Source organism: Hordeum vulgare, chromosome 3H (assembly GCF_904849725.1).
Source record: "Hordeum vulgare subsp. vulgare chromosome 3H, MorexV3_pseudomolecules_assembly, whole genome shotgun sequence".
Lineage (NCBI taxonomy): Eukaryota > Viridiplantae > Streptophyta > Magnoliopsida > Poales > Poaceae > Hordeum > Hordeum vulgare.
In genome coordinates, this window is record NC_058520.1 from 411,307,283 (window position 1) to 411,379,371 (window position 72,089).

Consider the following 72,089-nt stretch of genomic DNA (forward strand, 5'->3'; position numbering starts at 1 on the left):
GTCAGTAGACACCTCCTCTGTTGCGTAGCGGGCGAGGTTACCGAACTCGCGGATATAGGCATCCACGGTCAACTTGCCCTGAGCGAAAGCACATAACTCCTCTCTCTTTCTGTCCATCAGGCCCTCTGGAATATGGTGCAGACAGAAGGCTGCATTGAAGTCTGCCCATGTGGCTGCTGGTTCAGCAGGACGCATAGCTTCAAAGTTCTCCCACCACAGATTGGCGGGTCCTTCCAGGAAATACGCAGCAAAGGTCACCTTGTCGGCCTCAGAAACATTCGCAGAGCGAATCTTGCGTGAGATGTTGCACAGCTAGTCATCAGCGTCGAGGGGATCGACGGAGTGATGAAACTTTGGAGGATTCAGCTTCACAAAGTCGTTGAGGGACACTGCAGCATTCCTAGGCTGACGAGCCGTATTCTGCTCAATACGCTCTAACAGTCGGTTGGTCTCCCTTTTGTTTCTCTCTGCCTCAAGCATAACTTCCGCCAGAGAGGGCGGGTGAGGCAGGTCTTCCTGCGACGCTTGACTACCCTCGCCTTGCTCATGAGCAGGGGCACGGTTCATCCTGGTGAACACCATCCTGACAAACAAACTCACAGCTTAGACCAATATCATATCAATACTAGCTATGGATTAAGAATGTACTGAACACACGGGATGCGGAAATGAATATCCGAACAACATGGTAACAAGCAACTGCTATATATACACCATGGTTCATACACACCCTTACATAGTTCAATACAACCTTAACCGAAGAGCAAACTACTGAAATTATGAAACTACTCATCAGAGGCTTACAAGCTTCCTATACATTATTTATCTAGGCCTCCGGAATTCATTTCACATCACAAGCATACTTCACAAGTCACGCAGGACTGTGAACGTACGGCTACTACCATACTATCCTTCCGCTCACAGCTCAGGCATCCGCATAGAACATCTCATAGAGATTACCTCCATGGCCTGGAAGCTCAACCTGCGGATCAGGAAACACTCTGGCCTGAGATCCCTGGGATCCATAAGGACACGGATGTGGCCTTGGTCCCCTGACTGGTGGTAATAGGGTTCCCGAAGAGGGGTGACTCCTCCTATAGTTGGCCAGTCAACGTGGGCCGGAAGATGGTTCCTAACAGGGTTCAGCATCTCCATATCTCCGTACCCTGTCTGGACTACCGGTGCCAGCTGCGTCAAAGCCGTCCACAGACGGGCACGGCTAGCATAAAGCTCCATGCGGAGAGCACGAGCATCCATGTCTCTGTTCTCTAACATCTCAGCAGTGGACTGCAGTAGTGGATCCTCCATAGAAGAATCAAAATAGACTCCACTGAGGTATCCCTCTTCACCAGGCTGAGAGGCCGGAACATAGCAGAACTTTGAATTCTACAGCACTGCATGTCTCACCCTCATAATGGTCAGCATTGAATAGGCAGCATCTTGTACTGCCATGTCAACAGTGACACCCAACCCATAGGACCAATGGATTGGCTCCTCAGCTCCAGGGTAGTCTGGAAATACCCTAACAGTGCAGATATACTGGCTCTGGTTGAAGTCTCGGTACTGTTCCTCCACTGTGTACTCGGGGTACCAGCGGTAACCGCACACCGACATCACCCTGACCAGCATGGCCGTATGACCCGGCACATCAATGCACCTGGTCAGACGTACCACCTGACGAGAAGGACGGCCAGGCATCTGAAATAGAGAGTAATGGAAAAGCATTAGAGCTCTGAATGCAAAATTGGGCAGCATAACGGTTGTAAATGCTCAAAAACAAATTTTGAGACAACCCAAAAATGGAATAGCGTAACCACTCAACTATCAAGTTCAATTCTCTGATCATCAAACTTACTTCCTTTTTCCTAGGAATAAAGGAAACCCAATATAACTCTTGACCCGTGGTATTATAATCTATCGATCAGAAACACGAGCCTAGAAGAAGATGAGTAACCTAGTCCTTAATTCCCGCAGAAAAGACGAGGATGACCAAAATAGAATAACTCGAGAAGAGAACAAGAGTCTTACGTTCCCTTCCACAAACAATTCCCTTATATATAACTAAAGCAATTCTAGACTCAACTTCGACCAGTTTGGCTTAGTAATCCTACAGTCAGTCAGGCTCTGATACCAACGCTGTCGGGACCCCGATCCTAAGCCATAAGAATCCAGCCTGTAACACATCGCATCCCTTTGCGGTCTCACGCACAGTTAACCCCACGGCTGCAGCCTTACCTTAGCCGGGACCGTTTGCGCCTTTTGACTCACATATGCAATTGTGTCGCTAGCAATCCAATGACAAAGAACCCGGATCGACATGTCTAGTCATAAACCAAAGTGGCAGTTCCGCACAGGGACAGGCATACATGACCCAGCAAAGCAGGTGTCGGTCACCAACGAATGTAGACTAGTCGTAGCAAGCTACAAGGACTCCATTACATCACGTGACATTTTCCGGAAGGAACAGACACAGCAGCTAAGAAGGACACACGCCGGTCAACCAATGTGTCCGGAGCAGTAGCGAGCTACCATGGCTCGTTGGATCACAAAGGGGCATTTCCCTGTAAGGAGTGCTACTAAAGCTTACGGCTAGGTAATCGAACCCCATACATATCAAGTACGACACACGTACGCATGGCATACCGATATGTATAGATACATCGATGGCATCACAACATAACCATAAACATACAAGCTTTATTTAAGAGGCTCGGAAGAGCCACACACATAATATTACATAGTAAGGGTCTCACGACCCATAATAGCAGTCATTCAGTTACAAGCCAGCGGAAGTGTTTAAAACTGTCTGAGTACACACACGTGAAACTAGAAGGCACATGGCCTGACTATACTACAGACCCAACCTAGGGCCAGATCGTAGCTGGGACACCAGCTACTCGTCGTCGTCGATGTCTATGAAGAACCCTCCATTAGGGTCATTAGCAACCTCTGCAACATTTATTAAGCAAACATGAGTACGGAGGTACTCAGCAAGACTTTAGGATAACTATCTACTCATGCAAAGTACGGAGGTACACGGAACTCAGTTCCTAAGGACGGTTCCAATGAAACAACCTGCCATGTACTCCTACACAGCCTTTCACCGGTACCTTTACCAAATCAGGTTCAACTCACAACCTTTACTTACTGAACACATTATCACAATTATGTTCATCTCCCAGATGACAGACCATACACAACTCAAAGCATAGCATGCATAGCAGGATAAGGCACATCATGGCTCAAGCAACTACCAGGTATGCTAGGTTGCAAGGTTCAGCTATTTACTGTGACAAGGATAGGTTATGCAAAGGAAGTGGGTTCAAATAACGTGGCAAAAGCATTTGAAGCATTTGATCCTAATGCAATAAATAAGTGCAGGAGCGAGAACATGGGATTTATCGGAATGATCAAAATGGTTGCTTGCCTTGTTGCTCAGAGGAGGGACAATATCCGTCAGACGGATATTCGGTGGAATCCGGGGGAGTGGAGCCTACCGAAAGGAATGACAACAATCAATAACAAACATATGCAACAAGATGATGCATGAGCATGGCATGAAGATGCAAAGTGGTATACTATTATAGCTAACATTTATTAGGTTTGAAGTTGATTTGAATCAAATTCAAATATCACTTCAAACGAGGTATTCTCGAATACCATTTTAATTGATTCGACCTGATGCTCAAATCAACTTGCTTTTAACATGCATGGAAAAGACATGTTAGGTTGCTGGTTTGTGATTTGAACAGTGTTTGATCATATCATTTGTAGTGAAATTTAAATATTTTCCAAATTCCATCTCCAAAGTATTTATGAAAGTTAGCTTATTCATTAATCCATATGTTTGGGTTCAGTAACATTTTCAAACATGTTTGAAAATGACATATTCAGATTCCTTGAATTTTTCTGATACTTTTTCATATATAAATTATTTTCATTGGAGTTACAGATTAATTTCTATGATTTTTAGAAGTTTTGGCATTTTTCTGGAATTCTTTTAAATCAGAAATTCACTTATTGCGTCATGACTCCATCATCATGGCGTCAGCAGGTCAACTGACCTGATCAGGTCAAACCTGACAGGGGGGACCCACTGGTCAGCGTCTCAGGGGCTAATCCCGCGCTGACCAGCCCCTAAGTGGGTTTGACTTGGCCTTGGGCCCACTGTCAGCGAACGATTAGGGTTTAAACTACTGGGTTAAGCTGGCCATGTCGTTCCCCCCGCCGGAGCCTGGCCGGCGGGGACCAGATCCGTGGCAGAACCTCGCCGGAGACACGCTATATCGTGCTGTGGTGCTCGGAAAAGGATGCCGAGAGCACTGGGATGATCCCCAGGCTCAACCTCATCCAGCGCTGGCCTCAGGGAGGGCTATAGGTGGCCGGGGCAAGCCGGCGACAAGCCGGGGCGGCTGCCGGAATACGGGTTCGATGGTCCAGTGGCTAGGGGGCACGAATGTGAGGGGAAGAAGAGGGGAAACGATCGCAGGCTCACGGTGGAGCTGAAGCTAGGCTTGAACTGCTCGGGGAGGGGTTGTAGCCAGCGTTTCACCGCCGATTTGCCGGCGACCGAAGGTTGAAGACGATGGCGTTGGGGACGTTGCAGGGCTCGGGGAGGCTTCGACCTTTGCAGAGAGAACCAACTCGTCGAGGCGGAGCTACTGGACTACTCGGGAGGAAGTTCCTGTGGCTAGAGGCGCGGCGGCTCGAGCTCGAGCTCTTGGCAATGGCGGCATAAGGAGGGAGGAGAGATCCCGAGAGAAGGGGGAAACTAGAGTAGGGGAACGGATAGAGACGGGCTCGGGGAGGATATCCCCGCTGTCGCGTTGTCCTGGGGGGCACCGGAGGTCGCCACGGCGAAGCAGGAGGTGGAGGGGGCCGCCGTGGTCGATATCCCCTCTGCCAGAAGGCAGAGGAAGAAGACGACCCTGCCCCTGGTGGGCTGGGCCTCCTCAGGCGACAGGTAAGGTTTTCCTCTTTTCTTTCTGTTTTGTTTTTCTGATTTGCTAACTACTTTGATTTGCTTTTTTTATTTCAGCTCCAAAATAGTTTATAAAAATATTTTGAACACACCAGAATATTAGTTGGAATATATCCAACCATTCCTAAAGTTTTCAACATTTTTGAAAACTTAAAGTTTTTGAATTCAAAATTAAAACTTGAAACCAGTAGCTTTTTGCATTTATTTGAAATGCCAAAAGTGTTATGAAAATGGTTTTCTTCACTGCTTATTTGTTTCCATGATTTATCAGAAAAGCTGAACTTTTCTTGAGGCCATTTTGAGTTCATTGATTTGAACTAGTTTGAAATTTCCTTTAATTGGAGAAGTGGCTAGGATTTTTGGGTTTTGCTTCACCACTTACTTTGTTCTTGTTGAAAATTTCCTAGATGAAATGCAAAGAAGATATGAGCACAATGCTAACTTGATTAAGGTGTCAAGGATGTGACACTATACTCAACTCACATGATTATCGAACTTGGGTTAGTGGATTTGGATCATGTACCACTCAAATGACTAGAGAGATGTACTTTTTGAGTGGGAGTTCTTAAGTAATATGATTAATTGAACTAATTATCATGAACATAGTCTAATGGTCTTTGCGAATTACGACGTAGCTTGCGCTATAGCTCTACTGTTTTTATATGTTCCTAGAGAAAATTTAGTTGAAAGTTGATAGTAGCAAATTTGCGGACCGAGTCCGTAAAACTAAGGATCGTCCTCATTCCTGTGCATAAGGCTTATGTCCTTAATGCACCACTCAGTGGCTACACCTCGAGCATTGTTTGTGGATGTTGCGAACATCTGACATACACGTTTTTTATGTCTACGTGATAGTTCAGTGCGCAATACTTAATGGCTTAGAAGCAAGGCGCCAAAGACATTTTTGAAAACGTTGCGGAACATAAGAGATGTTCTAAGAGATGAAATTGAGATTTCATGCTCGTGCCCTTGTTGAGAGGTATAAGACCTCCGACAAGATTCTTTGCCTAGAAAGTAAAGGAGAAAAGCTCAAATCTTTGAGCATGTTCTCAGATTGTTTGAGTACAACAATCACTTGAATCAAGTGGGAGTTAATCTTCCAGATGAGATAGTGATGGTTCTCCAAAGTCACTGCCACTAAGCTGCTAGAGCTTCGTGATGAACTATAAACAAATCAAGGATAGATATGATGATCCTTGAGTGATTCGCAATGTTTGACACTGCGAAAGTAGAAATCAAGAAGGAGCATCAATTGTTGATGGTTAGTAAAACCACTAGTTTCAAGAAGGGCAAGAGCTAGAAGGGATACTTCATGAAACGACAAACCAGTTGCTGCTCTAATGAAGAAACCCAAAATTGAACCCAAACCCGAGACTAAGTGCTTCTGTTATGAGGGGAACGGTCACTGAGGCGGAGCTACCCTAGATACTTGGTAGATAAGAAGGCTGACAAAGTCGACAGAAGTATATTTGATATACATGATATTGATGTGTACTTTACTAGTACTCCTAGTAGCACGAGGGTATTGGATACCGGTTTGGTTTCTAAGTGATTAGTAACTCGAAATGAAAGCTATGGTATAAACGGAGACTAGCTAAAGGCGAGGTGACGATACATGTTGGAAGTGTTTCCAAGGTTGATGTGATCAAACATCGCACGCTCCCTCTATCATCGGGATTGGTGGTAAAACCTAAATAATTGTTATTTGGTGTTTGCGTAGAGCATGAACATGATTGGATCGTGTTTATTGCAATACAATTATTCATTTAAAAAGAATAATAGTTATTCTATTTTCTTGAATAATTACCCTCAATGGTTTATTGAATCTCGATCGTAGTGTTACACATGTTCATAATATTGGTGCCAAAAGATATAAAGTAATAATGATAGTACCACTTAGTTGTGGCACTGCCACTTGAGTCATGTTCGTGTAAAATGCATGAAGAAGCTCCATGCTGATGGATCTTTGTACTCACTCATTTTTGAAACGTTTGAGACATGCAAACCATACCTGTTGGTGTAAACGCATGAAGAAACTCCATGCGGATAGATCGTTTGGATTCACTTGATTTTGAATCACTTGAGACATGCAAATCATGCCACATGAAACAAGAGAGTAACTTGTTGGGAGTAATGCATTTTTGATGTATGCAGTCCAATAAGTGTTGAGGCACGCAGTGGATATCGTTATGTTCTTACTTCACTAACGATTTGAGTAGATACAGGAGTATTTACTTGATGAATCACAAGTCTGAAATGTTGAAAAGTTCAAAGTTGTTTCAGAGTGAAGATCGTCGTGACAAGAGATAAACTGTCTACGATATGATCATAGAGATGAATATCTGAGTTGCGAGTTTGGTATACACAGTTGAGACAATGTGGAAATTGTTTCATAGTTTATGCCACCTAGAACACCATAGTGTGATGGTGTGTCCGGACGTCATAGCCACACCCTATTTTGATATGGTGCATACTATGATGTCTCTTACCACTATCGTTTATGAGTTATGCATTAGAGACAAACCGCATTCACTTTAAATAGGGCACCGCGTATTTCCGTTGAGATGACACAATATAGACTATGGTTTGGAGAAACCTGAGCTGTCGTTTCTTGAAAGTTTGGGGCTTCGATGCTTATGTGAAAAAGTTTCAGTCTAATAAGCTCGAACCCAAAGCGGATAAATGCATCTTCATAGGATATCCAAAACAGTTGGATACATCTCATATCTCAGATCCGGAAGCAAAGTATTTGTTTCTAGAAATGGGTCCTTTCTCGAGGAAAGGTTTCTCTTGAAAGAATTGAGTGGGAGGGTGGTGGAACTTGATGAGGTTAGTGAATCGTCACTTCAACCAGTGTGTAACATGGCGCATGAAGTTGTTCCTGTGGCGCCTACACCAATTGAAGTAGAAAACTGATGATGGTGATCATTGAGCTTCGGATCAAGTTACTACAAACCTCTTAGGTCGACAAGGTCGCGAACTACTACAGAGTGGTACGGTAACCCTGTCTTGAAGGTCATGTTGTTGAACAACAATGAACCTACGAGCTATGGAGAAGCGATGGTGGGACCGGATTCCGACAAATGGCTGGAAGCCATGAAATCCGAGAGAGGATCCACTTTGGAAGAACTACTTGATGGTCGTAAGACTATTGAGTCAAGATGGATCTTTAAAAGGAAGAAAAACGATGATGGTGACTGTTCACCATTGGGGAAAGCTCGACTTGTCGCAAAGGTGTTTCTAAAAAGATCAAAGAGTTGACTATGATGAGACTTTCTCACTCGTAGCGATGCTAAAAGTCTGTTGGAATTATGTTAGTAGTTGTTGCATTATTTATGAAATATTGCACATAGGAAATCAAAACATTGTTTCCTCGACGATTTCCTTGAGGAAAGATTGTACGTGATACAACCAGAAGGTTTTGTCAATCCTAAGGATACTAACAAGTATGCAAGATCCAGCTATCCTTTCATGGACTGGTGCAAGCATCTCGGAGTTGAAATATACGCTTTGATGAGATGATCAAAGCTTTTGGGTTTGTACAAGGTTTATGAGAAACTTGTATTTCCAAAGAAGTGAGTGGGAGCACTATAGTATTTCTGATAAAGTATATGTGGTTGACATATTGTTGATCGGAAGTAATGTAGAATTTCTGTAAAGCATAAAGGTTGTTTGAAAGGTTTTTTTTTTCAAAGGAAAGACCTAGATAGAGCTACTTGAACATTGAGCATCAAGATCTATGAAGATAGATCAAAATGCTAAGAAGAACTTTCAAATGAAATGCATGCCTTGACAAGTTTTTGAAGGAGTTCAAAATAGATCAGCAAAGAAGGAGTTCCTGGATGTGTTTGTAAGGTGTGAATATGAGTAAGACTCGAAAGCGAGACCACGATAGAAGAAAGAGAAAGGACGAAGGTTGTCCCCTATTCCTTAGCCATAGACTCTACAGTATGCCATGTTGTGTACCACACCTGATGTGTGCCTTGCCACAAGTCTATTAAGAGGTATAGAGAGTGATCCAGGATTGAATCACGGAAGAACGGTCAAAGTTATCCTTAGTAACTAATGGACTAAGGAATTTTTCTCGATTATGGAGGTGGTTGAAGAGTTCGTCGTAAAGGGTTACGTCGATGCAAGCTTTGACACTAATCTGAATAACTATGAGTAGTAAAACGGATTCGTATAGTATAGTACATATTTGGAGTATTTCCGAATAGCACGTAGTAGCAGCATCCATAAGATGACATAAAGATTTGTAAAGCACACACTGATCTGAAAGTTTCAGAACCATTGACTAAAACCTCTCTCACGAGCAAGACGTGATCAGACCCCAGAACTATATGTGTGTTGGATTCATTGAAATCACATGGTGATGTGAACTAGATTATTGACTCTAGTGCAAGTGGGAGACTGTTGGAAATATTCCCTAGAGGCAATAATAAATTAATTATTATTATATTTCCTTGTTCATGATAATCGTTTATTATCCATGCTAGAATTGTATTGATCGGAAACTCAAATACATGTGTGGATACATAGACAACACACTGTCCCTAGTGAGCCTCTAGTTGACTAGTTCGTTGATCAAAGATGGTCAAGGTTTCCTGGTCATAGGCAAGTGTTGTCACTTGATAACGGGATCACATCATTAGGAGAATCATGTGATGGACAATACCCAAACTATGAACGTAGCATATTGATCGTGTCGTTTTATTGCTATTGTTTTCTGCGTGTCAAGTATTTGTTCCTATGACCATGAGATCATATAACTCACTGGCACCGGAGGAATACCTTGTGTGCATCAAACGTCGCAACGTAACTGGGTGACTATAAAGGTGCTCTATAGGTATCTCCGAAGGTGTCCGTTGAGTTAGTATGGATCAAGACTGAGATTTGTCACTCCGTGTGACGGAGAGGTATCTCGGGGCCCACTCGGTAATACAACATCACACACAAGCCTTGCAAGCAATGTGACTAAGTGTAAGTAATGGGATCATGTATTACGGAACGAGTAAAGAGACTTGCCGGTAACGAGATTGAAATAGGTATGCGGATACCGACGATCAAATCTCGGGCAAGTAACATACCAAGGGACAAAGGGAATGACATACGGGATTATATGAATCCTTGACACCGAGGTTCAACCGATAAGATCTTTGGAGAATATGTAGGATCCAATATGGGCATCCAGGTCCTGCTATTGGATATTGACCGAGGAGTGTCTCGGGTCATGTCTACATAGTTCTTGAACCCGCACGGTCTGCACACTTAAGGTTCAGTGACGTTTCGGTATGGTTGAGTTATAGGTGTTGGTAACCGAAAGTTGTTCGGAGTCCCACATGAGATCCAAGACGTCACGAGGAGCTCCGGAATGGTCCGGAGGTAAAGATTGATATATAGGAAGTCCTATTTTGGTCACCGGAAAAGTTTCGGGCTCATCAGTAGTGTACCGGGAGTGCCGGGGACCATCGGGAGGGGTGTCACGCCCCAAGGGGTCTCATGGACTATGGGAAGACATAAACCAGCCCCTAGTGGGCTGGAATAAGTTCTCACTAAGGCCCATAAGGTTTGAGAAGGAAAAAACATAAGGTGGAAAGAGTTTCCAAGTGGGAAGGTGGAATCCTACTCCAAGTAGGATTGGAGTAGGACTCCTCCACCTCCAATTTCGGCCAAACCTTGAGGGTTTGAGGCTGCATCCTCCCCTCCCTCCCTCCTATATATACTAGAGGTATTGAGGCCAAACAAAGATTAGCATCCACAAGGGTGTGAACTTCGGGATACATCGTCGTCTTTGCGTGCCTCGATTATCTCTTACTCGAGCCCTTTACTTATGCACTTTAATTTGTGATAGCCATATTGTTTCTTGTTATATATGTGGCCATCACTTAGTTGTTTACCTTGCTTAGCATAAGTTGTTGGTGCACATAGGTGAGCCTAGTTCTTCTAGGTTTTGTGCTTGTATAATTAAATGTTAGTTTTATTCCGCATTTGTTCAAGCCTAAACTGTAATTATTTTAAAGCGCCTATTCATCCCCCTCTAGGCGACATCCACGTCCTTTCGTTCGTACTTACACTTCATATATTTGTCCTCGTTGAAAACTTAACCTATTTGTTATCAATCACCAAAAAGGGGGAGACTGTAAGTGCATCTATTTTGATGTATTGAAGACTTATAGGTTAAGAGACTAATGTGTTTGTGAGTATACATATGCTCTATAAGTCATTGAGGAGTTTGAGTTATTCGAATAATATCGACCCCTAAAAATGAATGCCTTCAACTGAAGATTTTGATACTTTCTTGAAGATTTTGAAAGTGAGGAAATTGGTGTGTCCTTGAAGATATTGAAGCGGGGACTTTGAAGCGTGAAGACTTCTGTTTTTCCTTTCTTTGAGTCATAGGAACATCATACTGTTAAGAGGGGTCGAGGTAATACTAAGGTAAAGTTTCCAAGTGATTCTCATCTCAAAGCCTACACATACCCAATCCTTTGAGTGAAGCCTTTTGGAAATCTTTTACAGTTTAGTCAATTTCTTCAGTGACAGAGACGAAGATCTTCTGGTCTTTGAGGAAATTGCTCTAACAGAGAAGTTAGGATTTCGCCACTTCGAATTGCCTACATGTGAGGAATATGAGAGACATGAGGACTTTCACAGCTTGAAAGTTTCGATCATTACTGCACCGCGCACCAGCTGTCCCCAAAGCTTATCCACATAACGGTCATATCATTGGGGCATTTATGTCAAATGATGTCGGGATTGCTCCCCGGCTATAAATAGCCGCCCCCATAACCACTAGCTGGTTGGATGCTCTGAGAGAGAACTTGATACTTGTCATTTGAGAGCATCCCATCCTCTGAGGACTTTGAGAGAAAATCATCAGTGAGGAAAACCCAAACACCCAAACAAAAACCCAAAACCCAAAGTGATTGAGCATCACTGAAGAGATTGTTCTTGTGTGGAACCGATGCTTGTTACCTTTGAAGACTGTGCATCTTCCAAACGGTTAGGCATCAATGGTCTAGATCATCCAACAGTAAATTAAGATTGCCGGGTAACCGAGTTTGTGAGGGTTTGTGTCCTTTGGTTTAAATACCAAGCCGCTTCAAACCAGACGTACGGCTGTCACAACATTTGGAACTGAGTCATCAAATCACTGTCTTCACCGAGTACCTGATTCTATTTCCTCAACCCTTGTATTTCCTCATTTGCGTGTTGATGAAATTGATCGTTATTGTTTGAAGAACTTGACTCAAGACTTTATCAATTTCCTCATCTCAAATTCTTCATCCACTTGTTTTTCACCTGCTTATCCTGGTCACCCTACTCTCAGTAGGAGTTTGTTTAATTCTATCATAATGACCATGCTTGTGCCATGTTACACTTACACCCGAGTACTTATTTCGCTGCAAGTCATTCGCTACTTAGCAATTTCCTCACAGGGAAATTCATCATTGACGAATTCATAAAAATCGCCTATTCACCCCCTCTAGTCGATATAACGCACTTTCATTATCCATTATGAAGGTAATAATATAGACTAATAATATATGTATGTTATGTGAGTCAAACTGTGGTTAGATGGTTAGGCGGGCAATGATCTCCCTGACCCATCAGGGTTCAAAACCTAGACTTGACATTGGAGCTCGCATTTTTGTTTGAATTTTCATACTTTTCAGCGATGTTCATTCAATGAAATGAAACATTTTTGTTGATTACGAGACAAGTGTGGTGACTTTGTAAATCTTAAGATATTATGATGACTCATTTTCTCGAAGATGCTTATAAAGATATGGTGTACATGCGTATATTTATAGAAATAAGTGTATACTCATACATACAAGCTAGAACTAAATTGACGTGGGGCAAGGGTAGTATCTTTTTTGTCAAAACACATTATAAATAGTATACATGTAAATGCACTAGTAAGAAAAGTTTGGCAAATTGTTGGTGATGGCTCCACCATCCCACCGCTAGATGGCCAGATCTGTCACTGCATACTTACCCCGCAAAAAAATAAAATCTGTCACTGCATGCAAGGGACTTCGATTATACTGTGTTTAAAAAAAACTACATACGTTTTTTAGGCAAAAAAAACACTACATACGTGTTAATGCCACATGAGGAGGAGGGCCCTCACAGTCGGTCCAACAAGGGCACCAAACCCAACACACGGCGCCATCGTTTTGGAGGCCCAGGCCCATCTACTCCCGAAGGCAGGCGCACCGGAACGAAGAAGCGCAGCCGCGCCGCGCAGACACCACCACCCTACTCCAGCATCCAGCGTCGACGCCGTCACGCCGCCAGCCCGCCGTCCCTGAGCAATGGAGTCGAGGAAGCCGCAGCGCTCCGCTCTGGTCGACAGCTATGTGGTAAATCCTCCATCCCTTCCTTCGATATCCCAGCATCTCGCTCGCTACCTCCGCGGATTTGGACTAACTCCCCCGCCTCGCCTCCCCTCGCCGTCGACGCTCAGGTCCCCGGCGACGTCATCCTGGACCTCGCCGATATGACCAACCAGACCATCAAGCTCGGCGCCGGTCTGCGCCAGGTAAATCATCCCGTGTTGTGAAGTGGGAATCGATTGTCCCGTCCGAGGTTTAGGGATTAGGGTTTTAATGGGGTTCATTTTGGGTAACGAGGCTTATGGTTCATTCTGGGGGCTCGCAGGATTGTGACACTATCCAGGCAACTAGTGCTGGGAGGCTTCGACTGTCCAAGCCCAACAAGTACTGGGTGGAGAACTCCCAGAAGAGGGTGAGTTCTCTGGTTTGCGCTCACAGATGTTTTTTCACACTGTAGAAATTGTTCCTATGTAGGATATCGTATATGTGAATTTTATCTCTGCTTGAAAGAAACCGTCGAGATTTATCATTGCTATGATATGATAATGTGAAATTCTTTATCAGGTATGCTCACTTTGTGTATTGTAGCCACCATATGCTGTTTTTCCATGCAACTAATTTTTCTCTCACTTCATGCTCATGGTTTGACTGAAGGATATTTATGCTGATATTCCTATGTTGTGACCCTTGTTGCCAATATCACTAAGCTTATGTGGAAGCTTAAGTGCCACTATTTTGGACTGGGTCATGTTAATACAATGCTATTCAACTGCACTGATGCACACTAACATTCATTTGGAGTTGTCATGGACTCAATAGTTACCTTTCAAGTATGCAGTGTATATGTATTGTTCCGTCCTTTGTTTTGGATCAAGTTTCAACTCTTCATTGCTTGAGCATGTTCATTTCTCTTCAGCTCTTCCAAGCACAATTAATCAGTTTGATAAACTCCAAGCATTACCTTGTATTGTACCTTCTCAACTGTAGTATATGAGGTTGTGGATAGTATGCCTTTTCAGTCTTCAGTCTCCTTGTGTTCTGTTTCAATGACTGCCTATTCATACAATGCTTGTTATTCTTTGGCAGTATGTACCTTCTGTAGAAGATACGGTTCTTGGTGTTGTAGTTGACACCAAACCAGATGTAAGTATACTTTTGCCTTTAGAAGTGCTTCCAGCTCGATTTCTACTCATATGACCGCTTTTATAACCACCTTATAAATCTGATGACATCCTCCCTGTGACTAGAAGCATAATTTTAAAATTTACATTAATTAATTTATTCTGCATGCATATGATGTGTTCGTATGGATCCTTTGCCTTCTGCTGAGCTGGATTTGGTTATTCCAGAACTTCTTGGTGGACATAAAGGGGCCTAATTTGGCCTTTTTACCAGTTCTTTCATTTGAGGGTGGTACCAGGAGAAACATACCGAAGTTTGAGGTATGACATTTAGTCATTAATGGTTGTAGAACATTTTCTTTCCAATTATAGGTTATTTTATGTGATGCACATGGTGCTGTTCTGCCTTTATTGGCCATCAAAGTAGGAACCATTTTTATTAGTTTACCATATTTTTGGTTAGCCATTGAACTTTATTTTTTCTTTGAGTAGCTATTTGGATATCATGCTAATTCATTGATTGGATCAAATTATTATGTACCTTAGTAGATACTGAAATCTGACATGGTGCAATTTTCAGTTTTTGTTTATCTTGTATGGAGTGCATATATTTTTAAACGATTGTTTCTATGCCAAATATAGGGTTTGTTCATTAATTCGAAAAGCGTTGAACTGTTTTTATTTGTGATGCATTTTTTTTTTCATTTTGATTGGTCAATTTCACTTGTTTGTTGATTCCGATCTGTCCTCAGTCGTTATATTGAAATATCCTGTAGGCCCGTTATGTCGTTTCAAATTCAATAACATGTACACAATGACGTTTGGGTTGTAACAATTTGTCAAATACTGGACGTGGGTGTTATACTTAAGTAGGGGAATATATGCCTGCAAAGTATGATTTCAGCTTGTAATGATTCCAAAAGGTTGCAGTTTCTGTGCCTAATATTCAGTTTCGTTCCTTAAGCCTGATGCACAGTTATTATAAATACTTACTGCATGTTTTCTTCTGCAGATTGGTACATTAATATATGCCAGAGTGCTGAAAGCAAATAGCATTATGAATCCAGAGCTTTCATGCATGGATGGTAACTTGCTAATCTCATAATTCAGTGTTTCTATGAGTTTCACAATTAGAAGTTGAAAAATACATCATTTTGGGAATGTTTGCTCATATGGTTGTGAGATCTGTGGAGTACACCGTTTTGGGCCGGACTGTTGCATATTAGTTTCTTGTACTGCTACCAAGTATAATGATACGGACTATCTTTTGCAGCAAGTGGAAAAGCTGCTGAATTTGGTCAATTGAAAAGTGGTTATACGTTTGAAACATCAACTGGCCTGGCAAGAATGTGAGAAGAATGCATGCCATAATCTCTCAGTAATTTGCTAGTATTCTCCCCTTTATATATTTACTATGTTGATTACTTGTAGGCTTTTAAGTTCCCCAACATGTCCACTTCTAGAGGCCCTTGGGAAAAAACTATCATTTGAGATAGCTGTTGGACTGAATGGTCGAGTATGGGTATGCTTCTGATATAATCGTGTTTTTCTTTCTGTTTTGAAGACTTGGAAATTAGTAATGCATGTTATACTTGTTAATTGCTTATATACCCTATTTATGTCCTGTAGGTGAATGCTCCTTCGCCAAGTAATGTCATTGTTGTATCAAGCGCAATTAAAGAATCAGAATCTTATAGTCGCTTACAACAAAAAAGCATGGTGGAAAAACTCCTGGCTAAACTGTCATGATGGTAAGTCCGCACATAGTTATTCAATCGAACTTATAACGTGGGGTGGCACCCCATTCTCATTAGTGTGTACTGGTAAATACTCCCTCCGTCCGCAAATACTTGTCGCACAAATGGATACAAATGGATGTATCTAGAACTAAAATACATCTAGATACATCCATTCTTATGACAAGTATTTCTGGACGGAGGGAGTAATATATAACCAGTTTTTTCTCCTTGGAAAATGCATTGTACTGTGCTGAATATTTTGATTGCTGCAGTTCTCACTGAGCTTTATGCATTTGTCAACAGTGCACCTATATCATGCATCCTTTAAGCTTCAACCACGTAAGGTGAACAACAGGACAACATCATCTTACATGGGGCAGAATTTACACCATTATTAAATAGACTTTTGAGTCATGAATACATAGCTTCTGCATATGGTCGGTAGCATGTGAACCATTTGTACATTTATTAAATGTGGACGTCTCGATCGCGGATGTTTATTCGTCTGTTTTTTTTTTCTTCACTGGATCAATGGACACCGAGACATAGCTATTGCTTCATTATGGAGCGATATCATAATCTATCCCATTGACTTAAGGAGAAAGTTTGCACTGCATGTTTCATGTCTGCTGTTGTTGATTGAGAAGTGTTGGGAAATTTGACTGCATCTTCTCTTGCAGGGAGCAGGACACAATCAGGCACTGTAAAAGGATTCTGAATTATTGTCTGTTAAACGCTGCAGATGACTCTGCAACCGGAAAGATGGCTAGTCATTATCATGCACCTTAGCAAGGAATAGTAGATGGGATGGCATGTAAAATAGACGCGTTAAAGTGGCTGGTACTTTTTGATGATGTAGGGGCTAAGGCAACCAGTTGATTGGTAAACATTCTAAATCAATCACCTGTGGATCTTGTACTTGTGGATATGTGGTTTATTAGCTTTGTAAGGTGTTTTAAGGGATTTGCACAAGGCTGCGTGTGCGGCTCTCCTGAAAGAGGATTGATGGGTACTATACTATATTTCTGATGATTCATAGCGTGTGAAACTATCACACAGAGCTCTGCAAGTCAGATGAGCTGAACTCCTGCTCGATGTTGTGACGCGTTATTTCACGTTCCTTGACACGGAAACGTAGCACAGAAGTGGTTTGTACTAATGCGGCAATTGATTCTAGACTAGAGAGACTTGTATGTAATGTTGGAAAGGTTATCAGCCCTAAAAGCTTGACAACCTTGCTTTCGATTATCTAGGAGCGTCATGTTTTGCTTTCACTCTGTATGTGGTGCTGCCGTGCTGGCATTAGGCCACTTCCAATATATTGGTGTTAAGATGCATGTGTGTTTAATTTGTTTAGTATTTTGCCTATGTTTACGTATTTGGTATTTATTTTTTAGGTTACCACACTCATCTCTTTTCTCTTAGTTCACTTATTACATTAGATTTATCTACATGACAGCCTTAGCATCTGTACTTCCTCCGTTTCGTTTTAGTATAAAGTTTGACTAACTTAAAAGGAAAAATATTAATATTTACAATACAAAATTAATATTATTAGATGCATCATCAAATTAACTTTTATAATATACTCCCTTCGTCTGAAAATAAGTGTCGTTGTTTTATATAAAATTTGTAATAACTTAGTATAAAATTTGCTTCATTTATTTTGGACAGAGGGAGTATAACTTTAACACTGTGGATGTTGATATCTTTTGTACAAATTTTGTTTAGTTTGACTTTGACCAAAATTTATATGAAAAGTAAAAAAGAAATGAAGGAAGTACAAGCTATATAGCATTGGGAGGGGCCTTAAGCAGAGCAGATCACTAGCGGAGCCGATGCTCAAACGTGACGCTTCCCTAAAAACTGTCCACTCCGCGCCAGGCAGAGGCAGAGGCAGGTCGGCACCGTCGCACGCAGCCTCACACCTCGCGCCGAGTGCCCAGCCGACACACAGACAGGGACACGGGACACGGCGCCGCCAGCCACGGCGCTCCCCTCTCTCGATGATGCATTTTTCATTCCCGTCGGCACCTTCGGGGCCTCGGACTTGTCGTCCTTATCTCAAAATTCTGTTTCGTTTTTCTTTTCTGTGCGACGGACGATATGATGTGTATGGCATGCACGGCCCTTCCGACGGCGACGTGTGTGTGTGTACGCAATCTCACTCTGAAACCGGCTGCTTATTTCGATTCGCGTCGGACAACACAAGAAGAGCATCAGCATCACGCGCCCATCGCTTGCTCGCCTTTCCCCTCCCCTCTTCCCCTTCGGCTTTCCCTCGGCTCCAACTCCAAGCAGCTGAAACGGCCCGCGGAGCTCCTCCAGCCCAGGTTACTCACGGTGAGCGGCCGCCCTTTCCCTCTTCCCCGACCCCCCTCCCCTTCTCCGTGTGTTCGCGGCCGCCCTTTCCCTCTTCCCCGACCCCCCTCCCCTTCTCCGTGTGTTCGCGGCTCATCTGCCCTAGCTCCCCTTTTACGAAATTCTTAGCCAGGAGGCCCCGGTTCTCCCCCCCCCCCCCCCCCCCCCTCTGACAACGTGGTAGCTTGTCTTTGTACATGTTTGGTTGCTCGTACCCTTCACAAATAGAAGATGTTTTGGATTTGGATATTCCAATATGAGTTAAGTACCGACTAAAATAAGGGAGCAAACACACTAAAATGTGTTTACACCCTAAAAAAGTTAGAATGTCCTTTTGTATAGAAAATATGCTTGTATTCAAATCACAAAATAATACAAAGTCCTTGACACGTACAAGCACACCCTAACGGACCCACAAAGAACCAGAACAACAAGGATCACCCTAAAATAACTAGTGAAGCACGAAGATCTCCGGAGCTCCGTGTCATTATCCCTAGACCTTGCGAGAAGACCCATGCAACACAAGGCTCTGCAGCTAGACCCAAGCAGATCGTCCTCTTCAACCATGGCATATCTTATATTTGTGAAAGCTAGGGAGTATGTTGAGTTGAGCTGATCCGTGATCCAACTAGTTATTAGGTAGGCGATGTGTATTCCATCACCGGTGGTTACGGTTTTCTTCTTTTAAAGCAACACATGAACACGGTCACAACCATTATCCCATTGATCGCGAGATTGAGGCACTGAGCAGCGGAGCACATGTGACTATGGTCTATTGCACTACTACTTCATATGTTTTAGATGATGTTGATCATTCTTTATTAGGATTGAAAAAAAAAACAATTCCGTTTAGTTTTGACTAACTGATGCTTAATACCGCGTGCTGCTGCTGTTAAGATCTCCTGAAGCTGCTACATTTTAAAATGAATGCGTAAAATGTTGTCGCTCTTTTCTCTGTTCCTAATTGTTTGACAATTTCCGATTTCCAGGTTGGAATTAGGCCCTGCTGAGCACCCCCAGCCATGAGTTGCGGGAGGTATACCGTACCAGCTAGTCTCTTCCTTCTCTGTATCTCGACTGTAATTCTGCCACAACATTATGAGTTCATAATATTTTGACATGTGATGCTGATGGCAGTTCTGAAAACACTACCAGAAAATGCAGGACACATTCAACACCAGGTGAAACGATGTATCTACATACTGCCAATGCTAAAAAGATCACTCACTACCAAGCTAATCTGCCAACAGAAATGGATCGCAATACCGGCGCCTACCCTGTGAAGCACCACTTTCCGTCTCCTATAGTTTCTTGGATAGAAGACCTTTCGAGCTTTGGTGATGTTCCTTTTACCCATGATACTGAATACGTGGATGAGCAATCAACACCTTCGTTCGGGCAGTCTTCTGCATCTAGCAATTTGCATGACATGCAGATAGTACGTTTTTTTTTTTCATTTTTCATCCCCTTCTCTGAGTGTGTGCTCTTCCTAGGAGCGTGTGAAGGCACTCAAGTTTTAGATAAAATTGCTGATGTATGCGTGTCTTGCAGTCAGTGAGATTGACAGACGAATTCATGGAACTTGCAAAGGAGAACACAAGCAATAATCTAGAGACCTGTGGAATTCTTGGTGCTTCATTTGTAAGTGCAGTTGGGAGAAGAATTAGATAGATTTACCAATGTGACCACCGATAGTCTTGCTATATTCACATTTGCATCTTAATTTATTTGCAGAGAGATGGAACATATTATGTGACAACATTGATCATTCCAAAGCAAGAAGGAACTGCTCACTCAGTATGTCAGTAACTGTATGGGTTGAAAAAAAAGACATTATTTTGTTTAATTTGTCATTTTACCTTTTAACATATTATTTGTCATCTCACTTTAATGTGTCTTGCTTCCATTTATCTATCTGAATCTGCCTATTTCTAAATGCAGTGTCAAGCTTCTAACGAGGAGGAGATACACGCCGTATTATCAGAGCAGTCACTTTACCCTGCAGGGTGGATACATGTATATATCTGAACATTTCCATACTTCATCGAATTCAATTATCTGTTGGTTTAATATTGAAAATGAAATAATACATATGGCTAGTTACCTCATATAGTCTAAGAACATAGGTATGATGAGATAAAACTGTATCAGTGTATCCAGTGTTCAGTGCCAAGTTAGGGTGTGTAATCTGACTTGCCTGTCTTCTGATTAGAAGCTAGCATTATTTTTCCTAAAAAATATCACTGGAGGTAAGAACATAGATATTTTAAGATATATATTCATAATGGTTATCATTGACTATCCACTGTTACTATGGATAAGAGCGTGAATACAGCCTCACCACTTAATAATATACTGCAATTGTGGCCATTGCTGCAGCCAATATAAAACTATTGTGTTTGTCAATTCTAATACATTTGAAACAAGACTGACATAAATCACAACTGATACCAATATTTTTCTTAAAACACACTGAACTTAGCAGCATCGAATCCATCTTTTTATACCAAAACATTGTTACTTGAGCATATACTTTCTTAGTATGCTTAGATGCAGTAACTACTGTAATTTAACAGTTAGTCAACAATTGACATTTTGCTTTGTCTTTTCCAGACTCACCCTTCACAAACATGCTTTCTATCGTCGATCGATTTGCATACTCAATTCTCTTATCAGGTATCTAATAAGTTTTGTTGATGTTTATGATTTAAGGATATTGGGCCTTGTTAACTGTAGACATTTTATGCTTCTTTTCATGAAAATCCTCTTGTCTCATATACCATGGATATCCTCCATGAAAAAAATCAGCTAGAAATTATATTTGCCGAATCCTTCAACCACTAGAGTAGCTAACAAATATGATCTTAATTTGTACTCCCTCCGTCCCAAAATTCTTGTCTTATATTTGTCTAAATATGAATGTATCTAGTCACGTTTTAGTATTTTGATACATCAATTTCTAGACAAACCTAAGACAAGAATTTTGGGACGGAGGGAGTATGCAACAACGCGCATTTGAAACTTTTGAGTTATTGGTATGACGTGCCATATCTGATGGTCGAACCACTTAAGGGGTTTGTATGCTGCTAGGCATAAAATGTATAAAATAATATGCTGCTCTCAAAATGCTGAATAGAAACAATCACAAGTTCACCAATATTAACTCCAAAAGACACCATGTCATCTGCACACATGGTCTATCCTTTATTGAGTAGGGGTTGACTTGCTGTCACTTGTTAGGACCTTGAGCTGATACTTTATCTTCAGATGGGAACAATCTCATATTGTATGGTACACGGGCTAAGGCATATGGGGCTTAAGCTGCATCAGTGTCTTTGTTTTCGAAATGTTAAGCTTGGTAGACATACATAAGATTGAACGTTGTTACCTAACTTTATAGCAGGATAGACCACCCAAGTTAATGCAAATTCACAGAAGCATGACCTAACTCAGTTAGTGTGATTGTTGTGTTCTCCCTGGTTTGCACTAGTGAGCCAACATTGATAGAAACATGTAGTCTTATCTTAGAATTGCTGGCCTTATTTAACAATCTGCCGGGAGCTCACACTAAGAGCCTGTTCGGAAATAGTCCGGCTCCTCGGAATCCTCAACTCCATCTCCTCCATCCGAAATGCTGCTCCTTGTGAATCGGGAGCTCCAGGAGAAACTGTTCGGCAGGCAGCTTCACTACCCATTCACGAGGAGAGGCAGAAGCGAGCTAGTCGGACGCTGCAGCTCGAACCGTTTTTCACTTCGCGGTGGCAATTCCTTCGTAAATCTTACCAACTCTGTGATTTGAAAGATCTGAGATCCTGAAAACGACGGCTCCGTAAAATTGCACTGTAGCCCGCTCCGCTCCAGAATTTCAACTCCACGGAGTTCAAGCGTTCGGCGCTGCTCTGCCGGCTCCGGGAGCGGAGAGAGTCCGAACACGCTCTAAGACAATCATGCTTTACTTGACCTGCTTTTCACGCCGTTATCCCTTTTACATAAAATTGTCAACTTCATGCAGGTCATGTTACCAGAAGCTGTTGCGATTGTTGCTGCTCCCACCGATCCCACTAGGCATGTGTTTTCTTGCTTAAAATTACAACAGTTAACATACAGTGGCGAGTCATTCATTTTATTGTTATACCTAATTGTCCGCGGTGATGCCACCTGGCTACAATATGGTAAAATAGTCTGAAAGTCTTCCTGATGTTTGCAAACCTTCCAGGAGCTATGGTATATTCAGGTTGACAGATCCAGGAGGCATGGATGTGCTCAGGGAGTGCAGTGAGAGTGGGTTCCATACTCACCGAGAGACGACGAACGGCGGTCCAATATATGAAACCTGCTCCAATGTGCATTTCAAACCTAATTTGCGGTTTGAGATTGTCGATCTGCGTTCTGGTGCGTGACCAATCAGGCATACCCTCTGGCATAGTATGTAAGTATGTGACGCATATGCCATAGATAATATATCTTACTGGTGACTGTTAGTCAGTTTGATGGGCGTGTTAAAAAATGGTGTTACCCAACCTAAGATGTCAACTACTAGCTCTGAACTGTTTCGTTGTAATGTGGTGCGCCTGAAAAAACAGGCACGCTCGTCTGATGTGTTTAATGTACCAGATAATTGCCAGTGCGTTGCAATGAGGCCAAATAAAATTATGTTTTTTGAAAAAATAAATGCTTACCGAACAAAATATTGAAAAATTTCCTTTACAAAAATCATACTATGTAAATATTCCTAGAGACAATAATAATTCTATTTTTTATTTTGATGTTTGCAGTTAAGTTCAAAAAAATAAATGCTTACCGAACAAAATATTGAAAAAATTTCCTTTACAAAAATCATACTATGTAAATAATCCTAGAGACAATAATAATTCTATTTTTTATTTTGATGTTTGCAGTTAAGTTCACGTTCCGTGCTACAGCAGCAATGATTCACGCGTCTGTAAATCCAATAGTCTCGAAGGAAAAACCTATGTGCATGTGTGTAATAATAATGATGTCTCAAAAAAATGTGTGTAATAATAATAAACGGTAAAATCGATTTCAGTCTTGCGTCTAAGACTAGCTAAGTGTCGTTGGTTAGTGTAACAAAGGTTGCCAATAACTTTGAGGACACGATGTTACAAGAACACTTGTGTTGGGCTTAGATTATTCTGTCATAAATTAATGATCAATAACTTAGGAAATTAACGTTCGCATAATTTCTTAGACCATGAAAGTATCAAGTACCTTGAGGCATAAAAGTATACTTCGGGGTTTGTCAAACACCACATGTAACAAGGTGATCATACTGACAACTTACAGATGCATTAGAAAAGTATGACAAGGTACTTGATAGGTCAAGATTAGGATTTGCTCATCAGATGATGGAGAGATATTCGTTGATAGGTCAAGATTAGGATTTGCTCATCAGATGATGGAGAGATATTCTTTGGGCCCTTTTAGTATGACGGTATCCATCATCATTTGATCAAAGACAATGTGATTTGATCAAATGGGATGCCGAAACACGGAAAAGAGGAAGAGAACAAAACTAGAAAATTGACAAGTTATTAATTCACGGGGATGTCGATAAATCTCACCTCGAGTTTGTAACATATTGCCAAGCAAAAGAAACAACACATGGTAGTGACACGTTCACTCAAATATCATTCCTGTGGGCATAAGGGTCAATGTGGATGTCCACAGTTCGCTATGATCATTGTTCAGAAGAAGTTTCAGTCATGTCTATACTTCATCAAACTTATAGAGTCACACGTTTAAGCGTCATCAATTTGCTGAGTACTAGTCGTCGTAAAGTTTTAAAGATGTTAATTTTTTTGGAGAAAACCAAAAAAACCGAAGAGCTGATTTTTTTCCAAACTGCATCCGGAAATATTGTGAGGGTTTTGGGTCTTCTCTAGATTTTCTGGAAGGAAGCAAGGGGTTGCCATTTGGCTGGAACAAAGTGGGGCATCCCACAGAATGGACGGGGGGCTTTGCACCCACATGGTGTGGCGCCTGATGGGAGGCACCCCGGCATGGCTGACACCCAATGGGAGGGGTTCCCTTTTGGGGGAAGCCCCTTGGAAAGTGGTGCCTAATGGAAGCCCTCCCTCATTTTGTGTGAAAAGTTCTCGAGGTGGGGTGGGGTGTGGGCTTTGAAAGGAAACTTTTGGATTGGGCACCCCCATTTAGGGATGCATCCTTCCATGCCCCCCTCCCCATTTTATTCTATAAAAAATAAAGGAGGAGGGCACACATCATTGACACATCAAAGTTCTAATCATACGATAAGTAATGATTTCTTTCTTCATTAATTTGTTTTGTCTAGCTCCACCCCTGCCTAGTCTCTCATGATGATTATTATGGACGACAAAGCATTGTCGGATCGGTGACACCGTATGCATGCAACCTCGTGAAGAGATCATGTTTTCAATCTTTATCCGAGGGAGAAAATTCTCACGATTGAGAGGTCGTAAATCCCAACTGCGGGAATCTGCACCAACGATCTTCACCAACTTTTCTTCCGCTGCTACTTTGAGTTGGTAACAATGAGATCAAACCTTGTATGCATGTTCACAGAGGTCTTGGGCTTTGCACGTAGGACGATGCTTTTCTATTGCGTTATCCAACAGTGGCATCATGAACCAGTCTATGCGTAGATGCATGTTATGATCTAGAATACATGAGATGCATAGGTAAAATTTGTGCGAGTAGTAGATAAGATGGTAATATATGTTGTTAGTGGATGAAATTTATTACCTGATGTTATTGTTGCTTCCCTTGAATTTGCGTTTTTTCTGATCTTGAGGATATGGTGGAATTTTGCTACAAAGGTGTGCTATCCTTCTATGCACAGTTCAAATCTAGAATCACTCACATCATTATGTGTATACACATATGTAGGAATGAGCAATCTCTTGGTACATACGGATATGAGTCGATCTCCCAGCTGGATTGGTGACAATATTTCTTCTCATGGGAGTCATTGTAGTGATGATGTTCTTAGTTTAGGAAATTAACTAGAATGAGCAATAGTTATTAGTTATTTTTATCCTTCAACTATTATGTATCCGCATTAGTGATATTGTTCTCCTATTTATTGTCTTCGCCTATTTAACAAAAACTAAAATAAATATAAGACAATCTATATATATATAGGAAAAATACATCCTACCATCCAGGGGTAGTTACCCCACATGTTCAATATGTTACAATGCGGGAGTATATATACTAATTTATTATTTTAATTATGTTCATATACTATATACAAGATTTTTTAAAGTGAGTTACATGAAAAAATTACAAGTTGACCCATAGTTTTTATTATATTTGTAAAATACATATATATTTGTATGTAAAAAAGAGCATACACAAAATATGATACATACTATAAAAAAAACAGTATATATACTACCTAAACATGATTATATACTACATACTACACATACATACTCTCCAATTTGATACATACTCCATACTCCATACAACACTCAAGTGGTGGTAACTACCACCGGTGGTAACTACATCCTATATATATATATATATAAACAAAGATATAAAGTTACGCTGGAGCGTAAGCAATCTGTGCCGCACGTTATATGTCGAGGTACGTGCACGTGTGTATGTGCATGTGAGAGAGAACCTTATCTACAAGAAAGTGCGAATCTCGATGCAAACAAACGGTTCAGATAGCAACAACCCCAACTAGTGTTGATAGCAAATCCGTGCCCTATATATACATATATAACCTAACTTAAAACAAAAAAATCCAACTAAAAAAATAACCCAAATTAAATTGAACATAAATGTGAAACAACCTATATACATGTATAAAAATAACCTAACTAACAAAACATTAAAAATTAAATAGAAACTATAAACTTATGGCGTGGCACATGCGAGCAACTACACTAACCGACCATACCCGACTCGCACCCACCCACTCCACACCATCCCCATCAACCCCGCCTCGCCGTCGTCCCCGTCGCCGCCTCCGAGACCTTATCGCTCGTCGTCGATGGATCTACAGACACATCGCCACACCGCCGAAGAGGGTCACCTCGACAACAAGTTTGACCCCCTCGCCTTGCATCTCTCCCTCCCCCCCTAGCGTTTCCCTCGCACACGGCCCCCATGTAATCCATGGATTAGGTTGATTTATGTAGAATGTAAGTAGTGTAGAATTCAATTTTAGTTTCCTTATGGAATCCGATTTTAGGCTTTTGTGTTGATTTTTTGTAGACTAGATTGTTTCGTGTAATTTGTTTAGTAAAGTAGATTTTATTTTGTAGATTAGAAACCCTAACCATGGATCAGATTTCTTTGCGTAGAAATTTTAGTAGTGTAGAATCCGATTTTGTATGTGGAGAATTTTAGTTCTTAGTGTAGAATCCGATTTCTTTTGTGTAGATTAGATTTCTTTATGTAGAATCTAATTATTGCACTGTAGAATTTAGAAGTGTAGAATCTGATTGATTGATATGCTTAGTGTAGGATTCAATTTTAATAGTGTAGAATCCGATCCCATGATAGGCTTTTGTGTTGATTTTTTTTAGCCTAGTCTATTTCTTTTGATTGATATTTATCCCTTGTAATTTCTTGTCTAATAGGAAAATGGTGCCATGTCAACAATGCAAGTCATGGTGCGCCACAAGCCTCACAAGCTGACTCGTTGTTCCGCATCTATTTCCGATAGTGTTTTGCGCTTCAATGGTAACATACCTATTTTCTAACATGAAATGTTAGTTATTTCCTTTTGTTTCTATTACTTTTTCATCAATGTTTTGTTTTTTGTTACACTCGTCCCATGAAACTTGAGGTTATAATTCAATGAGCTTATCGAGGACAATGTGGTCTTCGGGGCTCTTGGGGGCCCCTACCTCTGGAGCTTGAAAAAGGACCAATAATGTGTAGGGAAATGCAATAGAAAATAAAAAAATGAATTATGAACATGCCCAAGATCACTATGAAGATGCAAATAAGGTTTGATTTGATCATTATCAACTCATAGTGCAGCGAAAGTAGAGTCGGTGTCGGTGCAGATCCCCGCAGATAGGATTTTACAACTCCCAACTGCACGGATGTTCTCCCTCGAACTCTTCCTTGGACATGCATCGAACCGAAGATCGGACGACGACCTCTGTAATGGATTGCACACATCCAATGTCACCTATCCAGTAGGGATTCATTGTTCAGAACTAATCCCTACCGCAAACCAGACAATCTTTCGGCACTACGAAACTATTTCATGGAGGGAGAGAAAGAATGATAAATCATTGCATGCCTTTGTGGTGAGAAACTTGAGTGATATGGAGAGCCCTCTTCATCTTCATTTATAGTGTGAGCAAGGGGTGGAGGGAGCATGAGGATGAAGGCCAAAATCGTCCCTCCCCTCCACAAAGCAACCCACCAAAGGGGACGCCCCCATAAAACACTCTCATGATTCATGGGATCTTGTCCCTTTTCACTTGGACAAGATGTTTTACGCATGCGTTCTCACCATGAAAATTCCAGAAGGTCCCTGAACTTTTTGGCACCCTCGAAAATTCTGGACGCGTTCTGAAATATTTCCTATATGATGGTATTTTCTGAAACAACTTGCCGGTTTCTCCGAAACACTTCTGGTTTTATCCTCGAAACATTTTTGGTGTCTTCGGGTGAATTTCTCACACTCCCTATCTAGTACTTAGTACATAGATGACTGTTAATGTGTGATACTGTAGATTCGGTGGAGTATACACATGACCGGAACGCCTTCTGATCAATGGTCAATAGCGGAACCATGGACATCCATATTGACCCCTATACCCACACGAATAAATATTCGGGTGAACCTTTAGTTATCGTATGTTCTTCGTGTTGCTTCGTGATATGTTACAAATACCCGTGGTGAGATTTATCAGCATCCCCGTGAGTCAACAACTTGTTTACTATGCCAGTCTCCTTATTACTAGTTTTCTTCTCTGTTCTTGTTTCCGCATTCTGGTATCCCTGTGATCAAATCACACTATGTCTAGCCACATGATGATGGATATCGTAACACCGAGAAGGCCCAAGAATATCCCTCCATCGTAGGAGGATAAAATTGTTGGAATTATGCCCTAGAGGCAATAATAAATGTATAGTTATTATTATAATTCCTGTATCAAGATAGTAGTTTATTATCCATGCTATAATTGTATTGAATGAAGACTCATTTACATGTGTGGATACATAGACAAAACACCGTCCCTAGCATGCCTCTAGTTGGCTAGCCAGTTGATCAATGATAGTCAGTGTCTTCTGATTATGAACAAGGTGTTGTTGCTTGATAACTAGATCACGTCATTGGGAGAATCACGTGATGGACTAGACCCAAACTAATAGACGTAGCATGTTGATCGTGTCATTTTGTTGCTACTATTTTCTGCGTGTCAAGTATTTATTCCTATGACCATGAGATCATATAACTTACTAACACCGGAGGAATGCTTTGTGTGTATCAAACGTCGCAACGTAACTGGGTGACTATAAAGATGCTCTACAGGTATCTCCGAAGGTGTTAGTTGAGTTAGTATGGATCAAGACTGGGATTTGTTACTCCGTGTGACGGAGAGGTATCTCGGGGCCCACTCGGTAATGCAACATCACACATAAGCCTTGCAAGCAATGTAACTTAGTGTAAGTTGCGGGATCTTGTATTACGGAACGAGTAAAGAGACTTGCCGGTAAACGAGATTGAAATAGGTATGCGGATACTGACGATCGAATCTCGGGCAAGTAACATACCGAAGGACAAAGGGAATGACATACGGGATTATACGAATCCTTGGCACTGAGGTTCAAACGATAAGATCTTCGTAGAATATGTAGGATCCAATATGGGCATCCAGGTCCCGCTATTGGATATTGACCGAGGAGTCTCTCGGGTCATGTCTACATAGTTCTCGAACCCGCAGGGTCTGCACACTTAAGGTTCGACGTTGTTTTATGCGTATTTGAGTTATATGGTTGGTTACCGAATGTTGTTCGGAGTCCCGGATGAGATCACAGACGTCACGAGGGTTTCCGGAATGGTCCGGAAACGAAGATTGATATATAGGATGACCTCATCTGATTACCGGAAGGTTTTCGGAGTTACCGGGAATGTACCGGGAATGACGAATGGGTTCCGGGAGTTCACCGGGGGGGGGGGGGGGGGCAACCCACCCCGGGGAAGCCCATAGGTATTTGGGGAGCCACACCAGCCCTTAGTGGGCTGGTGGGACAGCCCACAAGTGCCCAATGCGCCAAGAGAAGAAAAATCAAGAGGAAAGAAAAAAAAAGGGAAGGAGGTGGGAAGGGAGGGGGACTCCTCCCACCAAACCAAGTCCAACTCGGTTTGGGGGGGGAGTCCTCCCCCCCTTGGCTCGGCCGACTCCTTGGGGGTCCTTGGACCCCAAGGCAAGGCCCCCCTCCCTCCTCCTATATATATGGAGCAATTAGGGCTGATTTGAGACGACTTTCTCACGGCTGCCCGACCACATACCTCCACGGTTTTTCCTCTAAATCGCGTTTCTGCGGAGCTCGGGCGGAGCCCTACTGAGACAAGGTCATCACCAACCTCCGGAGCGCCGTCACGCTGCCAGAGAACTCTTCTACCTCTCCGTCTCTCTTGCTGGATCAAGAAGGCCGAGATCATCGTCGAGCTGTACGTGTGCTGAACGCGGAGGTGCCGTCCGTTCGGTACTAGATCGTGGGACTGATCGCGGGATTGTTCGCGGGGCGGATCGAGGGACGTGAGGACGTTCCACTACATCAACCGCGTTCTCTAACGCTTCTGCTGTACGATCTACAAGGGTACGTAGATCACTCATCCCCTCTCGTAGATGGACATCACCATGATAGGTCTTCGTGCGCGTAGGAAATTTTTTGTTTCCCATGCGACGTTCCCCAACAGTGGCATCATGAGCTAGGTTCATGCGTAGATGTCTTCTCGAGTAGAACACAAAAGTTTTTGTGGGCGGTGATGTGCGTTTTGCTGCCCTCCTTAGTCTTTTCTTGATTCCGCGGTATTGTTGGATTGAAGCGGCTTGGACCGACATTACTTGTACGCTTACGAGAGACTGGTTTCATCGTTACGAGTAACCCCCTTTGCTCAAAGATGACTGGCAAGTGACGGTTTCTCCAACTTTAGTTGAATCGGATTTGACCGAGGAGGTCCTTGGATGAGGTTAAATAGCAACTCATATATCTCCGTTGTGGTGTTTGCGTAAGTAAGATGCGATCCTACTAGATACCCTTGGTCACCTCGTAAAACATGCAACAACAAAATTAGAGGATGTCTAACTTGTTTTTGCAGGGTATGATTGTGATGTGATATGGCCAATGATGTGATGTGATATATTGGATGTATGAGATGATCATGTTGTAATAGAAATATCGACTTGCACGTCGATGGTACGGCAACCGGCAGGAGCCATAGGGTTGTCTTTATACTAACGTTTGTGCTTGCAGATGCGTTTACTATTTTGCTAGGATGTAGCTTTAGTAGTAATAGCATAAGTAGCAGGACAACCCCGATGGCAACACGTTGATGGATGATCATGGTGTGGCGCCGGTGACAAGAAAATCGTGCCGGTGCTTTGGTGATGGAGATCAAGAAGCACGTGATGATGGCTATATCATGTCACTTATGAATTGCATGTGATGTTAATCCTTTTATGCACCTTATTTTGCTTAGAACGACGGTAGCATTATGAGGTGATCTCTCACTAAAATTTCAAGACGAAATTGTGTTCTCCCCGACTGTGCACCGTTGCTACAGTTCGTCGTTTCGAGACACCACGTGATGATCGGGTGTGATAGACTCAACGTTCACATACAACGGGTGCAAAACAGTTGCGCACGCGGAACACTCGGGTTAAGCTTGACGAGCCTAGCATGTGCAGACATGGCCTCGGAACACATGAGACCGAAAGATTGATCATGAATCATATAGTTGATATGATTAGCATAGGGATGCTTACCACTGAAACTATACTCAACTCACGTGATGATCAGACTTGGGATAGTGTAAGTGGATCATGAACCACTCAAATGACTAGAGAGATGTATTTTTGAGTGGGAGTTTAGCATATAATTTGATTAAGTTGAACTCTAATTATCTTGAACATAGTCTAAGTCCACTTTGAATATATTTGTGTTGTAGATCATGGCTCACGCGAGTGTCATCCTGAATTTTAATACGTTCCTAGAGAAAGCTAAGTTGAAAGATGATGGAAGCAACTTTGTAGACTGGGCTCGTAATCTTAAGCTAATCTTACAAGCTGGGAAGAAGGATTATGTCCTTAATGCTGCACTAGGAGATGTACCACCCGCTACGGCTGATCAGGATGTTAAGAACGCTTGGTTAGCGCGTAAGGAGGACTACTCAATAGTTCAATGTGCAGTCTTGTATGGCTTAGAACCGGGACTTCAACGTCGCTTTGAGCGTCATGGAGCATTTGAGATGTTCCAGGAGTTGAAGTTTATCTTTCAGAAGAACGCCCGGATAGAGAGGTATGAGACCTCCGATAAATTCTATGCTTGCAAGATGGAGGAAAACTCGTCTGTCAGTGAATATGTGCTCAAAATGTCTGGGTACTCAAACCGTCTAGCTGAACTGGGGATTGAACTCCCGCAAGAAGCTATCACTGACAGAATCCTTCAACCACTGCCGCCAAGCTATAAAGGCTTTGTGTTGAACTACAACATGCAAGGGATGAACAAGTCTCCCGGCGAGTTGTTTGCGATGCTGAAAGTCGCAAAGTCTGAACTCCGTAAAGAGCATCAAGTGTTGATGGTGAGCAAGACCACTAGTTTCAAGAGAAACGGCAAAGGCAAGAAGGGCAATTCAAAGAAGAGCGGCAAGCCTGTTGCCAATCCGCCGAAGAAACCCAAGGCTGGACCTAAGCCTGAAACAGCGTGCTTCTATTGCAAGGGTATGGGTCATTGGAAGCGCAATTGCCCCAAGTATCTGGCAGATAAGAGGGCGGGCAAAGAAAAATCAGGTATATTTGATATACATGTTATTGATGTGTACTTAACCGGCTCTCGTAGTAGTGCCTGGGTATTTGATACCGGTTCCGTTGCTCACATTTGCAACTCGAAGCAGGAACTACGGAATAGACGAAGGCTGGCGAAAGACGAAGTGACGATGCGCGTAGGAAATGGTTCCAAGGTTGATGCAATCGCCGTCGGCACAGTGTCACTTCAGCTACCATCGGGATTAGTGATGAACTTAAATCATTGTTATTTAGTGCCTGCGTTGAGCATGAACATTATATCTGGATCTTGTTTATTGCGAGACAGTTACTCTTTCAAGTCTGAGAATAATGGTTGTTCTATTTCTATGAGTAACATCTTTTATGGTCATGCACCGAATGTGAGAGGATTGTTCATATTGAATCTTGATAGCGATACGCATATACATAACATTGAGACCAAAAGAGTTAGAGTAAACAATGATAGCGCCATATTTTTGTGGCACTGTCGCTTGGGTCATATTGGTGTAAAGCGCATGAAGAAACTCCATGCTGATGGACTTTTGGAGTCACTTGACTTTGATTCACTTGACACGTGCGAACCATGCCTCATGGGCAAGATGACTAAGACTCCGTTCTCCGGAACAATGGAGCGTGCAAGTGACTTGTTGGAAATCATACATACCGATGTGTGTGGTCCAATGAGCGTAGAGGCACGCGGCGGATATCGTTATTTTCTCACCTTCACTGACGATTTAAGTAGATATGGTTATGTCTACTTGATGAAGCACAAGTCTGAAACATTCGAAAAGTTCAAGCAATTTCAGAGTGAAGTGGAAAATCATCGTAACAAGAAGATCAAGTTCCTACGGTCTGATCGTGGGGGTGAATATCTGAGTTTCGAGTTTGGTGCTCACTTAAGACAATGTGGAATTGTTTCGCAGTTAACACCGCCTGGAACACCACAGTGTAATGGTGTGTCCGAACGTCGTAATCGTACTTTGTTAGAGATGGTGCGATCTATGATGTCTCTTACTGATTTGCCGTTATCATTTTGGGGTTATGCATTAGAAACAGCTGCATTCACTTTAAATAGGGCACCATCAAAATCCGTTGAGACGACACCATACGAACTGTGGTATGGCAAAAGGCCAAAGTTGTCGTTTCTTAAAGTTTGGGGATGTGATGCTTATGTCAAAAAGCTTCAGCCTGAAAAGCTGGAACCCAAAGCGGAAAAGTGCGTCTTCATAGGTTACCCAAAAGAGACAGTTGGGTACACCTTCTATCTCAAATCCGAGGGCAAAGTGTTTGTTGCTAAAAACGGAGCTTTTCTCGAGAAGGAGTTTCTCTCGAGAGAATTGAGTGGGAGGAAGATAGAACTTGACGAGGTTGTCGAACCTCTCATCCCTCTGGATGGTGGCGCAGGGCAAGGGGAAACCTCTGTCGTTGCGACGCCGGTTGAGGAGGAAGTTAATGATGATGATCATGAAACTCCAGTTCAAGTTTCTGTTGAACCACGCAGGTCGACGAGATCACGCGCTGCTCCAGAGTGGTACGGTAATCCCGTCTTGTCAATCATGTTGTTAGACAACAATGAACCTGCAAATTATGAAGAAGCAATGGTGGGCCCAGATTCCAACAAATGGCTAGAAGCCATGAAATCCGAGATAGGATCCATGTATGAGAACAAAGTGTGGACTTTGGAGATACTACCTGAGGGCCGCAAGGCTATTCAGAACAAATGGATCTTTAAGAAGAAGACGGACGCTGACGGTAATATGACCGTTTATAAAGCTCGACTTGTGGCAAAGGGTTTTTCACAAGTTCCAGGAGTTGACTACGATGAGACTTTCTCACCCGTAGCGATGCTTAAGTCCGTCAGAATCATGTTAGCAATAGCTGCATTTTTCGATTATGAAATCTGGCAGATGGATGTGAAAACGGCATTCCTTAACGGTTTCCTTAAGGAAGAGTTGTATATGATGCAACCCGAAGGTTTTGTCGATCCTAAAAATGCTGACAAGGTGTGCAAGCTCCAGCGATCCATTTATGGACTGGTGCAAGCATCTCGGAGTTGGAACAAACGCTTTGATGAGGTGATCAAAGCATTTGGGTTTATACAAGTGGTTGGAGAATCTTGTATTTACAAGAAAGTGAGTGGGAGCTCTGTGGCGTTTCTAATATTATATGTGGATTACATATTACTGATTGGAAACAACGTAGAGCTTTTGGAGAGCATAAAAGGTTACTTGAATAAAAGTTTCTCTATGAAGGACCTAGGAGAAGCTGCTTACATTCTAGGCATTAAGATCTATAGGGATAGATCAAAACGCCTGATAGGACTTTCACAAAGCACATACCTTGATAAAGTTTTGAAGAGGTTCAAAATGGAACAGTCCAAGAAAGGGTTCTTGCCAGTTTTACAAGGTACGAGATTGAGTAAGACTCAGTGCCCAGCAACTGATGAAGATAGAGAGCATATGCGCTCCGTCCCCTATGCTTCCGCCATAGGTTCTATCATGTATGGGATGCTGTGCACTAGACCGGATGTTAGCCTGTCCATAAGTATGGCAGGTAGGTTCCAGAGTAATCCAGGAGTGGATCACTGGACAGCGGTCAAGAATATCCTGAAGTACCTGAAAAGGACTAAGGAGATGTTTCTCGTGTATGGAGGTGACGAAGAGCTCGCCGTAAAAGGTTACGTCGATGCTGGCTTTGACACAGATCCGGACGACTCTAAGTCGCAAACCGGATACGTATTTATTCTTAATGGGGGTGCAGCAAGCTGGTGCAGTTCCAAGCAAAGCGTTGTAGCAGATTCTACATGTGAAGCGGAGTACATGGCTGCCTCGGAGGCGGCTAAGGAGGGTGTCTGGATGAAGCAGTTCATGACGGATCTTGGAGTGGTGCCGAGTGCACTGGATCCAATAACCTTGTTCTGTGACAACACTGGTGCCATTGCCTTAGCAAAGGAACCAAGGTTTCACAAGAAGACCAGACACATCAAACGACGCTTCAACCTCATCCGCGACTACGTCGAGGAGGAGGACGTAAATATATGCAAAGTGCACACGGATCTGAATGTAGCAGACCCGCTGACTAAACCTCTTCCACGGCCAAAACATGATCAACACCAGAACTGTATGGGTGTTAGATTTATTACAATGTAATTCACATGGTGATGTGAGGGCTAGATTATTGACTCTAGTGCAAGTGGGAGACTGTTGGAATTATGCCCTAGAGGCAATAATAAATGTATAGTTATTATTATAATTCCTGTATCAAGATAGTAGTTTATTATCCATGCTATAATTGTATTGAATGAAGACTCATTTACATGTGTGGATACATAGACAAAACACCGTCCCTAGCATGCCTCTAGTTGGCTAGCCAGTTGATCAATGATAGTCAGTGTCTTCTGATTATGAACAAGGTGTTGTTGCTTGATAACTAGATCACGTCATTGGGAGAATCACGTGATGGACTAGACCCAAACTAATAGACGTAGCATGTTGATCGTGTCATTTTGTTGCTACTGTTTTCTGCGTGTCAAGTATTTATTCCTATGACCATGAGATCATATAACTTACTAACACCGGAGGAATGCTTTGTGTGTATCAAACGTCGCAACGTAACTGGGTGACTATAAAGATGCTCTACAGGTATCTCCGAAGGTGTTAGTTGAGTTAGTATGGATCAAGACTGGGATTTGTTACTCCGTGTGACGGAGAGGTATCTCGGGGCCCACTCGGTAATGCAACATCACACATAAGCCTTGCAAGCAATGTAACTTAGTGTAAGTTGCGGGATCTTGTATTACGGAACGAGTAAAGAGATTGCCGGTAAACGAGATTGAAATAGGTATGCGGATACTGACGATCGAATCTCGGGCAAGTAACATACCGAAGGACAAAGGGAATGACATACGGGATTATACGAATCCTTGGCACTGAGGTTCAAACGATAAGATCTTCGTAGAATATGTAGGATCCAATATGGGCATCCAGGTCCCGCTATTGGATATTGACCGAGGAGTCTCTCGGGTCATGTCTACATAGTTCTCGAACCCGCAGGGTCTGCACACTTAAGGTTCGACGTTGTTTTATGCGTATTTGAGTTATATGGTTGGTTACCGAATGTTGCTCGGAGTCCCGGATGAGATCACAGACGTCACGAGGGTTTCCGGAATGGTCCGGAAACGAAGATTGATATATAGGATGACCTCATTTGATTACCGGAAGGTTTTCGGAGTTACCGGGAATGTACCGGGAATGACGAATGGGTTCCGGGAGTTCACCGGGGGGGGGGGGGGGGCAACCCACCCCGGGGAAGCCCATAGGTATTTGGGGAGCCACACCAGCCCTTAGTGGGCTGGTGGGACAGCCCACAAGTGCCCAATGCGCCAAGAGAAGAAAAATCAAGAGGAAAAAAAAAGGGAAGGAGGTGGGAAGGGAGGGGGACTCCTCCCACCAAACCAAGTCCAACTCGGTTTGGGGGGGGAGTCGTCCCCCCCTTGGCTCGGCCGACTCCTTGGGGGTCCTTGGACCCCAAGGCAAGGCCCCCCTCCCTCCTCCTATATATATATGGAGCAATTAGGGCTGATTTGAGACGACTTTCTCACGGCTGCCCGACCACATACCTCCACGGTTTTTCCTCTAGATCGCGTTTCTGCGGAGCTCGGGCTGAGCCCTGCTGAGACAAGGTCATCACCAACCTCCGGAGCGCCGTCACGCTGCCGGAGAACTCTTCTACCTCTCCGTCTCTCTTGCTGGATCAAGAAGGCCGAGATCATCGTCGAGCTGTACGTGTGCTGAACGCGGAGGTGCCGTCCGTTCGGTACTAGATCGTGGGACTGATCGCGGGATTGTTCGCGGGGTGGATCGAGGGACGTGAGGACGTTCCACTACATCAACCGCGTTCTCTAACGCTTCTGCTGTACGATCTACAAGGGTACGTAGATCACTCATCCCCTCTCGTAGATGGACATCACCATGATAGGTCTTCGTGCGCGTAGGAAATTTTTTGTTTCCCATGCGACGTTCCCCAACAAAAATACCAATCTTCATGTATCTAGTCCCTCATCATACTTTTCCGTGAACCCGTAAGCCATTGTAATAGCCACCCTGTTATAGATAACATCTAACAAACCCCAAGGTTCATGAAGCAAATATGAAGGAGCTCGATACTCTCATGGTCAGAGAAATTATGCAAACGTCTAAATTTCTTTGTGTTATAAACCATTAACTTGCGACGAATGTATCTCGTAGCATATCATCAATTGGGACGGTTCAAAAGAAGTGTTATTCTAACATTGTGTCCTCAAAGTTTCCGACATACTCATGCCCATGATCAATAAAATGTGAACATTATGCAACACTTGAACTAGTCTTAGAGGCACGACTAGGAATACATTTTACCTTCACATGCACATGGGTTTTCCTCTGATCCTTTATGGATATACGGTCTCAAGGACCATTGCAATTGTAGCATATATCATAAACTTAAATTACAACCTTGGAGATAAATAATACTTCCTTCATGTGGGAAATATGCCCTAGAGGCAATAATAAATTGTTTATTATCATATTTTATTGTTCATGATAAACGTTTATTATCCATGCTAGAATTGTATTGACCTAAAACTTAGATACATGTGTGGATACATAAACAACACCTTGTACCTAGTGAGCCTCTACTAGACTAGCTTGTCGATCAAAGATGATTAAGGTTTCCTAATCATATACATGAGTTGTCATTTGATAAGGGGATCACATCATTAGGAGAATGATGTGATGGACAAGACCCAACCGTAAGCATGACATTTGATTGTATCACTTAGTTTGTTGCTACTTCTTTCTTCATGTCAAGTATTTGTTCCTAAGACCATGAGATCATGCAACTCCCTGACATCGGAGGAATGCCTTGTGTGCATGAAACATCACTTCATAACTGGGTGATCATAAAGGTGCTCTACAGGTATCTTTGAGGGTGTGTGTTGGGTTGGCATGGATCGAGATTGGGATTTGTCACTCTGTATGACAAAGATGTATCTCTGGGCCCTCTCAGTAATACAACATCAAAAGAAGCTTGCAAGCAATGTGACTAAGGAGTTAGTCACAAGATCTTGTATTACAAAACAATAAAGAGACTTGCCGATAACGAGATTGAACTAGGTATGGAGATACCGATGATCGAATCTTGGGCAAGTAGCATACCGCTGGACAAAGGAACTGAATACGGGATTAACTGAATCCTTGACATCATGGTTCGACCGGTAGTGATCTTTGTGGAATATGTGGGAACCAATATGGGCATTTAGGTCCCACTATTGGTTATTGATCGGAGAGGTATCTCGGTCATGTCCACACGATTCTCGGACCCGTAGGGTCCGCACGCTTAACGTTCGGTGACGCAAGAGTAGTATAGAGATATTCACGTTGGTGACTGAATGTTGTTCGGAGTCCCGGATGAGATCCCGTTCCTTCGTAGATCGGGTTTTCAGTAGTGCTTAGTAAAGTCGTGCCGAAACCCACGCCACCACCATAACCACCACGCCGGCGTGCTAGTTGTGATCCCATATACTTCTCCCTTGCTTGATGGATCAAGAAGGAGAAGACGTCATCGAGCCGCACATGTGCTGAATACGGAGGTGCCATCCGTTCGGCGCTAGATTGGATTGGATTGCAATTGGATCATGAAGAGTACGACTACATCAATTGTGTAATATACACTTTCGCTTAACGGTCTACAAATATATCTTGGGTGTTCGTAGGATTTTTTTTGTTTCCCATGCAACGTTCTCCAACACTCCATTCGAAAATATAATGTGTGTCCGTTTTCTTCAAAGTCTGCTTGTTGGACCAAGTTTTTTAGGAAAATACTATGGACATCAACATCACAATAATTGTATCATTATATCCATCATGGAGAGTATTTTCATATTTTATTTATTTTATATTTTAGATTGATACGTCTCCAACACATATATAATTTATGAAGTATTCATGCCATTTGTACAATGATTTATATGGTTTTGGTACACTTTTATATGATTTTGATGAACTAACCTATTGACCTAGTGTCGAGTGCGAGTTTCGGCTTTTTGGCTATTATTTGTTTCACAAAAAATCCAGAACAAATGAAGTAAAATTGTCATGAAACTTTACGGTGATTTTTTAGGGACAAAAAGAGACCCACAAATCCTTGGAGGTGGACCAAACGAAGTCCAGGGGAGCCACGAGCTCAAGGGCGGGCTTGCAGCGCTCGTGGCTCCCCCGGTATCCCCATCGCATGAAATTAATAACAAAACCCCTAGAAAGAAACCTAAAACTTTTACCCCGCCTCCACAATCCTATGTTCCAAAGCTATCTCGTGTGGAGCCCTTTTTTAGTGCTCTACTTGAGAGGGAAATCATCACCGACGGCCATCTTCATCATCCCAACAGCCTCTGTGACGAGGAGGGAGTAGTTCACCCTCGGGGCCGTGGGTATGTACCAGTATCCATGTGTTTGATCTCTCTCTCTCTCTCTCTCTCTCTCTCTCTCTCTCTTTTCTTGATTTGACACGATCTTGATGTACCACGAGCTTTGTTAATATAGTTGGATCATATGTTGTTCTTCCCTCTCTATGTCCTTGTGATGAATTGAGTCTTTCCCTTTGAGGTTTCATTATTATCGGATTGAACATTTTGGATTTGAGAACACTTGATGTATATCTTGCATGTGGATACATGTGGTGACAATGGGGTATATTATTGAGTTACTTGATGTATGTTTTGGTAATCAACTTGCAGATTCCCAAGGTGACAATGGGGTAATCTAGGCACATAGGTTGATACACGTTTTCTCCTTACTTTCTCCGACAGAAACTTTCAGGGTACTCTTTGAAGTTCTTGGTGTTGGATTGAATATTACAAATCTTAAATTGTTTGATGCATGTCAAATAATTAACCCACGGATAGTTGTGGTGGCATTGGAGTATCTAGGTGACATTAGAGTTGATTGATGCATATCATATGGTGTTATTGTAGTTCGAACTCTAGGGATGTTTGTGACACTTATAGGTATGGCTCCATAGATCGATCGAAAAGGATAACTCTGAGGTGGTTTGCAACCTACAACAATTTCGTATTATGTTCTTCATTATTGATAAGAACTTTGGAGAGATTCTTTAGCGCATGTTAAGGCATGGTTATATGATACAATTATGTTAGCACTATTAAGAGATTGCACTAGTGAAAGTATGAACCCTAGGCCTTGTTTACAAGCATTGCAATACCGTTTTGATCACTTTTATCACTTTTTATGTTTTTATTATTATTTCATATTACAAAAACCTTTATCTACTATCCATATTACACTTGTATCACCATCTCTTTGCCGAACTAGTGCACCTATACAATTTGCCATTGTATTTGGTGTGTTGGGGACACAAGCAATTTCTTGCATTTGATTGCAGGGTTGTTTGACACCTTCATCCTACACCTCTCGCGGATTGATAAACCTTAGGTCATGCACTTGAGGAAATTTTCCACTATCCTACAAAACTCTGTGCTTGGAGGGCCAACATAGTCTGCAAGAATAAAGTTGTGTAGTAGACACCATAGATGTTGAAATTTTATTCTATAATATTTGTTAAACATACATAAGTTTGACATGCACGGAAACCAGTACTCCTTATATTCTGGAATGGAGGGTGTAACTATTATTATTTCCTCTAGGCATATCTCCTATAGGATGACCCAGATGGGAGGAGAAGGGTGGGATCATTTCATGTCCCACAATCGTCTCACTTGGGGGGGGGGAGATGATAAGCTTCTCCTTATGAGGATGAATACCTATGATTTCTGTTATCTTTATCAAAACTAATGATGACGAGGACCCATTTGACGATGTTTTCTTTGCCCAAAGAATGAAGCTCAACGAGGATGAGACTGACCACCTTTTTAACAAACTTCCAGCATGTGAGATACGTCGGGGGTACCATTTGTGATCCGTATGACAAGGACCAATGTTGTCGGCCATATCGTGGTATGTTACTTAAATTCATTTGATAATTGATATGCTTAGTATAGAATCCGACTGATATATATGCTTAGTGTAGAATCATATGATATGATTTCTGTAGAGCCTCATTGATATGCTTAGTGTAGAAATTTGTTTAGTGTAGAACCTCATTGATATGCTTACTGTAGAGTCCAATTGACATGCTAATTGAAGGTGTGCATGCTAGTTAGCTGGCATCATTGCTATAAATACATGTTTCTTCTTCAGAAATTGCCTAAAAAGGTAGCTTTGAGCTATGGCATCGAGGCTGATGAAGCATGCCTTGCAGGAGTACTCTTAGAGCAAGAGGCGCCATCACCATGTGTGCATATAAAGTGGACATGTGTGACCGCATTATCTTAGGCGCACATGGATGGCAGGACTTCCTCTATGATAAGAATCTCTAGGTTCGGCATACCATTTTCATCACCATGATGAACACTCCCTGCCCCAACATGAGGATGTCGATTGTCACCGACATCATTTAAAAGTATGTGTGTGGCTAGGCCATCGGTGTGAGTGTGACTAGTCGATCTTAAGTAAACTAATTAATTGGCTCACTTGTGCATGTTGACAATGACTAGCTAGTTTTTGTGAGTTTTTTGTGGTGGTTAACTGATATTGTTCTATATAAGTATGTTTGGTGATTATTAAAGTTAATCTTGGTCTATTTTATACTATCTCATATGCGTCCTACCATGTGGGATGAGAAACGCTAAATGGTGTTGCCAAAAGTTCTTTTGGGCTGTAAAACACATTGGTGGGGTGCATCTTACATGGGAAACCACTACATGAGGCAAAATAGTGTTGGCGTGGGACACGTGCATGCCATCAACACCTACAATACTGCTGATGTAGGCATCCAACACCACCACTAATTTGTATCACTTGCACCATATTGGTGGAGATACATCTAAAGAGGGTGATTACCAGCAGCTGGAATTCAAACCTGAAAAAGCTACAACAAAGATAACAATCTCTAGAGCTCAAAATTAGTCGAACTTTCTGGAGATTTATTTTGGAATATATAAAAATATACTATAAAAAAAGAAGTATTGAAGATATGCCTTAGGGGGCCATGAGGGCAGGTGGCACGGCTAGGCTGCGCCACTTGGACTTGTGGGTGCCACACAGGTCCTCTCCCGACGTCCTTCTCCTATATGAAGGCATTTACCCTAGACAAAAAATAAAGAGACAACTCACGGGACTTTCCGCCGCCATCTCGAGGCAAAAACAGATGCAAAGAAATTTTTCTCTCCAGCGAAGCGATTCTGCTGGAGAAACTGCCCTGAGGGAGGGGAAATCGATGTGTGATCGATAAAAGGGATGTCTAGAGGGGGGGGGGTGAATAGACTACTTGCATAAATAAAAATCCTAGCCTTTTCCCAACTTTAATGGTTGCAGATTTTAGCAATGCTAACAAGTCTAGTGCACCTACACATGCTAGTCAACATATATGGCAGCGGAAAGTAACGACATTGCACATGTAAGTAGGGAGTAGAGTTTAGGAAGATCAAAAACAAAGATGGACACGGTGATTTTTGGCGTGCTTCCGATAAGTGGTGCTATCGTACGCACATGTTAGTGGAGACTTCAACCCATGGAGGGTAACAGCTGCGAGAGTCCACGGAGGGCTCCACCCACAAGGGGTCCACGAGGAAGCGGCCTTGTCTATTCCACCATGGCTAACGTCCACACACGACTAGCTTCACTCAGGGTAGATCTTCACGAAGTAGGCGATCTCCTTGCCCGTACAAAGTTCTTTGTTCAACTCCACAACACGAAGTAGGAGGCACCCAAGCGTCACCTAACAAATCTAGGAGGCAGCACCCTCCAAAAGGTAATATATGCGACAGAACGATGAACTCCTTGCTCTTGTGCTTCAAAATATAGTCTCCTCAACACTCAATTACCCTGTCACAGATTTGGCATGGGTAGGAGAGATTGATTTGGTGGAAATCAACTTCGGGAGTCTAGAGATGAAGTTTCAAATAGATGGATTGGAATCTCTTGATATCAACACATGAGTAGGTGGCTTTCTCTCATAAAAATGGATCTCGCAAGTGTATATGTGAGTTGGTGGAGGGGTGTATATAGGCATCTCCTAAAATCCAACCGTTACAACATTATTGCCCAACTAGGTGACACCGAAATGAATCTTGATGGTATTGAGTTGCACTAAATGTGGCAACTTTTGAATTCTCGGTGAGACTAGTATAAAAATCTCGGTGGTACCGGTTCAATGACCTAGGGAGGTTTCCAATTCTCGGTGGTACCGATTTCAATCTCGGAATTTCTGATTCTTGAAATAGAGACACCATAAAGTTGGTCACTGTCTTTCGGTGACACCGATAGGAAAGTTGGTGGTACTGAGAGATTAGGGTTTGGCAAATGATTTGTCACTGTGAAATTTGGTAGGGCCGAATGGAAAAACTCGGTGGCACCGATTTTGTTGTGTAGGGTTTGGATAGAGATTTTGTGAGAGAAATGTTGAGTATTTTTGGTGGCTATCTCTAAGCACTTGAGCAACCAATTCATCATTTTAACAGTATTGGCTTTCCTATGGACTCAAAAGTGATTTCTCACAAATATAAAATGTAGAGTCCTCTTGCTTGAAGCTTGAGCCAGTCCTATTACTTTCCTTGCATCAAGGGGCTTCTCCTCACAATCCTTTAGCCAATGCTGTGTGTGGAGTATGCCTGAGATATACTAGGTAAAAGTATTAGTCCAAGAGACAATGTATGTGCTTTCAATATCCCCCTTTTTGGTAATTTATGACAGCATACAATCAAAGCTTCAAATAAATATAGGCATTAGAATATGACAGCATCGATAAATACATGACTAGTACAAGCTTCCCCTAAATGTGTGCAATCCCCTTTTAAAGGATATGTTCTTTGGACTGCATGTGCACACACATGGTAGAAAGGACAAGACAAGTCATGTAAATCTTGGCTATATGCATCAATCATATGTGAATGAAAGATTTCCATGTTCAAGACTCACTCTTGCAAACAATATGTGCAAGAAACAAGAGATCATCTTGAACAAGGATATGATGCATATTCTTACCATGAGGTTCTTGAGCATCTTAGTAGTAGGAGTACACTCGGGAAAATAAATGTTAGATAACACAAGAGTATTCTATTGTAAAGATGCAAAGAGCTTCAAAGGTACCAAGATATGGAGAACATATGGGAAATATTATTTGATGATAGATATGTCTCCAAGAATATTTATCTCCCCTAACTATGAATATGTAAGATATGTAAGATTTCCTCTCCCCCTGAATTATATCGTGTAGATACTGGGAGTAGGTAGGGTGAGACATGTTCAATCAAAAGTATGGCAATAAAAGTTCTATATATCTCGCCCTTAAAGGTAGCTCTCTCGTTGAATGTGTAAGGTTTGATATATCTCCATTGGTAGAGGCTTTGATATATCCCCCCTTTGACCAAAGCTTATTGGAAGCTTTGATATTTACCCCCTTGTGCATTAATTTCCAAAAAGGCAGAGGGTAAGGGTTCACACAGAGTAAGGGATCCTGGATTCTTCTCTCTTTGATAAGGGTTCCATGAATTTTTATCCCCCTTAAGTATGGATAAGAGTTCCTTGATTTATCTCCCCCTTTGTTAGTGATCATAAAAGTTTTCTTCCCCTTTGAAGTTTTGGGAAACAAGATTATGTCCCCCTTTTGCATAAGTGGAAATGATCAATAAGAGCTGAGGAGGTAACAAAATTTGGGATCACTGAAAAGTTTCTCTAGAAATTCACAAAGTTCATAGGTAGTGATAAATTCGGAGTCACCGAGGCAATATGGTTCGGTAGAACCGAGAATGAAAATAGGTGTGGATTCTTCTCTCTTTGATAAGGGTTCCTTGAATTTTTATCCCCCTTAAGTATGGATAAGAGTTCCTTGATTTATCCCCCCTTTGTTAGTGATCATAAAAGTTTTCTTCCCCTTTGAAGTTTTGGGAAACAAGATTATGTCCCCCTTTTGCATAAGTGGAAATGATCAATAAGAGCCGAGGAGGTAACAAAATTTGGGATCACTGAAAAGTTCCTCTAGAAATTCACAAAGTTCATAGGTAGTGATAAATTCGGAGTCACCGCGGCAATATGGTTCGGTAGAACCGAGAATGAAAATAGGTGTGTGGAAGAAATCGATTAGACCGATTTTCCTAGATGAGACCGAGTTGCAATGATAATCAACTTATCAACTTAAATAGAGAGAAAATGTCCACAAACTTTGAAAAAGGAAATATCCAAAGATTTGAAAAACAACAAGAGAAAACAATTTCTTTGTTTTTTGTTGTTGTTGAAATATATACATGTTGGAATTATGCCCTAGAGGCAATAATAAATATAGTTATTGTTATAATTCCTGTATCAAGATAATCGTTTATTATCCATGCTATAATTGTATTGAATGAAGACTTATATACATGTGTGGATACATAGACAAAACACTGTCCCTAGCAAGCCTCTAGTTGGCTAGCCAGTTGATCAAAGATAGTCAGGGTCTTCTGACTATGAACAAGGTGTTGTTGCTTCATAACTGGATCACGTCATTAGGAGAATCACGTGCTGGACTAGACCCAAACTAATAGACGTAGCATATTGATCGTGTCATTTTGTTGCTACTGTTTTCTGTGTGTCAAGTATTTGTTCCTATGACCATGAGATCATATAACTCACTGACACCGGAGGAATGCTTTGTGTGTATCAAACGTCGCAACGTAACTGGGTGACTATAAAGATGCTCTATAGGTATCTCCAAAGGTGTTCGTTTAGTTAGTATGGATCGAGACTGGGATTTGTCACTCCGTGTGACGGAGAGGTATCTCGGGGCCTACTCGGTAATACAACATCACACACAAGCCTTGCAAGCAATGTGACTTAGTGTAAGTCGCGGGATCTTGTATTACAGAACGAGTAAAGAGACTTGCCGGTAAACGAGATTGAAATAGGTATGCGGATACTGACGATCGAATCTCGGGCAAGTAACATACCGAAGGACAAAGGGATTGACATACGGGATTATACGAATCCTTGGCACTGAGGTTCAAACGATAAGATCTTCGTAGAATATGTAGGATCCAATATGGGCATCCAGGTCCCGCTATTGGATATTGACCGACGAGTCTCTCGGGTCATGTCTACATAGTTCTTGAACCCGCAGGGTCTGCACACTTAAGGTTCGACATTGTTTTATGCGTATTTGAGTTATATGGTTGGTTACCAAATGTTGTTTGGAGTCCCGGATGAGATCACGGACGTCACGAGGGTTTCCGGAATGGTCCGGAAACGAAGATTGATATATAGGATGACCTCATTTGATTACCGGAAGGTTTTCGGAGTTACCGGGAATGTACCGGGAATGACGAATGGGTTCCGGGTGTTCACCGGGGGGGGGGGGGGGGGCAACCCACCCCGGGGAAGCCCATAGGCCTTGGGGGTGGCGCACCAGCCCTTAGTGGGCTGGTGGGACAGCCCAAGAAGGCCCTATGCGCCATAGGAAGAAAATCAAAGAGAAAAAAAAGAGAGGAGGTGGGAAAAGGGGGAAGGACTCCTCCTTCCAAACCTGGTTGGACTCGGTTTGGAAGGGGAGGGTTGCCCTCCTTGGCTCGGCCGAACCCCTTGGGGGTCCTTGGACCCCAAGGCAAGGTTCCCCCTCTTCCCCCTATATATACGGAGGTTTTAGGGCTGATTTGAGACAACTTTGCCACGGCAGCCCGACCACATATCTCCACGGTTTTACCTCTAGATCGCGTTTCTGCGGAGCTCGGGCGGAGCCCTGCTGAGATTAGATCACCACCAACCTCCGGAGCACCGTCATGCTGCCGGAGAACTCATCTACCTCTCCGTCTCTCTTGCTGGATCAAGAAGGCCGAGATCATCGTCGAGCTGTACGTGTGCTGAACGCGGAGGTGCCGTCCGTTCGGCACTAGATCGTGGGACTGATCGCGGGATGGTTCGCGGGGCGGATCGAGGGACGTGAGGACATTCCACTACATCAACCACGTTCACTAACGCTTCTGCTGTGCGGTCTACAAGGGTACGTAGATCGAATACCCCCTCTCGTAGATGGACCTCACCATGATAGGTCTTCGTGCGCGTAGGAAATTTTTTGTTTCCCATGCGACGTTCCCCAACAGTGGCATCATGAGCTAGGTTCATGCGTAGATGTCTTCTCGAGTAGAACACAAAAGTTTTTGTGGGCGGTGATGTGCGTTTTGCTGCCCTCCTTAGTCTTTTCTTGATTCTGCGGTATTGTTGGATTGAAGCGGCTTGGACCGACATTACTCGTACGCTTACGAGAGACTGGTTTCATCGCTACGAGTAACCCCGTTGCTCAAAGATGACTGGCAAGTGTCAGTTTCTCTAACTTTAGTTGAATCGGATTTGACCGAGGAGGTCCTTGTATAAGGTTAAATAGCAATTCATATATCTCCGTTGTGGTGTTTGCGTAAGTAAGATGCGATCCTACTAGATACCCATGGTCACCACGTAAAACATGCAACAACAAAATTAGAGGACGTCTAACTTGTTTTTGCAGGGTATGCTTGTGATGTGATATGACCAATGATGTGATGTGATATATTGGATGTATGAGATGATCATGTTGTAATAGATAATATCGACTTGCACGCCGATGGTACGGCAACCGGCAGGAGCCATAGGGTTGTCTTTAAACTAACATTTGTGCTTGCTGATGCGTTTACTATTTTGCTAGGATGTAGCTTTAGTAGTAATAGCATGAGTAGCACGACAACCCCAATGGCGACACGTTGATGGAGATCATGGTGTGGCGCCGGTGACAAGAAGATCGTGCCGGTGCTTTGGTGATGGAGATCAAGGAGCACGTGAAGATGGCCATATCATGTCACTTATGAATTGCATGTGATGTTAATCCTTTTATGCACCTTATTTTGCTTAGAACGACGGTAGCATTATAAGGTGATCTCTCACTAAAACTTCAAGACGAAATTGTGTTCTCCCCGACTGTGCACTATTGCTACAGTTCGTCGTTTCGAGACACCACGTGATGAACGGGTGTGATAGACTCAACGTTCACATACAACGGGTGCAAAATAGTTGCACACGCGGAACACTCGGGTTAAGCTTGACGAGCCTAGCATGTGCAGACATGGCCTCAGAACACATGAGACCGAAAGGTCGATCGTGAATCATATAGATGATATGATTAGCATAGGGATGCTTACCACTGAAACTATACTCAACTCACGTGATGATCGGACTTGAGCTAGTGTAAGTGGATCATGAACCACTCAAATGACCAGAGAGATGTACTTTTTGAGTGGGAGTTTAGCGAGTAATTTGATTAAGTTAAACTCTAATTATCTTGAACATAGTCTAAGTCCATTTTGAATATATTTGTGTTGTAGATCATGGCTCACACGACAGTCACCCTGAATTTTAATACGTTCCTAGAGAAAGCTAAGTTGAAAGATGATGGAAGCAACTTTGTAGACTGGGCTCGTAATCTTAAGATAATCTTACAAGCTGGGAAGAAGGATTATGTCCTTAATGCTGCGCTAGGAGATGAACCACCCGCTACGGCTGACCAGGATGTTAAGAACACTTGGTTAACACGTAAGGAGGACTACTCAGTAGTTCAATGTGCAGTCTTGTATGGCTTAGAACCGGGACTTCAACGTCGCTTTGAGCGTCATGGAGCATTTGAGATGTTCCAGGAGTTGAAGTTCATCTTTCAGAAGAACGCCCGGATCGAGAGGTATGAGACCTCCGATAAATTCTATGCTTGCAAGATGGAGGAGAACTCGTCTGTCAGTGAACATGTGCTCAAAATGTCTGGGTACTCAAACCGTCTAGCTGAGTTGGGGATTGAACTCCCGCAAGAGGCTATCACTGACAGAATCCTTCAATCACTGCCGCCAAGCTATAAAGGCTTTGTGTTGAACTACAACATGCAAGGGATGAACAAGTCACCCGGCGAGTTGTTTGCGATGCTGAAAGTCGCAGAGTCTAAACTCCGTAAAGAGCATCAAGTGTAGATGGTGAATAAGACCACTAGTTTCAAGAGAAACGACAAAGGCAAGAAGGGTAATTCAAAGAAGAGCGGCAATCCTGTTGCCAATCCGACGAAGAAACCCAAAGCTAGACCTAAGCCTGAAACAGAGTGTTACTATTGCAAGGGTATGGGTCACTTGAAGCGCAACTGCCCCAAGTATCTGGCTGATAAGAAGGCGGCCAAAGAAAAATCAGGTATATTTGATATACATGTTATTGATGTGTACTTAACCGGCTCTCGTAGTAGTGCGTGGGTATTCGATACCGGTTCTGTTGCTCATATTTGCAACTCGAAACAGGAACTGCGGAATAGACGAAGGCTGGCGAAAGATGAAGTGACGATGCGCGTGGGAAATGGTTCCAAGGTTGATGCAATCGCCGTCGGCACAGTTTCACTTCAGTTACCATCAGTATTAGTTATGAACTTGAATCATTGTTATTTAGTGCCTGCGTTGAGCATGAACATTATATCTGGATCTTGTTTATTGCGAGACGGTTACTCTTTTAAGTCAGAGAATAATGGTTGTTCTATTTCTATGAGTAACATCTTTTATGGTCATGCACCGAATGTGAGAGGATTGTTCATATTGAATCTTGATAGTGATACACACATACATAACATTGAGACCAAAAGAGTTAGAGTTAACAATGATAGCGCCATATTTTTGTGGCACTGCCGCTTAGGTCATATTGGTGTAAAGCGCATGAAGAAACTCCATGCCGATGGACTTTTGGAGTCACTTGACTTTGATTCACTTGACACGTGCGAACCATGCCTCATGGGCAAGATGACTAAAACTCCGTTCTCCGGAACAATGGAGCGTGCAAGTGACTTGTTGGAAATCATACATACCGATGTGTGCGGTCCGATGAGCGTAGAGGCACGCGGCGGATATCGTTATTTTCTCACCTTCACTGACGATTTGAGTAGATATGGTTATGTCTACTTAATGAAGCACAAGTCTGAAACATTTGAAAAGTTCAAGCAATTTCAGAGTGAAGTTGAAAATCATCGTAACAAGAAGATCAAGTTCCTACGGTCTGATCGTGGGGGTGAATATCTAAGTTTCGAGTTTGGTGCTCACGTAAGACAATGTGGAATTGTTTCACAGTTGACACCGCCTGGAACACCATAGCGTAATGGTGTGTACGAACGTCGTAATCGTACTTTATTAGATATGGTGCGATCTATGATGTCTCTTACCGATTTGCCGTTATCGTTTTGGGGTTATGCATTAGAAACAGCTGCATTCACTTTAAATAGGGCACCATCAAAATCCGTTGAGACGACACCATACGAACTGTGGTATGGCAAAAGGCCAAAGTTGTCGTTTCTTAAAGTTTGGGGATGTGATGCTTATGTCAAAAAGCTTCAGCCTGAAAAGCTGGAACCCAAAGCGGAAAAGTGCATCTTCATAGGTTACCCAAAAGAGACAGTTGGGTACACCTTCTATCTCAAATCCGAGGGCAAAGTGTTTGTTGCTAAAAACGGAGCTTTTCTCGAGAAGGAGTTTCTCTCGAGAGAATTGAGTGGGAGGAAGATAGAACTTGATGAGGTTGTCGAACCTCTCATCCCTCTAGATGGTGGCGCAGGGCAAGGGGAAACCTCTGTCATTGCAACGCCGGTTGAGGAGGGAGTTAATGATGATGATCATGAAACTCCGGTTCAAGTTCCTGTCGAACCACGCAGGTCGACGAGACCACGTGCTGCTCCAGAGTGGTACGGTAATCCCGTTTTGTCGATCATGTTGTTAGACAACAATGAACCTGCAAGTTATGAAGAAGCCATGGTGGGCCCAGATTCCAACAAATGGCTAGAAGCCATGAAGTCCGAGATAGGATCCATGTATGAGAACAAAGTATGGACTTTGGAAGTACTACCTCTGGGCCGCAAGGCTATTCAGAACAAATGGATCTTTAAGAGGAAGACGGACACTGACGGCAATGTGACCGTTTATAAAGCTCAACTTGTGGCAAAGGGTTTTTCACAAGTTCAAGGAGTTGACTACGATGAGACATTCTCACCCGTAGCGATGCTTAAGTCCGTCGGAATCATGTTAGCAATAGCTGCATTTTTCGATTATGAAATCTGGCAGATGGATGTCAAAACGGCGTTCCTTAACGGTTTCCTTAAGGAAGAGTTGTATATGATGCAACCCGAAGGTTTTGTCGATCCTGAGAATGCTAACAAGGTGTGCAAGCTCCAGCGATCCATTTATGGACTGGTGCAAGCATCTCGGAGTTGGAACAAACGCTTTGATGAGGTGATCAAAGCATTTGATTTATACAAGTGGTTGGAGAATCTTGTATTTACAAGAAAGTGAGTGGGAGCTCTGTGGCATTTCTAATATTATATGTGGATGACATATTGCTGATTGGAAACAACGTAGAGTTTTTGGAGAGCATAAAGGATAACTTGAATAAAAGTTTCTCTATGAAGGACCTAGGAGAAGCTGCTGACATTCTAGGCATTAAGATCTACAGAGATAGATCAAAACGCATGATAGGACTTTCACAAAGCACATACCTTGATAAAGTTTTGAAGAGGTTCAAAATGGAACAGTCCAAGAAAGGGTTCTTGCCAGTTTTACAAGGTACGAGATTGAGTAAGACTCAGTGCCCAGCAACTGATGAGGATAGAGAGCATATGAGCACCGTCCCCTATGCTTCAACCATAGGTTCTATCATGTATGCAATGCTGTGCACTAGACCGGACGTTAGCTTGGCCATAAGTATGGCAGGCAGGTTCCAGAGTAATCCAGGAGTGGATCACTGGACGGCGGTCAAGAATATATACCTTGTTCTGTGACAACACGGGTGCCATTGCCCTAGCAAAGGAACCACGGTTTCACAAGAAGTCCAGACACATCAAACGATGCTTCAACCTCATCCGTGACTACGTCGAAGGGGAGGACGTAAATATATACAAAGTGCACACGGATCTGAATGTAGCAGACCCGCTGACTAAACCTCTTCCACGGGCAAAGCATGATCAACACTAGAACTGTATGGGTGTTAGATTTATTACAATGTAATTCACATGATGATGTGAAGGCTAGATTATTGACTCTAGTGCAAGTGGGAGACTGTTGGAATTATGCCCTAGAGGCAATAATAAATATAGTTATTATTATAATTCCTGTGTCAAGATAATCGTTTATTATCCATGCTATAATTGTATTGAATGAAGACTTATATACATGTGTGGATACATAGACAAAACACTGTCCCTAGCAAGCCTCTAGTTGGCTAGCTAGTTGATCAAAGATAGTCAGGGTCTTCTGACTATGAACAAGGTGTTGTTTCCTGATAACTGGATCACGTCATTAGGAGAATCACGTGATGGACTAGACCCAAACTAATAGACGTAGCATATTGATCGTGTCATTTTGTTGCTACTATTTTCTGCGTGTCAAGTATTTGTTCCTATGACCATGAGATCATATAACTCACTGACACCGGAGGAATGCTTTGTGTGTATCAAACGTCGCAACGTAACTGAGTGACTATAAAGATGCTCTACAGGTATCTCCAAAGGTGTTCGTTGAGTTAGTATGGATCGAGACTGGGATTTGTCACTCTGTGTGACAGAGAGGTATCTCGGGGCCCACTCGGTAATACAACATCACACACAAGCCTTGCAAGCAATGTGACTTAGTGTAAGTTGCGGGATCTTGTATTACGGAACGAGTAAAGAGACTTGCCGGTAAACGAGATTGAAATAGGTATGCGGATACTGACGATCGAATCTCGGGCAAGTAACATACCGAAGGACAAAGGGAATGACATACGGGATTATATTCATCCTTGGCACTGAGGTTCAAATGATAAGATCTTCGTAGAATATGTAGGATCCAATATGGGCATCCAGATCCCTCTATTGATATTGACCGAGGAGTCTCTCGGGTCATGTCTACATAGTTCTCGAACCCGCAGGGTCTGCACACTTAAGGTTCGACGTTGTTTTATGCGTATTTGAGTTATATGGTTGGTTACCGAATGTTGTTCGGAGTCCCGAATGAGATCACGGACGTCACGAGGGTTTCCGGAATGGTCCGGAAACGAAGATTGATATATAGAATGACCTCATTTGATTACCGGAAGGTTTTCGGAGTTACCGGGAATGTACCGGGAATGACGAATGGGTTCCGGGTGTTCACCGGGGGGGGGGGGGGGCAACCCACCCCAGGGAAGCCCATAGGCCTTGGGGGTGGCGCACCAGCCCTTAGTGGGCTGGTGGGACAGCCCAAGAAGGCCCTATGTGCCATAGGAAGAAAATCAAAGAGAAAAAAAGAGAGGAGGTGGGAAAAGGGGGAAGGACTCCTCCTTCCAAACCTGGTTGGACTCGGTTTGGAAGGGGAGGGTTGCCCTCCTTGGCTCGGCCGAACCCCTTGGGGGTCCTTGGACCCCAAGGCAAGGCTCCCCCTCTTCCCCCTTTATATACGAAGGTTTTAGGGCTGATTTGAGACAACTTTGCCACGGCAGCCCGACCACATATCTCCACGGTTTTACCTCTAGATCGCGTTTCTGCGGAGCTCGGGCGGAGCCCTGCTGAGATTAGATCACCACCAACCTCCGGAGCTCCGTCACGCTGCCGGAGAACTCATCTACCTCTCCCTCTCTCTTGCTGGATCAAGAATGCCGAGATCATCGTCGAGCTGTACGTGTGCTGAACGCGGAGGTGTCGTCCGTTCGGCACTAGATCGTGGGACTGATCGCGGGACGGTTCACGGGGCAGATCGAGGGACGTGAGGACGTTCCACTACATCAACCGCGTTCACTAACGCTTCTGCTATGCGGTCTACAAGGGTACGTAGATCGAATACCCCCTCTCGTAGATGGACATCACCATGATAGGTCTTCGTGCGCGTAGGAATTTTTTTGTTTCCCATGCGACGTTCCCCAACAATACATACATATAGATGAGAATTGAATGGTTCCAAGAAAGCATGCAACAAAAATATGAACCATACAAGAATCTCCATCTAGATGTTGGGCGGTGTTTGTGTTACCTATACTAGAGTATATTGACTTGAGGAGTCAAGCAAGAATGCTTGATCATAGGTCATACTCATCGTTAAGCGCAAAATGGGGTTACCATTTTTCGATTAAGCATATGAATGTCTCCATATCACTTGATTTGCTTTACCTCATGACTTGGTATAAAGCTTTATCAAGGATACGAGTACATACCTTAGAATGATGTTGATGACGTGGCATGTAAGTGAATTTGTTGTGGATGCTCGATGTTGATGAAGATCATCTTGAGTTGGGAGCTATCCTTGTTGTTTTGGTTCACTTTTCACCTACATTGGTTAGTCATGAAAGGAAGAGCATAATATATCCAAATGATAGGAGTGAATTTTATCACCAAAGTTGTCAAGGATATGATTTTGTTGTCTTCTTCCTTCAGCTCCAAAGAAGGGGTTGTTGATACTTGGTCATGACAAGATTGCTTTTGATGTGAGTTGATGGCAATCTCGTGAAGTGTTGTTCTTCCAAGTACCTACAAAAGGTTAGATGCAATACAAGGGAGCATAGTTTTCCAAGATATAAGATAGTGACATAACAATAGCATCATGGAATTAACAAGCAAGATCATGCCCATGCAAGCGTCCGAGTGAGTCTAGCTCATATTTGAAGCATCAATGATGTTCAACTCACTCATCAAATGAAAAAAATACTTTCTCATCAAGTGGTTTGGTAAAGATATCAGCCAATTGTTTGTTGGTACCAACATGCTTGAGATTAATGTCTCCTTTACCAACATGATCACGAATGAAATGATGTCGCACTTGAATATGTTTAGTTCATGAATATTGCACGGGGTTATAGGAAATTTCAATAGCACTTTCACTGTCACACAAAAATGGAACATTTATCACATGAATGCTATAATCCTGAAGAGTTTGTGTCATCCATAGTAATTATGCACAACATGATCCGGTGGCAATGTATTCCGCTTCGATACTATATAAAGATACCGAGTTTTGTTTATTGCATGACCAAGACCCAAAGATCTCCCAATAAATTGACATGTACCCTGTGTGGATTTTCTATCAACCTTGTCTCTGGCATAGTCCGGGTCGGAATAGCCAACAAGATCAAAAGAGGATCCCTTGGGATACCATATGCCAAAGTTTGGTGTATGTATCAAGCATCTCACAATTATTTTCACAACCTTTATGTGACACGCTTTGGGCGCCGCTTAATATTGGGCACACATGCAAACACTCAACATGATATCGGGACAGGAGACACATAGATATAGCAATGAAACGATCATTGATCGATAAACCTTTTGATCAACCGATTTGTCCTCCTTAGTGAGTTCAACATGTCCACTAGTAGACATGGGAGTTCTCGTACCTTTGCACTCTTGCATGTTGAACTTCTTGATTAAGTCCTTGGTGTACTTGGTCTGAGAGATAAACATACCTTCACTCGATTGTTTGATTTGCAAACCAAAGAAGAATTTTAGCTGACACATCATGGACATTTCATACTTATCTAACATCAACCTTCCAAATTTCTCACTAAAAAGTGGGTTAGTAGAACCAAAGATAATATCATCCACATATATTTGGCACACAAATAGTTCGCCATTAAGTCTTTTAGTGAATAAGGTTGCATCAATTTTACCAATCTCAAAACCCGTTTCAATGAGAAAATTCGTTAGGCATTTGTACCAAGCTCTAGGGGCTTGATTAAGACCATATAAAGCTTTACAAAGTTTGTAAACATGATTAGGTTTCTTAGGGTTCACAAAGCCAGAAGTTTGTTTGACATGAACCTCTTCCTCAATTTCATTGTTTAGAAAAGCACTTTTGATATCCATTTGGTAAAAAGTAATGTCATGGTGATTGGCATAAGCGAGAAGAATGTGAATGGTATCATGTCTAGAAATGGGGGCGTAAGTGTCACCATAGTCCATACATTCGACTTGTGTGTACCCTTGGGCTACGAGACGTGCCTTGTTGCGTATAACTTGACCATCGTCATATTGCTTGTTCCTAAACACCCATTTTGACCGATGATGCTGTGCTCTTCCTTGGGCTTTTCCACAAGTGTCCAAACTTTATTCCTCTCGAAGTTGTGTAACTCTTCGTGCATGGCATTCACCCAATATGGGTCTTGAAGGGCTTCTTCAACCTTCATAGGCTCAATGCTAGAGATAAATGAGTAATGATCACAAAAGTTAGCTAAACGAGATTTAGAGCGAGTTATTCTCCCAGTTCCCATGTCACCAAAGATTTGATTCACCGGATGATGCTTTCACACTCTTGCTCGAACTCCTGACAGCTTCTTCTTGTTGGATGGTGGAGCTTCCTCCTCCTCATGTTCTTGTTCATTGTCGTTGACGGTGTCATCTCCTTGAGATGGTGGTGAGGAAGGTTGAGGTGGATCATCATGATGTATTTCTTCCTCCTCTTCATCATGTCGTGTACTGCTTGTGGATGCCTCCATGTTGTTTTGTGGTTCTCCTTGACGCGAAGTAGGAGCTTCCAGTTTAGTTAATGATGTACTTTCCTTCACCTCCATGGGACGAATCTTACCGATAGGTAGATCTTGGATGGCTTCTGAAGGTTCCTTATCTCCTACATCATTTGGCAATTATTCAACTTGTCAACCATTAGATTCATCAAACATTTCGAGTGAACGTGTTGTAGGCACGGTAAGTGTGAGAGTTTGATCTCTAACCAAGTAGGAAACCTTCATGAGATCTAGGAGCAAATTTAGAACAACAATGCTTATCAAGAATGTAGCACTTAGAGCCGAATACTCGAAAGTATCCAGCTTGCGGTTTGTTACCGGTGTGTAGCTTGTATGCCGTTTTACGGAGAAGCTTGTGTAAGTAGAGTCAGTTTGTGGCATGAAAAGTTGTTTCCATAGCTTCTGCCCAAAAGTGTCTTGGCGTCTTGTATTCGTCAACATCGATCTAGCCATCTCTATGATAGTACGGTTCTTCCTCTCAACAAATCCATTTTGTTGAAGTGTATACATCACCGAGAACTCATGTGTGATACCTTCTTCGTCAAGAAAAGTATCCACAATCATGTTCTTGAACTCCAATACGTTGTCGCTTCGAACTTTCTTGATCTCCACTTCAAACTGATTCTGGCCTTTTTGAGTGAAGTTCTTGATGATCTTTTGTACATGCGACTTATCATCAAGAAAGAATACCCACGTAAATCTGGAAAAATCATCAATAATGAATAAACCATAAGAATTTCCACCGAGTCTCTTGTAAGCACAGGGACCAAAGAGATCCATGTGAATCAGCTCGAGTGGCCTTGTTGTAGTCATGATGTTCTTCACGGGATGACTTCCACCGACTTGTTTTCCTGCTTGACAAGCAATAGAAAGTCAATCTTTGTCAAAGATAACATATTTAACACCAACATTATGATCACCTTTTATAAGCCTGTCAAGGTTACACATACCAACATGTCCTAGCCTCCTATTCATTAACCAACCTTTAGAAGATTTTGCAATAAGACATGTACGAGGTTTGGGATTTTTACTGAAATCGACAATGTATAGATCACCTTTACGAAAACCAGTAAATATCATGTTATGATTGTCACGGCGAAACACTTGGCAATCAACCTCCATAAATAGCACATTGAAACCAAAGTGTGCTAGTCTAGATACGAAAAGAAGATTGTAACCAAGAGATTCAACAAGCATGACATTTTGAATGGAACCATCATGAGATATGGCCACCTTACCGAGACCAAATACCTTACCCTTGGAGTTGTCGCCAAAGGTCACATACCTTCGTGGTCCGTGGTTTCGTGTGATCTCATGAAACATGTCTTTATCTCCGGTCATGTGATCGGTGCATCCACTCTCAAGTATCCACTCTTTTCCTCCGGCCATGTAGTCTCTAAGGTTTTCCATAAGATTGAGGCTCCTCATGGTGTTCTCATACTCGATGTTGAGCTGTTTATCTTCATCGTAGTAGCCATGCTCCACATTATCATCGTTAGAGCGAATATCCTCATCATAAGAATCAAGATTTTCATCAGAATTTCGACTATGACAATATTCATGTTTATGCATGCAAATGGTTTCAACAATGATATTGTTAATGGCAATGGCATCTCCTTTAGCACGCATGAGGTCACGAAGCTCAAATAGACATTTATCAAAATTAGGATCATTTGGCTTCATCTTGTGAAAGGCAATGGACTTTTGGAAAATGATATCCAGATTCTTCAAAGAGTATAAGCACACTCAAAGTTATTGATTTGATTAAGCACATTTGTTGGCAATGCTCTAATGATGAGATTAACAGTTTTAACATTACCAAGCATATTTACTTCATCATCGTGAGAAGGATGTAAGGGGTCAATGGGAGGCACATAGGGATGTTCAACATACTTGCGCAAGTGGAATTCATTCAAAATATCACGCATTTCACCTTTGGATTGTCTATAGTACTCCCCATAGAGAATAGGCAATCTACAACTAAGATTCCTGTAGGACCAAAAGTATGTCTAGAGGGGGGGGGGTGATTAGACCACTTGACAGGATAAAAACTTAGCCTTTTCCCAATTTTAGTTGAGGGCAAGTTTTGGCAGTTATGGCAAGTCAATTACACCCTACACATGCAATTCTAAGAGTATAGCAGTGGAAAGTAAAACATGCAAATGTAAAGTTAATGAGTAAGGTAGGGAGATCAAACGCATGAGGTTGACACGACGATTTTTGGCATGGTTCCGATAGGTGGCGCTATCGTACGTCCATGTTAGTGGAGACTTCAACCCACGGAGGGTAACGGCTATGAGGGTCCAAGGAGGGCTCCACCCATAAGGGTTCCATGAAGAAGCAACCTTGTCTATTCCACCATGGCTTCCATCCATACAGGACTAGCCTCAATCGCGGTAGAGGCTCCCAAGCGACACCTAACCAATCTTGCCCTTACAAACATCTTAGTTCAACTCCACAACACGAAGTAGGAGGCTCCCAAGCGACACATAACCAATCTAGGATGCACCACCTTCCAAAAGGTAATGGGTGTGGTAGAACGATGAACTCCTTGCTCTTGTGCTTCTAAAGATTGTCTCCACAACACACAATCACTCTCTCACAGAATAGGCATGGGTATGAGAGATTGATTTGGTGGAAAGCAGTTTGGGGAAGCTAGAGATCAAGTTTCAAATGGTTGGATTGGAATATCTTGTTCTCAACAGATGAGTAGGTGGATCTCTCTCTGAAAATGGATCTCACAATGAAGTGTGTGTTCTGAGTGCTTCTCCCACGAATGCGAGATGGGTGGAGGGTATATATAGGCAGTAGCCAAAATCGAACCATTACACCTAAAGTGGCCAACTCGGTGACACCGAAGTCATGAACTCAATGGTACCGATTTGCACTAAAACCAACAACTTTTGAATCATGGTGAAACCGATATACACAACTCGGTGGCACCGAAAAGGTGGCTAACAGTCAGATGACACAACTCGGTGACACCGATACCCAAACTCGAAAATTCCGATTTGTGTACTGAGGCAACAGAAAGTTGGTAACCTCAACTCGGTAGCACCGACATGGTTTCGGTTGCACCGATTTGGTGGCTATGGCTAGGGTTTGTGTGATATACAAATCGGTAGTGCCGAATTGGAAAAGGTGGTGGCTCCGACTTTGTGTATGTGGCTTTGGACATAATGGTTATATGGGAAAATGACTGAGTATTTTTGGTGGATATCTCTAAGAACTTGAGCAACTAGTTCATTTTTATACCTCACCCCCTTTTAATAGTATTGGCTTTCCTATGGACTCAAAAGCGATTGCTCACAAATATAAAATGAAGAGTATTCTAGCTTGAAGCTTGGCACAATCTTATTCCTTTCTTGCATCAAGGGGCAGCTCCACATTAGCCTTTAGCCAATGCATCTTTTGAACTTTTCTAAAATATACTTGGATAAACATATTAGTCCAATGATTCATATGTTGTGATCAATTATCAAAACCACCATAGAGAGCAATTGTGCTTTCAATCTCCCCCTTTTGCTAATTGATGAAAACATATAGATCAAAGCTTCGACAAAAGATATAATCAATGATTAGCATCGACGCTTTGAGAAGTATGTGAAAATAAAGAGCTTCCCCTAAATTTGTTTATTATTTATAATTTACGTTTGAATACAAATGCACAATCAATTAGGATCATGGGTCACTCTTCCATGTCACATATATCTTGGTGGTGCGATACAAGATAAGAATGAATAGTAATGCACATGACACCAACAAGATAAGTGAATGATCATCACAAAGATAGCTAAAAGATAATAATGTAGCATCAACCAAGCAATGCGTATGATCACATACAGAAACAAGTGTAAGGTCATCCAAAAGACCAAGGTTTTGTAAAACTCAAATGAGATCAAATAAAGTCAAAAGCTCTCTCTCTCTCTCTCTCGAAGCCCTATGATCTATATATTCCCCCCCTTTGGCAACAAGTTACCAAAAAGTTCAAAAGTATAAAGCTAATCGTCTCTCTGGGAAGATGATGAAGGGGTTGACAGAAGAGCATCCACGAAGGCTTCTGCTGAATGTCCTGGAGTTGGAGCAGTGGATACTAGAGGTGCTGGAGGTGGAGCTGAAGCTGAAGGTGCAGATGTTTGAGCTGATGAAGTTGGTCTTTCTTCCGACAGTGACACAGGTGCTGACCGAGTCTTGGTACTGAACCGAGTGGTAGTGAGAGGAGGCGACTATTCATCATCATTGTCATCATCATGATCATCGTTTGAGCGTGGAATCTGCACTGAGTCAACTTCACGTTGAAGCTGTTTGACAGTAGTGGTCAACTCAGTAACCTTCACATCCAGGTCATGGAACTTTGTTTCCACGATTCTCTCCAAACTCTTCCAATTTTGCAGAATCTCCGAGATGTTCTTCTCCATACCTTGGACAGATCTAACTAGAAATGCCATTTGCTTATCTTGAGTTCTGGGCTGTGGAACTGGTGGTGGCACATTTCTAGCATTCTCAGCTTCTGTTGCTTCTACTGCCATTCTAGCTGCAGCTGAGCTGGGATCATTGTCATCCATTCCTACTTCATTGTCTTCAAATTCTGGTTGAAGGGGTAAATGGGGACGATCAAGTAGGAATGCATGCTTCCCTAGCTTGGTATTGATAAGCATCTGAATGTACGGGGCATATCCACTAGATCTTTTCTGATCAGCAGTTGTCCTCTCAATAGTCTCTACTATCAAGTCCATCACTTTGAATCTAGTACGAGAGTCCAAATGGTGCAACATGTTGATGGAGTGACCTCTAACCATTTTCTCATCACCTAATTTAGGCATCAAGGTGTATCTCAGAATGGTATTTGTTGTAGGTATCCCTGCTTGCAAGAAGTATACAGAGCCAAGCTTGTGAGTAGCCAAGAACTTGTGAGGAATTGGCCTGTACATGTTGTCCATGGAATTGTGATTCATCTTCAGTTCAGAGTACACATCAACATCACCTTCTTTCTCCTTAGGGGCACCAATGATAGTGGACCACTCATAAATAGTAGATTCATACCTGTGACCATCAATCATCCAAACAATAGAATCATCAGCATAGAAATGAGCAGTTGAATAAATTTGCATGATAAGCTCATCATTCCATGAGGTCATCTCTTTCCCAACAAAGTCTTCAATGTCCACAGACCTGGATTTTTCTTGCACATGGGGAAATAAATCTTCATTGGCTTTGATGTAAGCCCAATCAACATATCTCATATCACTAATAGTTGGACTTTTGTCATATAGAACAGTCTCATAAATGTCTTGTTGTTCCTTGGTGTGAAACCTTGGATCAACAACAGTCCTTCTCCTGATAGCATATGGATGAGCAGCTCTCCATTTCCTCAAGTCTACATCTTTCCTTTTCTTCATATCTTCAGCTACTGGATGAGCAGCATTGTGCAGTGGCAGATGAGGTCTGAGCTTTCTCATGATGGGTGCATCCTCTTCTTCCTCTGCAGCAAAGGTACTAGAAGTAGGGCCTTTCTCCTTGGTAGCTGCAGGAATGTCCTTTGTAGTTCTCTTGGGAGCTACAAACTTCTTAGCCTTAGAAGGAGGCTTTGGAGCATTTTTCCTCGGCATGGCATCAACCATGAGCTTCTTCTTCTTCTTCTTCTTCTTAGGAGGAGGAGGGGCATCAGTTGGGATCTCTTCTTCTCCAGCAGCATCTTCTGGGTCCTCATACATGTAAGTTTGTCTTCCAACAACATGGATCACCCTCTTCCTGGCTCTCTTCACACCTGGCTTCTTAGCAGGTTTATCAATGGAGAGTGTCATACTCTTCCTTGCAGACTCAGGAGCTCTAAGACCAACAGGATTACCGTACTCTTTCGTGACAGTCTTCTTGACATGAGCCTTTTCTTTCAGCTTCTGAGGTGGTGAAGTTTCCTCTGGCACAAAATCTGAGTCCTCTTCATCTGAATTAAGCTTCTTTCTCTGCCTGGTGGCTGCTTTGGGCAAGACATGAGAACTGTAAGAACTAGGGTCAGAGTCTGTCTTCTCGGGACTTGTGCCTGAGTCCATTCAACACTGATTTCCTCTCAAATCATTCTAGCTATCCTCAAATCCCGACATCTTGGCAGACAAGCAACACCAAACCAACAAACCAGCAAATAGCTAACAACAACCCTGTGAAATAGATATAGAGGAGCAAGAAGGGTTGAGCATCACAAAACACAGAAGGTTTTCAAAAAAATTGAATTTAGAAACTCAGGGTATGATCTTCTACAAAATATAAATTGGTAGCACCGGGTTGGGCATTTCGGAGTCATCGAGATCAATCACTCGCATAACAGAGACTTGACAGTCTTTTCGGTGTCACCAAAAAGAACTATTCGGTCTCACCGAGATGTTTCTCAGGAACCCTAAAACAGAAATATGTGGAACCGATTTCACCAACTCGGTATCACCGAGATGCATGCTCCAGAGGATCACATCCAGAATTTCATCGTTCACTATGCTACGAAATCTTCTGGTGGAGAGGAGGGTTTGCACATGGTGGTTTGTAGATAAAATTTTCTAATGCGCATGAATCAAAACAATGGAGCGCAAGACAAAAACGGAGCCATACCCTAGCATGGTGACAATCCGACTACGGCGACGACGGCGATGAAGAATCCATCGATGGCGGCAAATCCCAATAGTGGAGGTGCTCGGGGATGCAAAGGCGATGACCAGGGGTCCAGGTGCGGCAAATTAGGCTTTGGGGTCAAGGCGTTTGAAGAGGTATTTTCAAAATGTTTGGTCCTCTAAGCTTTATACCCGTCACTGTCGGTGTCACCGATATTACGATTTCGGTGTCACCGAGTTCCTCCACTGTCAGTTGACACGGAAACTCAGTGTAACCGAGATGATGATGTCGGTGGTACCGAGATGAAAAATGTAACGACCAAACCTCGAAGGATTTGAGTCTTTATGCTTTACTGTGCTAGTCCCTGGATCGACTCGCTAGCACACACAGTATATATGAATACCAGAATAGCAAGTGCATCATTTATTATAACGTATGATCCATAATTTATAAAATATAACAACCTGCATAGCACTTAGCTAGCTTTATTCTATTAAACAGCGGAAAAGTAGCAGAATAATAACGATGAGTCCCATCATAGCCCACTGGCGATGTTGAGTGAAGACTCGCGACCCTAACGGTACCTTACTCCTCGTCTGAATATCCTGCAACATGATACGTTGCAGCCATATAGGTCAATACTTTGAATGTATTGGCAAGTTACACAGGAAAAGTAATATAACAGACCATATAGTATAACAAGAGAAAGGCTGATGGTTATTTTGCAGAAAGCTGATTTTATCCTCACAACTACCTAATAGTCAAGTTTTAGTTTATTTGCTACAATACTCACATATGGTTGAATTGGCATCTCCAACTCCAACCTATTACCATCATTAAGTTTCCCACCAAGTTTTATTAAGTGTGTTATCTGTCAAGATCATCCAACAACTGTAATGGCCTAGCTACTCTAAATTGTCCATAACCGGGGACACGGCTAATCATGATTAGTTTATACACTCTGCAGAGGTTAGTACGCTGTACCCACTGGACCCAACCCGAAGATTGAGACGAAGTCTTTCTGAAGCAGTCACCTAGTCCCACAGGAGGCCCATCCCACCTATCATAGCTACATCAGCTGGCACATCCGGGTAAGGTTTCCACGACTGATCAACTAAGCCAGAGCCCATAATAGCCAGTGGTCGCACAAGGAAGTTACTAGTCACTAAGTCTGTTTGATCTTTTTGAACCTGGGCGGCATTCCACTTACATTCAGAGGGCTGATACCATGATGTTCTTGAAACCACCCAGCAATACCATATCCGCCCAGAAGTGAATAAAATCCTTAATTACTACTCAAATTTATTTTGTAGTAATCCTCACATAATCTCAATGAATACAGGAACCAATCCCCATCTACATAGCATAGCAAAACTACAAATACCATGATCTTCAATGACGAGGGATATAGCTCAATAACATAGCAATAATAATAATATTCCTATACATGCATAATTTTCATAGGGTGATATAATACTACATGCATAAAAAATAATAGGTAAAGGATGATCAACATGTAACTTGCCATGATTCTGGTTCAGAAAGTCACACTCCTGACAATAATTTGCGTCGCACTCCGCACAATCTACACGTTGCAAACAATCACACCAATCAATCACCACAATCACATAACACCAAATAAAACCAACAACAATAAAACAACTTATTTAAAACCAAATCAAAAATAACATGGCAGCAGGTATAAAATCATCTACATGCTGATACGATGAGGACGCAAAAAGAAATAACTAAATTGGACTAACGGTTTGCAAAATATGGTCTTCGGTAGGTTTAAAACAAATCTGATTTAACTAAAAATTTAATTTTCGCAAAACTGAAAACTATTGGTTCTATCATGTTCTACTCATCAATACGAGATCACAGGAAAAAGAATTTCCGAATTCAGAGTTACGAGCAAAAAGTTAAACACGTTTGAAAAATTTACCGAGAATCTGACTGAGCTGAAAACAGGTTAAAAACAGATTTAATTCGTCCTAAAGCTGTTCATCAGGGTTGGCTGAATCGGATCGTGCGTGTGTGTGCTCACCACAAACAGCGGGGAAAAACGGAACGGTCTCGGTGTGGCTCCTCCGATGGTGCTCCGGTGGCGGTCGAACGAACCCCGGTGACGGCGGCTCCGCGAACTCCGACGAACACGGATGGACTTCGGTGGTGCTTCGGCGGACGGGGCTCCGGTGTGCTCTGCGGTGCGTTCCTCGGCGAGATGGGGTTCTCGGTCTCGTGGAGATATTACCCTAGCGATGGGAAAATGACTCCTTGAATGTTCCTTGCTCGGGCAGGAGAAATAACGCGCGCTCGGGCGATGGCCGATAGGAGTCCGGCTCGATGATGGATCACGGGGCGCTGGACGCGAGGCACAGGGCGCTCGGTCGCTGGGAGTCCTGGCCGCTCGCGGCAACAAGGGCTGGCTGATCGGTCAAAGGAGCTCGCTGGCTCGGTTCCCTAGAGCTGGTTCGTGCTGGTGCCTCGGGCAATCGGTGGCTTGGCCCCAGCCAGTTGACTGGGTCAACGGGCTGGCTGGCTTCGGTCCTGGGCGATGCGAGCCCTTGCTTGGTGCGTGGCTGGGGAGCTGGCCTGCCAGCTCGGTGCTGGTGGGTTGGCTTGGCCCGTGGTGGTTTCGTTTTTTTAACAAAAAGCAAAAAAACACAAAACTAAAAATAAATAAATATATAATATATATATATATATATATATTTTTTCTAGTGAAATAAAATACCAGAAAACATATAGTAAAATACTTAGAAAAACAGAAAAGATATATACTAATATATATGTATATACTAAAATAGTATATATATATATAATATCCACTAATAAAAAAATAAAGGAACCCTAGTTCCACCTAATGCAAATTTTAAAAAATAGTTTTAATGCAATAGGCCACGCAAATAGCATTTGAAAACTCAATTAAAAATAATTTCGGAGATTATAAATTTGGAAAACTAAATCTGAGAACTTCAAATAATATTCTAAGCATTATGAACTTTTTATTCGACAGGGGAGAAGTCATATTATCTCAACTCCAATAAATTGCCCGTATTTGCATAATGAATAGAATTTTCAGAAGAGCAAATAATGCATAAAATAATATGAGATGCATATGAATGATCTATTAACATCCTAATTTAAGAAAATTGGGATGTTACAAAAAACCCAGATCAACTTTGGGAATTCGGTGGAACCAAGATTGTGGGGTTAGTTGCACCGAGATTTACAAATTGATTTTGGAATGCAGCTTTTGTCGATACGGAACTCCGAGTGCTCCTTCACACAGAGGGATCAAGAAGTGCTTGTTCAAGTTTTGTGATGAAGCATGAGTAGAACTTGAGACGAGAAAGCATAGATAGCTAGAGGAGGTTCCAAGGCATTCTTGTCCATCCAATTGGCAAAAGATAAATCAAGAGCCAAATAACAACAATTGGATGTCCTCGAATGAGCAAAAATATGCAGAACAACATGCTCACACAATAAGATGATAGATAAAACATGGTGAACATGCACACACATTCTAGCATCTATCAAGCACTTGGGCGATGACAAATTCATCTATGTATGAGTATATTGACTTAGGAGCCAAGTAAGAATATTTGATCGTAAGTCATACTCATCGATTAAGCACAACTGGGGTTACCACTTTTACATAAAGCATTAATGTGTTCATATCCTTAGGAGATACTTATACTCAAGATTTTAGAGTAAAGCTCCCCCTTGATATGACACCCCCCTAAGAGGGACAGACAAACCTTGGGTTTTGTCGTTGAAGACTTCAAGTAGGTTAAGTAGTGGTGGATGCTCAATATTGATGAAGATCATCTTGAGTTGGGAGCAATCCTTGTTGTTTCTTACTCCTCTCACCTACATGGGTTAGTCCCAAAGCACAAGGAACATCTATGGACATGGAGTGAAATATAGATGGGATAATATCCAAAGATACATTAATTACCTTGTCCCTTGCTTACCTTTGAGGGAACGTGTGACTCCTTGAACTAATGCATTTGGTTGAGGTTGATTGCATATAGTTCTTGCCAAAATGAATAAGAGTGAATTGCATTGGCGGAGTCACCCCTCAAGAACTTTCTAGTTCTTCCTCTCGGGGATCCACATCAACTTGATGGGGATCCTTGGAATTGTGGTAGCACTAGATGAGGTAGTGCTAGTAGTGTCCCTTGGGATCCTCTCAACCTTACCTTGGGGCTCCTCTTCAAATAGGTCAATCTCCTCTTGAAACATTCATTTTCCCTTATGGTCTTGTGGTAGAAGGCTATCTTGTGAGCTTGTTCCCTTGGGAGGAGTAGGATCATACTTCTCCTCTTGAGGAACAAACTTGGGAATGGGATATTGTCCTTCTTCCCAAACATCTTCATTGATGTTGAAGTAGCCAACACCTTGGTTCTTCCGATGTCCTCCTTGCTTGCACACAATTTCCTCAAATTGCTTACTTCTGGCAAGACTTTTGAAGACACCTCGCTATAGTCCCTTTCAATAAATCGTTTCCTTTCTCAAGTGTAAATTGGCTAAGAGAATCATTAGTGGAATCAAGAGAGCTACTACCAACAATATCATTAAATTTAGCTTTAGCGCTGTTGTTACTAGATGAAGAAACTTTCTTGCCTTTGTTACTAGTGTTCTTAGGTTTAACTTGAGGAACAAAAGTAGACAAGTTGTAGTTGTTTGGCTAGATAAGAAGAACTCTTCTTTCGAAGATCATCATTGATTGCTTTTAGGAACTCATGCTCTTGCTCCAACAGTTTTCGAGGGTAGAGTATTCGACCCAATTTTTTTGATTCGCCTCAAGGGGAAACGAAAGAATATTCTCAAGTATTAGCAACTGAGTTCTCAGATTCAACCACACCTAAAAGATTAGTGTCTGCAAGCAAAGTATCAGTAGCAAGGTAGTATGATAGCAACGGTGTCAGAAACAGAACTGTTGACGGCAGACTATTCCTAACTGTTGTATCAATGGCGCCAGTAAATTGCACGTGGACGCGGAACTATTCTTCCCCGACAACGGAGACGAAAAAGTCTTGCAACAAGTAACAACAGAGTAGCAAGGAACAACAGTAGCAGCAGAGTAACAGCAGTAGCAACAGAGTAACAACAGCAGCAAAGTGGCCCAATCCCTTTTGTAGCAAGGGACAAGCCTGGACAAAGTAACATAGCAAGGACCAGTAGTAAAAGACTCATAGGCAGTGGATCGGTGATGGATGAGTATGCGGATGTGATTCATCATGTAAAAACTATAACACGGAGAGATAAGTAACTAGCTCCCGTTCATCAATCTAATGTAGGCATGTATTCCGTATGTAGTCATACGTGCTTAGGGAAAAGAACATGCATGACATCTATTGTCCATCCCTCCCGTGGCAGCGGTGTCCTAATGGAAACTACAGGATATTAAGGTTCTCCTTTTAATAAAGAACCGGACCAACGCATTAACACGTGGTGAATACATGAACTCCTCATACTATGGTAATCTCCGGGAGTGGTTCCGGCTATTTTCACTCCGGGGTTGCCGGGTCATAACACATAGTATGTGACTACAACTTGCAAGATAGGATCTAACACACACATATATTGGCGACAACATAATAGGTTCAGATCTGCAATCATGGCACTCGGGCCCTAGTGACAAGCATTAAGCATAGCCAAGTAGTAGCAACATCAATCTAGAACATAGTGGATACTAGGGATCAATCCCCGTCAAAACTAACTCGATTACATGATAGATCTCATCCAACTCATCACTGTCCAGCAAGCCTACGATGATATTACTCACGAACGGTGAAGAGCATCATGGAATTGTCGATGGAGGAAGGTTGATGATGACGATGGCGACGATTTCCCCTCTCCGGAGCCCCGAACGGACTCCAGATCTGCCCTCCAGATGAAGAACAGGAGGTGGCGGTGCCTCCGTATCGTAAAACGCGATGAAACCTTCTGTCTGATTTTTTTTCCAAGCGAGACGAAAGATATAGAGCTGAGTTTGGGGGCGGTGGTGACACGTGGGCCCCACAAGCCCTCACGACGCGACCTAGGGGGGGTGGCCGCGGCCTAGGGGCTTGTGGCCCACTCGCACGCCCCCTCCGGTGGATCTTTGCGCAGGTATTTTTCTTCTATTCCAGAAAAATTCTGCGTAAATTTTCAGGACATTCCGAGAACTTTTATTTCTGCACAAAAATAACACCATGGCAATTCTGCTGAAAATAGCGTTAGTCCGGGTTAGTTCCATTCAAATCATGCAAGTTAGAGTCCAAAACAAGGGCAAAAGAGTTCGGAAAAGTAGATACGACGGAGATGTATCAACTCCCCCAAGCTTAAAGCCTTGCTTGTCCTCAAGCAACTCAGTTGACAAACTGAAAGAGACAAAAGAAAAACTTTGACGAACTCTGTTTGATCTTGTGGTTGCAACTATGTCTAACTCAAAACCAGAATTTCATCAAGATCACAAGCAAACCACATAAGCAAATGACATCTAGGTCTCACGGTAAACTCATATCAATGGCATAATCAACTAGCGAGCAAATAATAAAAAGCCTCAAATGTCAACACTTCAATCAAAACAACATGAAGCAGTATGAACAGGCGGTATCTCGCTAGCTCTTTCTGAGACCGCAAAACATAAATGCAGAGCACCTTCAAAGACCAAGGGCTGACTAAACATTGTAATTCATGGCAAAGAAGATCCAGTCACAATCATACTCAACACAGTTAAAAACAAATCATAAAACGACAGAGGTGCTCTCTAATTGGTGCTTTTATAAGAGGAGGATGACTCAACAGGAACATAAATAGACAGGCCCTTCGTAGAGGGAAGCATTGATTTGCAGAGGTGCCAGAGCTCAAGCTTTTAAAACAGAGATAATAATTTTGGGTGGCATGCTTTCATTGTCAACGCAATGACTAAGAGTTCTCAACATCTTCCACGCTACACATGCTCTAGGCGGTTCCCAAACAGAAAAGTAATTTTTTGACTCCCCCCCACCAATCACACTCCACGGCTAACCGAATCCTCGGGTACTGTCCATACCAACATCAATCCTGGGGGAGTTTTGTTTGCAATTATCTTTTTGATTTGAGCATGGAACTGGGAATTCCAATTACCGGCCCCTTTCTCATGAATGATAGTGAATAAACACATATTGAGGATAACACGCCTAGCATGGAAGATACTGATAGCCCCCTGTCACCACATGAGCGGTTCGGGCATGCAAAACAGATTATTTCTTGAAGGTTTAGAGAGTGGCGCATGCAAATTTACTTGGAACGGCAGGTAGATACCGCATATAGGTAGGTATATGGTGGACTCATATGGAACAACTTTGGGTTTATGGGAGTGGATGCACAAGTAGTATTCCCGCTTAGTACAAGTGAAGGCTAGCAAAATACTGGGAAGCGACCAACTAGAGAGCGACAACGGTCATCGAAATGCATTGAGATTAACTAACATTGAGTGGAAGCATGAGTAGGACATAAATCACCATGAACATGAACATCATAGAGGCTATGTTTATTTTGTTTCAACTACATGCGTGAATATGCGCCAAGTCAAGCCACTTGAATCATTCAAAGGAGGATACCATCCTATCATACTACAACACAGTCATCTCAACATTCATATGGGCATCCAAGACAAACCATTATAAGCTCCTAGCTAAGTAAGCATGGAATAAGCAACTATGATCTCTAAGTTGTCATTGCAAACATGTTTCTCTCACAACAGAGCTGAATCAGGCATGATGAGCTAGTCATATTTACAAAAACAAAATAGATCGAGTTCATACCAGCTTTTCCAGGCTCAGTCACTTCATCATATATCGTCATTATTGCCTTTCACTTGCACGACCGAACGATGTGAACAATAATAAGCGTGCTCGTGCATTGGACTACGCTGGAATGTGCAGGCAAACACAAAGGAGAAGACAAAGTAATATGGCTCTTTGAAAGCTAAATAGGTATGCATGCAAGAGCCACTAAACATTGTAACCAATATCTTCTACCTTGACCCAAAGAAAAAAGAAAGCTATTTACACGGGAAAGCTCCCAACAAGCAAAAGAAGAAAAAGAAAATATTTTTGGGTTTTCTCAAACTAGACAAACACACTAAACGAAAACGACAAAAAGAAAATAAACTAACATGGATGATACAGTGGCAAAGTTTGAACACTGGCTAACAAAGTGAAAGCATAAGCAAGAATGTAAAGTCGGTGAGAACACGTACTCCCCCAAGCTTAGGCTTTTGTTCTAAGTTGGTCTACTCCCAAGGATGGTCCTGGCGAAACCCAAAATCATAATGGGGGTTATACGGGAGCGCTGGAGCCACTGCCTGAATAGCTGCCTCATGGAGACGAGCAGCCTTTGCCTCCCTCT

General features: G+C 42.5%; 2 protein-coding genes across 6 annotated transcripts; both read left to right on the top strand.

Annotated features, from left to right (window-relative positions):
• Window positions 1-13,201: 13,201 nt before the first annotated feature.
• Window positions 13,202-17,205, top strand: LOC123444021 (putative exosome complex component rrp40). Of its 3 annotated transcripts, none has more exons than XM_045120614.1 (11): window positions 13,202-13,350; window positions 13,455-13,529; window positions 13,649-13,735; window positions 14,410-14,466; window positions 14,673-14,765; window positions 15,457-15,529; window positions 15,718-15,793; window positions 15,876-15,966; window positions 16,074-16,195; window positions 16,487-16,527; window positions 16,864-17,205. In XM_045120614.1, exons 1-9 carry the CDS (start codon window positions 13,303-13,305, stop codon window positions 16,191-16,193), a joined length of 720 nt encoding a protein of 239 aa, XP_044976549.1. In that variant the 5' UTR covers window positions 13,202-13,302; the 3' UTR covers window positions 16,194-16,195; window positions 16,487-16,527; window positions 16,864-17,205. The 3 variants fall into 3 exon arrangements, 2 of the variants coding, with proteins under 2 accessions (XP_044976549.1, XP_044976548.1); XR_006630930.1 differs by having other exon boundaries at window positions 16,456-16,527; XM_045120613.1 differs by lacking the exon at window positions 16,487-16,527 and having other exon boundaries at window positions 13,207-13,350.
• A 1,135-nt stretch (window positions 17,206-18,340) lies between these two features.
• On the top strand, window positions 18,341-23,212 carry LOC123444022 (AMSH-like ubiquitin thioesterase 2). 3 transcript variants are annotated; one of them, XM_045120616.1, is made up of 9 exons: window positions 18,341-18,526; window positions 19,534-19,580; window positions 19,682-19,982; window positions 20,096-20,185; window positions 20,279-20,341; window positions 20,486-20,560; window positions 21,158-21,220; window positions 22,557-22,609; window positions 22,761-23,212. In XM_045120616.1, the coding sequence occupies exons 2-9, from the start codon at window positions 19,567-19,569 to the stop codon at window positions 22,942-22,944; spliced, it is 843 nt and encodes a 280-aa protein (XP_044976551.1). In that variant the 5' UTR covers window positions 18,341-18,526; window positions 19,534-19,566; the 3' UTR covers window positions 22,945-23,212. The 3 variants fall into 3 exon arrangements, with proteins under 3 accessions (XP_044976551.1, XP_044976553.1, XP_044976552.1); XM_045120618.1 differs by having other exon boundaries at window positions 18,371-18,526; window positions 19,709-19,982; XM_045120617.1 differs by having other exon boundaries at window positions 18,372-18,526; window positions 19,700-19,982.
• Window positions 23,213-72,089: the final 48,877 nt, after the last annotated feature.

Bases quoted from the DNA above. Each gene is read 5' to 3' on its own strand.
- LOC123444021 (XM_045120614.1), top strand. From the start codon at position 13,303: ATGGAGTCGAGGAAGCCGCAGCGCTCCGCTCTGGTCGACAGCTATGTG. The intron at 13,736-14,409 runs GTGAGTTCTCTG...ATTCTTTGGCAG, and splicing joins TGGAGAACTCCCAGAAGAGG to TATGTACCTTCTGTAGAAGA. The intron at 15,967-16,073 runs GTATGCTTCTGA...TATGTCCTGTAG, and splicing joins GACTGAATGGTCGAGTATGG to GTGAATGCTCCTTCGCCAAG.
- LOC123444022 (XM_045120616.1), top strand. The intron at 21,221-22,556 runs GTATCTAATAAG...AACTTCATGCAG, and splicing joins ATACTCAATTCTCTTATCAG to GTCATGTTACCAGAAGCTGT. The intron at 22,610-22,760 runs GCATGTGTTTTC...CAAACCTTCCAG, and splicing joins GCTCCCACCGATCCCACTAG to GAGCTATGGTATATTCAGGT.